Source organism: Salvelinus fontinalis, chromosome 40 (genome assembly GCF_029448725.1).
Source record: "Salvelinus fontinalis isolate EN_2023a chromosome 40, ASM2944872v1, whole genome shotgun sequence".
Taxonomy (NCBI): Eukaryota; Metazoa; Chordata; class Actinopteri; order Salmoniformes; family Salmonidae; genus Salvelinus; species Salvelinus fontinalis.
In genome coordinates this window covers 12,393,907-12,465,413 of record NC_074704.1, presented here as the reverse complement: position 1 = coordinate 12,465,413, position 71,507 = coordinate 12,393,907, and the positions used below count along the sequence as shown (strand labels likewise).

Below are 71,507 nucleotides of genomic sequence, written 5' to 3'. Positions count from 1 at the left end.
TCTAACCGCTAGGCTACCTGCCTCTCTAACCGCTAGGCTACCTGCCTCTCTAACCGCTAGGCTACCTGCCTCTCTAACCGCTAGGCTACCTGCCTCTCTAACCGCTAGGCTACCTGCCTCTCTAACCGCTAGGCTACCTGCCTCTCTAACCGCTAGGCTACCTGCCTCTCTAACCGCTAGGCTACCTGCCACTTTCACAATATCAAATGTATAATCTACCTAAGAGTCTGTAAGGCACAGTTGGGGTTCCTCAGTCCAGCAGAGAGAATCCTCATTCCAGAGTACCACAGGTTGTTGTCCCTCAGGTCCAGCTCTCTCAGGACTGAGTATGACCACAGTACAGGGGCCAGAGAGACTCAGGAACATCTGGAGAGATTACACTCCCTTAGCCTTGGGATGGAAAGGGAGAGAATGTAACACTATGTTGCCTTGGTGTTTCCATTGTTACGGTATAGTTTTAAAAATGCAGTAATAAAATGTTTATTCTACTATAACATACAGAAGATGAAACATAACGGGTTATTTCTCACCCCAGAGTCTGTATCTGACAGTGTGGATCCATCAGTCCAGCAGACAGCAGCTTCACTCCAGAGTCTCCCAGTCTGTTGCAGCCCAGACGCAGCTCCTCGAGCTGAGAGACTGCTATAGCAGAGGACAAACTTCCACAGGACTTCTCTGTAATCTCACAACCAGTCAGTCTGTCCAACATAAAAAAATGCATAAACAAAATGTAAAGGGGAGCTGTCTTTAATCCAGAATAAATGAACCTATCGGGCAGGTTCCCAGACACATTAAGACAAATCCTGGACTAAGAAGCTAGCTAACAATCAATGGTAAGTGTAAAGGGCATGTGTGCAATGTTTCTACATAAATTAACAAATCACCTAATGTCAAACCATATATGGAGTTGATTTTTGAAAATGGCACATAATTTCCAATCCCTTCTATTGATCCTGAACCTCCCCTTTAAACATTTTCATTACACACCTCAGTATCTTCAGTTTACAGTGTGGACTCATAAGCCCAGTGGAGATCCTCTCCACCCCGGTGTCTGTCAGTTTGTTGTAGCTGAGGTCCAGCTCTGTCAGACATGAGCCAGCTGACTGAAGAGCTGAGACAACGGTTTCACAAATGTCATCTTTGAGATCACACCCGGTGAGTCTATGTGAAACAACAACAAAATAATCTAATTGGTCAAACTTGCCAACATGATTTAAGTTGTTTATCATTATAGCTATTGTTTGGTTTCTTTGCAAGAGTGGATTTGAAGGTTACTAATTGTTCAAAACCCATCACCACTCACCTCAACACAAGTAGCTGGTTGTGAGGACCCATCAGCACTCACCTCAACACAAGTAGATGGTTGTGAGGACCCATCAGCACTCACCTCAACACAAGTAGCTGGTTGTGAGGACCCATCAGCACTCACCTCAACACAAGTAGCTGGTTGAGGACCCATCAGCACTCACCTCAACACAAGTAGCTGGTTGAGGACCCATCAGCACTCACCTCAACACAAGTAGCTGGTTGTGAGGACCCATCAGCACTCACCTCAACACAAGTAGCTGGTTGAGGACCCATCAGCACTCACCTCAACACAAGTAGCTGGTTGTGAGGACCCATCAGCACTCACCTCAACACAAGTAGATGGTTGTGAGGACCCATCAGCACTCACCTCAACACAAGTAGCTGGTTGTGAGGACCCATCAGCACTCACCTCAACACAACTAGATGGTTGTGAGGACCCATCAGCACTCACCTCAACACAAGTAGATGGTTGTGAGGACCCATCAGCACTCACCTCAACACAAGTAGATGGTTGTGAGGACCCATCAGCACTCACCTCAACACAAGTAGATGGTTGTGAGGACCCATCCGCACTCACCTCAACACAACTAGATGGTTGTGAGGACCCATCAGCACTCACCTCAACACAAGTAGATGGTTGTGAGGACCCATCAGCACTCACCTCAACACAAGTAGATGGTTGTGAGGACCCATCAGCACTCACCTCAACACAACTAGATGGTTGTGAGGACCCATCAGCACTCACCTCAACACAAGTAGATGGTTGTGAGGACCCATCAGCACTCACCTCAACACAAGTAGATGGTTGTGAGGACCCATCAGCACTCACCTCAACACAAGTAGATGGTTGTGAGGACCCATCCGCACTCACCTCAACACAACTAGATGGTTGTGAGGACCCATCAGCACTCACCTCAACACAACTAGATGGTTGTGAGGACCCATCAGCACTCACCTCAACACAAGTGGCTGGTTGTGAGGACCCATCAGCACTCACCTCAACACAAGTAGATGGTTGTGAGGACCCATCAGCACTCACCTCAACACAAGTAGATGGTTGTGAGGACCCATCAGCACTCACCTCAACACAAGTAGCTGGTTGTGAGGACCCATCAGCACTCACCTCAACACAAGTAGATGGTTGTGAGGACCCATCAGCACTCACCTCAACACAAGTAGCTGGTTGTGAGGACCCATCAGCACTCACCTCAACACAAGTAGATGGTTGTGAGGACCCATCAGCACTCACCTCAACACAAGTAGATGGTTGTGAGGACCCATCAGCACTCACCTCAACACAAGTAGATGGTTGTGAGGACCCATCAGCACTCACCTCAACACAAGTAGCTGGTTGTGAGGACCCATCAGCACTCACCTCAACACAAGTAGATGGTTGTGAGGACCCATCAGCACTCACCTCAACACAAGTAGATGGTTGTGAGGACCCATCAGCACAGCCTTTAGAAGCTCTGGTTCTGATCGACCCAGGTTGATATGACTAAGGTTAAGTGACTCCAGTCGGCAGTTGGGACTCCTCAGTCCAACAGAGAGGGGCTTCAGGTCCAACAGGGCATTGCGGCTGAGGTCCAGCTCTCTCAGGTGGGAGTCAGGCAGCTGTAGGGCAGATGCCACCGTTTCACAGCAACTCGTTGTAAGGCGGCAGTCTGCTAGTCTACAGAGGAGAGACGTTTATTATGAGAGGTGTGGATGTAGTATAGGACTAATTAAATGGCTAGAAGACATATAGGGACATACTGTACACATCAACACTTCAACTCACATAGCCTTTCGGCAGCATCGAACAGCTGGGACCAGCCTCCTACGCCCCTCATCTGACGTGCTGTACTCTCTCAGGTCCAGTTTGTCCAACACTTCCTCTGACATCAAGAGTACGTATGCCATCGCCGAGCACTGTGCAGGCGTCAGCTTCTTCTCAGCAGGGATCTTGGATGTCAAGAACCTTTGAATGTCATTCATAAATGAGGTATCGTTCAACTCGATCAAACAGTGGAAGAGATTGATGCACCTCTCTGGGGAGGGATATTGTCTTTGTTTTTCATCTGAAAGTCTATCTTTGATGTACTGGATCGTCTTCTGGATGCTCTCTGTGTCTCCCTTTGTCTGGAGCTTTAGGCTTTTCAAGAGTATCTGATTGGACTCCAGTGAGATGCCCAGAAGGAAGCGGAGGAAGAGGTCTAGGTGACCGGTCTCGCTGTTCAAAGATTCATCCACTGCTCTCCTCTGCAAGTCATGTAATGTTTTCTGCTGCTGCTGAGATCCTCTGGGTTGTGGCCTGTAGTCTTCATCCTCGCTGTAGCCATCATCCCTGTCTCCAGAATCACTGTCATTTGTTCTTGGTAACTCTTGGTAGTCTCTTAAACTCAATGGGTTGACATTTTCACTGGCATATGAGTAAGCAACATAGAGTGCAGCGAAGAACTCTTGAATGGTGAGATGCACAAAGCTGTACATCTTTGCTTGAAACATTGGATCCTCCTCTCTGAAGATCTCTGTGCACATCCCTGAGAGCAAGAAGGCTTCATTGACATCAATGCCACACTCCATCAAATAGTCTTCAGAAAACACCAAATTGCTCTTTGCCAGATTTTGGAAGGCTAGTTTTCCAAGTTTCAGAATGATCTGTACGTCAGACTCTGACAGATGACGAGGATCTGGTTGGTTTTCCCCATGGTACTTCTTGTTCTTCATGTTTGTCAGAGTGAGTAGGAAGCGAATGTACATCTCAGTCAAAGTTTTAGGGAGTTTTCCATGGTCATTTTCGCTCAACATTTTCCCAAGAACCATGGCAGTAATCCAACAGAAGACCGGTATGTGGCACATGATGTGGAGGCTTCTTGATGTCTTTATGTGTGAGATGATTTTGTTGGCCAGGTTCTCATCATCCTTGAATCTCTTCCTGAAGTATTCTTCTTTCTGTGGGTCGTTGAATCCTCGAACTTCAGTGACACGGTCAAAACAGTCAGAGGGTATCTTATCAACTGCTGCTGGTCGGGAGGTTATCCAGAGGAGAGCTTCAGGAAGCATATTCCCCTTGATGAGGTTTGTCAGCAGCACGTCCACTGATGTTGTCTCGGTTACATTAGACAACCTCTTGTTGTTATGGAAACCCAGTGGAAGTTGGCTTTCATCGAGGCCATCAAAGATGAATACAACTTTACCGTCGACCACCTTCTTTGCATCCTTCATGTCTGTTAGTTCAGGGTGGAAGTCACTCAGGAGTTTCAAGAGATTGCAGTCATCTTTGATCAAATTCAAGTCCCTAAATGGAAGTGCGAAGACAAAATCTACATCCTGATTGGCTATTCCTTCTGCCCAGTCAAGGATGAACTTCTGCACTGAGACTGTTTTTCCGATGCCAGCGATGCCATTTGTCAGCACAGTTCTGATGGCTACCTCTTGTTTGGATTGGGATTTGTCATTATGTTCCTCTGTCTTCGGTTCTAAAGATCTAAAGATGTCATTGCAGTTGATTGCATCGTCTTGAAATGCTTTGGTCCGAGCCGTATCTTCAATCTGCCATACCTCATGCTCTTTATTAACCCCTTCACTCTCCCCAGCTGTGATGTAGAGCTCTGTGTAGATCTTGTCAAGCAATGTTGGGTTTCCCCGTTTTCCAAGCCCCTCGAAGATGCTCCCAAACTTCTTCTTCATGTTGGACTTGTGTTTGTCCTTGACTTTTGGCAGATCTTCATCTAATGAGGAAAGAAAATTGATAGTGTAGTTGGATGTAAAAAGTATCTTTACTTCAGTATTTTAATCTGCAGTATTCAGTAACGTAACAACACAATACCTTCAGTTACTGGTTTCAAAGTCCAATTTCCTGCATGGGAGTACTTTATGAGTGTGTTTGTGTGTCTGTGTTAGTCTACAATTGGTACATCCAATTTTGGACTTTAAAATTAATTATATACTGTATACCCATTGATTCTTGAAGAATACAACATACAAATATGAATTTAGTTCAACTGTCGTACCCTTTCAGAACACAACATATTAGCTTAATTGTATTGTATTATTTGACAGGGACACTGCATATTAACTAATCAACATTTCTGTAATAATTGGTCTTGTTTTTGTTGAGTTACAAAAATAACAATAAAGAATTGTCTTACCAGCACCATGTGAAGGCATAGTAATATTGATGTGTTGAGAAACTGAACCTGCAACAATGCAGCCAACAAGCTGGGGTGCAGCGACAACAGAACCACCCTGAGCCATAATGGAGGTCTGAGGATGGGCAGGTTGAGCCATAATGGAGGACGGTGGATGGGCAGGTTGAGCCATGATGGAGGACGGTGGATGAGCAGGTTGAGACGTAATGGAGGACGAAGGACCAGAATGCTGGGCTGGAGCGAGAGACTGAGGAGTCTGATCCATGATATCAGACAGTCAGTGTCCTCCCCCTGAGAGAGACAGAGAGACAACATAAGGAGTAAGTTTAAGAACAAAAACATTTGAGTATGCTAATAGGTTCTTAGCTTATTGGTTATGACAAGGTAAGATCATTGTAAATATTTATTTATGTCCTATATTCAATTCGTTGAAATTACTTGAAATCTTACAGACTGCTAGTGTCTTTATCATATCACACAGGGACCTGCAGTACAGACTAGTGGCTTTATCATAACACACAGGGACCAGTCTTGTCCCATCGCTGCAACTCCCATACAGACTCGGGAGAGGTGAAGGTCGAGAGCCGTGTGTCCTCCGAAACACAACCCCGCCAAGCCGCACTGCTTCTTGACACAATGCACGCTTAACCCGGATGCCAGACGCACCAATGTGACGGAAGGAAACACCGTACACCTGGCGACCGTGTCAGTGTGCATGCGCCCGGCCCGCCACAGGAGTCGCTAGAGCGCGATGGGACAAGGACATCCCGGCCGGTCAAACCCTCCCCTACCCCGGACGACACTGGGCCAATTGTGTGTCGCCTCATGGGTCTCCCGGTCGCAGCCTGCAACACAACCCGGAATCGAACCGGGATCTGTAGTAACGCAGACCGCTGCGCCACTCAGGAGGCCCATAATTATACTTTTTAATAGCTTCCAATCCACATTATCAAAGTGTATTACTTTTTCAAAATTCATTCATATTCATCCTATTACAGCTGTGGTTATTAAATCACGTGGAGATCCAATTTTAAAATCGCTTCCAGCTGTCCAAACAACATCATAAAATCCTCTAAAACCACTTACTGACCTCCCTCCTCTATAGTACACCCATTACAATTGCCATTTTCATTGAACTGATTTTACATTAATATTTCCTGTGATGGGTCTAATTTTCAATACCTTCCTATCCATATGAGCTACAGATCTACAGGCAAGTGCAGTGGATTCCTTGACCTTTCACCTTTAAAAAAATAAAAAGATTCCTCCCCCTAGGTCCTCTTGAAAATGTGTTTCATATTACTGCTCTGGTTACTGATTCACATCCAGATCTACTTTTCCATGGCTTTATATCCAGATGGTTACTGCTCTGGTTACTGATTCACATCCAGATCTACTTTTCCATGGCTTTATATCCAGATGGTTACTGCTCTGGTTACTGATTCACATCCAGATCTACTTTTCCATGGCTTTATATCCAGATGGTTACTGCTCTGGTTACTGATTCACATCCAGATCTACTTTTCCATGGCTTTATATCCAGATGGTTACTGCTCTGGTTACTGATTCACATCCAGATCTACTTTTCCATGGCTTTATATCCAGATGGTTACTGCTCTGGTTACTGATTCACATCCAGATCTACTTTTCCATGGCTTTATATCCAGATGGTTACTGCTCTGGTTACTGATTCACATCCAGATCTACTTTTCCATGGCTTTATATTCAGATGGTTTGGAAATCTAACACTGAAAATACTTTCCAATATTGTACATTCAGTGCATATAGGAAGTCTAAACCCCCCCCCTTGGATTTCTTCACATTATATTGTGTTACAAAGTGGGATTAAAATGAATTTAACCTTTACAGCCCCGGCGTTCCGCTAGTGGAACTCCTCCCACATTCCACTGAAAAGACAGAGCGCGAAATTCAAAAAATATTTTTTAGAAATATTTAACTTTCACACATTAACAAGTCCAATACAGCAAATGAAAGATACACATCTTGTGAATCCAGTCAACATGTCCGATTTTTAAAATGTTTTACAGCGAAAACACCACATATATTTATGTTAGCTCACCAACAAATACAAAAAAGGACAGACATTTTTCACAGCACAGGTAGCATGCACGAAACCAACCAAACTAACCAAGAACCAACCAAACTAACCAATAAACAACGTCATCAGATGACAGTCCTATAACATGTTACACAATAAATCTATGTTTTGTTCGAAAAATGTGCATATTTGAGGTATAAATCAGTTTTACATTGCTGCTACCATCACAGCTACCGTCAGAAATAGCACCGAAGCAGCCAGAGTAATTATAGAGACCAACGTGAAATACCTAAATACTCATCAAAAACATTTCTGAAAAATCGATGGTGTACAGCAAATTAAAGACAAACATCTTGTGAATCCAGCCAATATTTCCGATTTTTTAAAGTGTTTTACAGCGAAAACACAATATAGCATTATATTAGCTTACTACAATAGCCTACCACACAACCGCATTCATTCATCAAGGCACGTTAGCGATAGCAATAGGCACGTTAGCGTTAGCGAATAAACCAGCAAAAGATATTAATTTTCACTAACCTTCATAAACCTTCCTCAGATGACAGTCCTATAACATCATGTTATACATACACTTATGTTTTGTTCGAAAATGTGCATATTTAGAGCTGAAATCAGTGGTTATCCATTATGCTAACGTAGCATTTTTTTCCCAGAATGTGCGGATATTTCTATTAGACTCTCACCTATTCTGACCAAATAGCTATTCATAAACATTACAAAAAAATACATGTTGTATAGGAAACGATAGATTCATTAGTTCTTAATGTAATCGCAGTGTTAGAATTCAAAAAATATCTTCATTACGACATCCAGCTTACGTTATAGCCGGAGTGGCCAAATTCTGGGCGCAAAACTACTAGTACACAGTTCGACAGATATATGAAATAGCATCACAAAATGGGTCCTACTTTTGGTGATCTTCCATCAGAATGTTGTACAAGGGGTCCTTTGTCCAGAACCGTCTTTGTTTGGTATTAGAACGTTGTTTTCCCCTCTTGAATTAGCAAGCACACTGGCCAAGTGGCGCGAAGCTATCCTTCCTGAACATATGCAGACAAAGCAACACGCCTAACGTCCCGAAAAAATTTCAATAATCTAATAAAACTATATTGAAAAAACATACTTTACGATGATATTGTGACATGTATCAAATAAAATCAAAGCCGGAGATAGTATTCGCCTATAACGACAGCTTTTCAGAAGGCAATTACAGGTCCCTCCACGCGCCTTCCAGAAAACAGAAAATGGAGGACACGTCATTCCAAGAGGATTCATTCCATCTCAGACCAAGATAATCAACTCATTTCTTCTCTCACTTCCTCTTGACATCTAGGGGAAGGTGTATGACGTGCAAGTATAGTCATACGTATCATGCCCATTTATAGGCAGGTCCTTGAACAGAGCATCGAATTCAGACTTTCCACTTCATGGTCAGAAAGTGTGCTGCCAAATGATTTCTGTTTTACCCACAGACAAAATTCAAACGGTTTTAGAAACTAGAGAGTGTTTTCTATCCAATAGTAATAATAATATGCATATTGTACGAGCAAGAATTGAGTACGAGGCCGTTTAAATTGGGCACGATTTTCCCCCAAAGTGAAAATAGCGCCCTCTATCATCAACAGGCTAACCACTAGGCTACCTGCCGCCCCAAGGTTTTTTTAATTTAGGCCAAAAAGTATTTTTTTCTTCTTCAGATGAACTTTAGTGCCTTGTTGCATATAGGATGCATGTTTTGGGAATATTTTTTATTCTGTATATTTGTATTCTTCTTTTCACTCTGTTATTTAGGTCATTATTGTGGCGTCACTACGATGTTGTTGCTACATCCTCAGTTCTCTCCCATCACAGCCATTGCACTTTGTAACTGTTTTAAAATCACCAATGGTCTACTTCCTGTCCTTCAGCTCATTTCAGAATGACGACCGTGCATTTGATGTGTCTAGGTGGTTTAATATATCATCCACAGCATCATGATTAACTTGACCATGCTTAAAGAGATATTCAATGTCTGAATTGGTATTGTTACCCATCTACCAATCACTATCCTTCTTTATGAGGCTTTTGAAAAGCTCTCTGGTCTTTTTTGTTAAATCTGTGCATGAAATTTAATAGTTGACTGAGGGACCTTACAGATGTTATATGTATGGGGGACAGAGGAAGGTGTAGTCATTCAAACACCATGTCTACCCCTATAATTTCACACAGAGTGAGTCCATCTACAGTGCCTATAGAAAGTCGACACCCGCTTGAACTTTTTTCACATTTTTGCTGCCTTAAAATGACCATCTCAGTCTCCGGACTAGAACCCCAGATTAAAAACCTGTGGTTTGAATTGAAAAGGGCAGTCCATAATCGCAGACGAAGGATATCAAGGATCTAGAAAGATTCTGTATGGAGGAAATGTCTAAGAATCCTCCCAATGTGTTCTCCAGTCTCATAAATCCTTTGATAAAAAGGCTCAGCGTAGAGTACAGTGTCTTTGTAGAAAATCAAAGGCAAGGAATTTTTGAAAAAATAAAAGGTATCCCTTTTGATAAGAGACGTCAAGGAAATAATGAAGATACATTATAGATTAAACGTATCGGTGCTCATCGGCCATAAACATTACACAACAAGTTGGAAATCGCAAACTCAACCAAGAGTGGTTAGGAAGGAATCGGTGACAGTGGCTAACTGCAAGCATTGCAACTGGGAAATCGGGAATAATCGAGCTCTGACAGGGAAAATACGATTTGAATGGTCATCCAATTCGGAATTGTAAATCCGGCCTCTTTCTTTGATGACAAGATTTGTCCACGAAGGCCCGCCGCGCCACGATCTTGTTCAAATGAGCACAGCACAACAAGGTGAGTCTAAAAATGTCTTATGTGCTGCTGCATAAATGGTGTAATATGCCAGGGAGAAATGTATACTGTAGCTAAGAAAGTAATACTAAGTGTATGTTGTGTAGTAAGATGTTAGTAGCCCATGTAACTCACCCTAATAATTTGGTCTATCTTCACCTCTTAATTTCACCTACTGTTCTGACTTGGTGGTGCACATGTAGCCTATAACCTGTTTTAGAGAAATGTAATCATTGAATATTGTAAGAGCTTTCACTGTCTGTTTATATGTTTCTTTATTTATCCTACAGTTCTGACTTGGTGTACAGGGAGAACACTGTAAGAACGGCCCATGTTCTGAATACTGTCGCTGTACATTTCAAAAGCGCTTAACAAATAGTTATAATGACGACGTCAGTCCTAGATTGCTCATTATTGTATTAATCAAAATTATGGATTGCCGCTTATCATCCCCTTATGCCATAGTTTGTACATCTTAATTGTCAGTAGAAACCACATTTGTTTAAGCAAGTCAGCCATATCAGCTATGTTTTTTAAAAGGCAGTAAATGAGGCTGAATGTTTCACTGTCAGACAAGGCTCCGCTGATAGCCAGGTGTAGCAGTGGTAAGGTGTAGCTTTATGTAGGTCGTACCAGTTTGTGGGCACCGTTTGTCACCGTTATAGTGAAATGAATGTATTGTTTACTGTTGTGTTGTGGCTTTGCTGACATGCATCCAAAATATTTAGTTTTTTTGCACCACCAAAATGTACATGCTAAAATCTCCACTGTCCACAACAAGCCAATTTGATCGGGGGAAATGCGCATATTGTTTTTATGCAGGTATTACAATATTCACATTAAAATCTGTCGCCAATTTGATGGAAACCTAGCTTATGTTTCTATTAACTTGTCCAGCGATTTTTTTGTTGTCAACATTTAGAAAGTTCGCATAGAAAATTGATTCGACAATTGCCTGCTATGGTGCGTTTCCAATTAACTATCTTGTCTCAATAAAAATAGCTTTGCATAATGACATCACACCTAAAAAAAAAAGCGCATTAATGAATGTGTGCCCTCCCACCTATCTGTTTCATGTCTCAGGTAGCCTGCCTGCCCTCCCACCTATCTGTTTCATGTCTCAGGTAGCCTGTCTGCCCTTCCACCTATCGGTTTCATGTCTCAGGTAGCCTGTCTGCCCTTCCACCTATCTGTTTCATGTCTCAGGTAGCCTGTCTGCCCTTCCACCTATCTGTTTCATGTCTCAGGTAGCCTGTCTGCCCTCCCACCTATCTGTTTCATGTCTCAGGTAGCCTGTCTGCCCTTCCACCTATCGGTTTCATGTCTCAGGTAGCCTGTCTGCCCTTCCACCTATCTGTTTCATGTCTCAGGTAGCCTGTCTGCCCTCCCACCTATCTGTTTCATGTCTCAGGTAGCCTGTCTGCCCTTCCACCTATCGGTTTCATGTCTCAGGTAGCCTGCCTGCCCTCCCACCTATCTGTTTCATGTCTCAGGTAGCCTGCCTGCCCTCCCACCTATCTGTTTCATGTCTCAGGTAGCCTGTCTGCCCTCCCACCTGTCTGTTTCATGTCTCAGGTAGCCTGTCTGCCCTCCCACCTGTCTGTTTCATGTCTCAGGTAGCCTGTCTGCCCTCCCACCTATCTGTTTCATGTCTCAGGTAGCCTGTCTGCCCTTCCACCTATCGGTTTCATGTCTCAGGTAGCCTGCGAAAGCCAGCATGGATAGAATGCAATAATTGACTAATATTTGCCATATTCTAATCATTCTCATGTGCCAATGTATCGCCACGGCCCGTGCCATGCTGAAACGTGCACTCTATTAGATCTTGAAAAATGTAATGGTGAAACTTGCCAGCCAACCTTAAAAGCAAGGCGAAGCCATTCAGGCATTCTTTAAAGTCAGAACAATCCTTGTCCTGTTAATAAATGATTTTTCATAGTTGGAAGTGGCGCTTAAAGTTACATGATAACATCACGTGCCACGCGTACCTTCAAAAGTAGCCTATTCGGTAATTATAATTTATTCAAGAAACATCGTTTCCATCATACTTTGTCAGTATGATGATGTATGATATGATGATACTTTGTCAGTAAAAAAAGTCCGACAAAAGAAAAATCCACACCTGTCGATCTTTTGAAAACGTCTCCTATATCTGCCGTTTCCATTACACATGACGCAATTATTATATATTTTTTGTCCTACATGGCTTTTGTCGATAGTCCATAGAAACCTGCCTAGAGAAGAGATACACTGTATACAATATGGCATAAGTAGACTAAGTCTGTCCTCCTACCTAAAGATGAAGAAAAAAAAGATTCACCTGATAATTGTTTCTTCGTCTGGCATTATTTTGATGGTCTTTCGTTTTTACTTCCTTGTTCAGCGCTATTTGCGAATTTTGAAGTTAACGTCAAAGTTACTTACTCTTTTTGTGGGACATTAACCGATAATAGCCTCGTTCTCGTATTTGTCTATAGACTAGTTAAATAGGTCAACAATAGGCCTATCCATGACGTTAATGAATATAATAGACCCTTGAAGCAGAAGAATTGGAAACGGGCTATGCCTAGGCTGGGCTAGTCAGGAAATCCTAAGAACCCGCCCCTTCTCTGTTACTGCGTCTCGTTCTCATGTACGATTGGTCGCTGGACTATGGGGGGTGATTCATGCCAGAATTAAGCCCAGTGAAGCTACTGATGCCTCTCACCAAGCCACCTAAAGTCTTCCTAGCGCCATAAAATAATGCCATTAATTAATATGGACTGTCAATGGAGACAAGTTTGTTTCTAAGGCGTCAAACTGCTGACGCGTTCACGTCACGTGACACGTACACATCATGTAGACGTAGTGTTCACGTCGCGTCACGTGTCACGTGTCAGTTTGTTTGTAAGTTTATTATGAATGATCTTACCATGAACGCCTTAAAAACGTCCACATGTTTTAGGTGTTAGTTTAAGTGTCTGTTTAGTTCATCAATTTCATTTGTCGATTTAGTTAAAATAGGCCTATCACCTCAAAGCAAAAATTATTAGGCTAGTTGATATCACAGCCACCATTACTGTGTAGATTTGCCTATTTCTCACATCAATACAAAAATCAATAGTTTCTTGGTAGCCTAATGGTTAGAGCATTGGGACAGTAACCAAAAGGTTGCTAGATCGAATCCCAAAGCTGCCAATAAACTTTTTTGTCATTTTGCCTGAGCAAGGCAGTTAGCCCACTGTTCCCCGGACGACTGAATACGTGGATTTTGATTAAGGCAGCCTCCCGCACCCCTCCGATTCAGAGGGGTTGGGTTAAACACAACTGACTAGGTATCCCCCTTTCATTTTCTTTGTTGGAGGTAGCCTAGGTCTCTAGTGGCGCATTCAAAACAACTTGGCAATCTCTGACTTCCGACTTCAGTGCGTTCAAGACAACTGGGAACTCTGAAAAAAACGAGCTCAGAGGGATTTTTGTTTTGTTTTGAACAGTCATCCAACTCGGAATCTCTGGCATCTTTTCTCTGACCTAAAAAACACTGATGTCATGATTTGACCTCGTTTTCTCCCCATTTCCCAGTTTACCGGATTAACAGATGCAATCCTTCATCTATATATTTATGTGGAGATGTTTTATGGTTAAAAGCAGGGTTCGAATTGAGGGAGGATGTAGGCCTTGTTATAGAGACGTGCAAAAAGCATATGCTACCACTTGTTGGCTTAAACATAGGAAAAGCAACGGTCCAGATTTTATAAAGCGTACAAGGCTATAACAATGGTAAAACTCCACTGTTATTTCCACAGTCTACTAGCCTATCGAAGATCTTGCGCAGCCTAAACATCAAAGGAAAATGTGGTTGGTTTATTAAATGCTCTGCAATGTAGAGCTATGCCTAATGCAAAATAGCAAGTAGTTAGAATCGGTATGGGTCTATGCATCGACCAAACAGCTTAACAGATAAAAACATGTATTATTCAGGAGAATCCCATTAAATCAGGCTATTCCAGTGCAGTTGCATTCTTACGCATATCCTTAGACTAAACGGAACAGAAAACAGGCTGTTTTGATCACAGATCATGATGAAGCCTGAACATTTTAAGCTGTTTGTCATTGATTTAGCCCACAATTGCCTACAAATTTGATACACACGAATACCTATATATAATCTGGAATTGACAAACAAAAAGCCTGACGAGGATCCCGAATTTCCCCCACGTCATATTTATGACCAATTAGGCTAAATGTATTCCTATTAATTTGCATAGGCTAACTATTGTGATTAATGTTATTTACCATCTTCTGCTTTTAATGAATAAACAGGCATCAGGGTAAACATAATATAATTTCAGTGCCCCCCACACACACATTAATGCTACTTACCTTACAGATCAGAAAGTGAGCAAATTTCCACTCCATTCATATGCAAATACATTTGAATCACATACAGTGATTCATACACTGGCTTGTCTGGCTGGCATGTTTTCATTTTAAACAGGCATTCCCTTATCTACACTGAAATCATTTTAGACCTTAATTATTATTTAAAAAAATCATAGGTCATTAGTACACCCTTGTGGTTGAATATATCTATTGCATGTCTTATGATACAATGAATCATGTGGAACTAACAAATACCATCAAGGGATACGTTACAATTTACAATAACGAACACCGTATGAAACAGCTGTGAAAACCAATCTAGCAATATTTTAGATTTTAATACATAACCATTGATCTTTTTTTGGTACATGTGTGTCAATTTACTTTCTGATTTTTTTGTACACTCACATGGAAATCATAGACTGAAATATAAAAATCTGGTGTGTGGAATAGAGAGGAGGGAAGTATTGTGTGGATTGGAGGATCTGCCTGTTTTTCAACAGGTTGTCGACTCGAAGAGGGAAACTGCAATGTCCAGGCGCTGCTGCCCTCTTTGTTCTGAGTGTTTGCAGTGATAGTGTTTTTATAGCTAATCTGTTCAGCTCACATTGTGCCCAGTATGATAGTTGTCTTGCTCTTTCTTAGCAGATAATGACAACTTGTAGCTGATGTAATGAACAGTTGGAGGGTGGTTCGTAATGGAGGACATCAGGTGGATCCATGTCTGGGTGTTAGGCAGAACCCCTAGGTCCTGGAGAACAGGAGCAGAGTAAAGGGAACAAGGTAGGAGACAAACGTAAACAAGCAAACACACAGGTTAAATGATTATCAGGTATGTAAAAATACAGTTATTGAATGATTTAATTTAAATGTTTGATTAGACATGCAATAATGTTAATGAAGGACAGAAAAGAAAGGATACCTGTCTAATTTTTGATGTCAGTGGGGGTTGGTAAGGGATGGTCCCTGGAAAAGATAGACAGATGAGTTGTGAGAGAAACTCCAGGGTGGTGTCATGACCACTGGAGTCATCCACCTTAACAGTACCTACCTGGAAGTGGCGGTTACTTAACGTGACCCAGTGGTTAGCCTTGAGATTTACTATTTGGAGACATCGCAGATGTTAATAAGGCGTTTGTATCATGTCAAGTGGTACGGGTTGCCTAGGCTTATATATGTCCCTTATCACCCCCCATACAGGACCGTTGGCTACAGCAGCACCTGAAAACTAGGTCAATCAATGTGTGGCGGCTCTCCTACATCTGGATGCGTGTGCAGCAGTCTACTGCATGGGGACTACTGTGATGGAACAGCTTCGCAGAGCAGAAAGAATGGAAATAATTTACCGAAAAGCGGTTGTCTCCGTGGATCAGTATACCACTACAACTCATCATCCCCAAGCCCACTGATGCCAACGCAGCAAGTGACCGCGCATTGCTCGCAGTGGCAATAAGGACCAACACCTTAATTATCAGGCCGTGGTGACATAGACGGTCTCAGCACAGCAGTCACAGCAATTATGCGCCACAACACAGCAACAATTAGGATTTAAATCGCTGTTGTTATATTTTTCATTTCTTAAGCTGGCAGCTGCTGCTGCGGTAACACCCCTCTTTGTAGATCGCTTGCACTCCTCCTCCCTTCCTCTCCTCGGCTCTCCATCCTTCCTTCCCGGAACGGCGGGGTGGACTGGTGGGGCTATGGAGGATGCAGGTGAGATGAGGAAGACATCCACGGTACCGGAGATTAAACCGTTGGATCAGTACGACTTCAACCGAGCCAAGGTGTGCGCCAGTGTCCGGTGGCTACTGGCGAAGTCATACGGATCCGCAGGTAAAATGGGCTTTATTTATCATGGGCGATTTACCGGTTGACGTTTCTCCCGTTATTGATGCAGTTGGCATCGGGGAAAGTGCACGTTTTCCCCGGGGCGTCTATTGGACAGAATCATGGATATTTACTGTTAATAACAATGGAATAATTATATTTTATTCGAAAAAGGTTAATGTTGTCAAGGTTACGATGTGTCTGATTATAGACTACAGCCAGATGTGATAGGCGACTCACACACAAAGCATCTCTAACGCTCACACCCATATGCGTCTATCCTCTTCATCACAGGCTGTTAGCTACTGCTTCTCTGGCCATTTCACTCTCACAGGTGAACGCGTTCTATATGTTACAGCGTATCTGTTCATTCATCTTTTTATTTTGTATTTTAAATGGGGTGATTCTATAGGTTCAGAAATCAGAATGGTTAAGAAAGAGAAGGTCTTGATTCAAAGGTGCAGCGGTTCGCGTGCAGTGGTATGGACGGAGGAGGATGACGTCACCGCCTTCCTCTTTATACTTCTATCGTCAGTTAATCTATTATTTATCTCGCGGCCTGTACTACTACTGGGTGATAATATAGGCCTACACTCCAAGATCAACAGGCCTATCTGCTAGTTAAATGTGGTTGCACGCGCCACATATCAGGCTAATGTGAGTGTAGGCATAAGCCACCGCGTGCGTGGTAAGCCTAAATGGATATCCCTTCCATATGTGTGTCAGTGTTACACGCGCACACGCATAGGCTACATCACCGTGGTCCAGCCTTCTCGTAGCCATACGCATGCATTGCTTGTGTGTTATAGATCGTGTTATAGATTCACACAATCGTGTGAAGGTGACACTGCCACTCATATAGCCTGTGGTTAAACGTCAGCTATACAGCTGCCACAAAGGGACAAGCTTCCACCACCACGGATAGGCGAAGTGGATAGATTATATCCACGTCGCTCTCACCTGCCAATTTATATCAGGTCAGGGATTGTACGCCTACCATTGAGGAAAGGAGACGAGGAAAGGATATAATATCGCCTAATCGTTTTTATGTAGCCTACCAATTTCCCTGGCAGTTGCACCTGGGGGTTCCCTTTGTCAGCCTACAGGCCTGCTAACACGCCCATTTTATAAAATTGTAATGTCCTCTGCAGTACGCAGTAGGACACAACGTCTTGAAACGTTCAGATAGAAATTGCCTATGTAGAAAACAATGCATGTAAAATATGGAACATGTAGAATATGGAACATGTAGAATATGGGACATGTAGAATATAGAACATGTAGAATATAGAACATGTAGAATATAGAACATGTAGAATAGGGAACATGTAAAATATGGGACATGTAGAATATAGAACATGTAGAATATAGAACATGTAGAATAGGGAACATGTAAAATATGGGATATGTAGTATATAGAACATGTAGAATATAGAACATGTAGAATATAGAACATGTAGAATATAGAACATGTAAAATATGGGACATGTAGAATATAGAACATGTAGAATATAGAACATGTAGAACATGTAAAATATGGGACATGTAGAATATAGAACATGTAGAATATAGAACATATAGAACATGTAGAATATAGAACATGTAGAACATGTAGAATATAGAACATGTAGAATATAGAACATATAGAACATGTGGAATATAGAACATGTAGAATATAGAACATATAGAACATGTAGAATATAGAACATGTAGAATATAGAACATGTAGAATATAGAACATATAGAACATGTAAAATATGGGACATGTAGAATATAGAACATGTAAAATATAGAACATGTAGAATATAGAACATATAGAACATGTAGAATATAGAACATGTAGAATATAGAACATATAGAACATGTGGAATATAGAACATATAGAACATGTAGAATATAGAACATGTAGAATATAGAACATATAGAACATGTGGAATATAGAACATGTAGAATATAGAACATATAGAATATGTAGAATATAGAACATATAGAATATAGAACATGTAGAATATAGAACATATAGAACATGTAAAATATGGGACATGTAGAATATAGAACATGTAAAATATAGAACATGTAGAATATAGAACATGTAGAATATAGAACATGTATAATATAGAACATGTAGAATATAGAACATGTAGAATATAGAACATGTAAAATATGGGACATGTAGAATATAGAACATGTAGAATATAGAACATATAGAACATGTAGAATATAGAACATGTAGAATATAGAACATGTAGAATATAGAACATGTAGAACATGTAGAATATAGAACATGTAGAATATAGAACATATAGAACATGTAAAATATGGGACATGTAGAATATAGAACATGTAGAATATAGAACATGTAGAATATAGAACATGTAGAATATAGAACATGTAGAATAAAGAACATGTAGAATATAGAACATGTAGAATATAGAACATGTAGAACATGTAGAATATAGAATATATAGAACATGTAGAATATAGAACATGTAGAATATAGAACATATAGAACATGTAGAATATAGAACATGTAGAATATAGAACATGTAGAATATAGAACATGTAGAACATGTAGAATATAGAATATATAGAACATGTAGAATATAGAACATGTAGAATATAGAACATATAGAACATGTAGAATATAGAACATGTAGAATATAGAACATGTAGAATATAGAACATGTAGAATATAGAACATGTAGAACATGTAGAATATAGAATATATAGAACATGTAGAATATAGAACATGTAGAATATAGAACATGTAGAACATGTAGAATATAGAATATATAGAACATGTAGAATATAGAACATGTAGAATATAGAACATATAGAACATGTAGAATATAGAACATGTAGAATATAGAACATGTAGAACATGTAGAATATAGAATATATAGAACATGTAGAATATAGAACATGTAGAATATAGAACATATAGAACATGTAGAATATAGAACATGTAGAACATAGAACATGTAGAACATGTAGAATATAGAATATATAGAACATGTAGAATATAGAACATGTAGAATATAGAACATGTAGAATATAGAACATGTAGAACATGTAGAATATAGAATATATAGAACATGTAGAATATAGAACATGTAGAATATAGAACATGTAGAATATAGAACATGTAGAACATAGAACATGTAGAACATGTAGAATATAGAATATATAGAACATGTAGAATATAGAACATGTAGAATATAGAACATGTAGAACATGTAGAATATAGAATATATAGAACATGTAGAATATAGAACATGTAGAATATAGAACATGTAGAATATAGAACATGTAGAACATGTAGAATATAGAATATATAGAACATGTAGAATATAGAACATGTAGAATATAGAACATATAGAACATGTAGAATATAGAACATGTAGAATATAGAACATGTAGAATATAGAACATGTAGAACATGTAGAATATAGAATATATAGAACATGTAGAATATAGAACATGTAGAATATAGAACATATAGAACATGTAGAATATAGAACATGTAGAATATAGAACATGTAGGCCTATTGTTGATTTAACCTTTATTTTAGCAGGGAGTCGTAATAACCTCAGGTCTCTTCATGGCAGTTCTATCAGGAACACTTTATTTGGGTAGTTTGTAGATGGTTTGTAGATGTTCAATAACTGTCAACAACATTTCAAATAACTATCCACTAACCCTTAACCCTAACCTTAACCCTTAACCCTAACCTTAACCCTTAACCCTTAACCCTAGCCCTAACCTTAACCCTTAACCCTAACCTTAACCCTTACCCTAGCCCTAACCTTAACACTTAACCCTTACCTTAACCCTTAACCCTTACCTTAACCCTTAACCCTTACCTTAACCCTAACCTTAACCCTAACCTTAACCCTAGCCCTAACCTTAACCCTTAACCCTTACCTTAACCCTTAACCCTAGCCCTAACCTTAACCCTTAACCCTTACCTTAACCCATAACCCTTACCTTAACCCTAACCTTAACCCTAACCTTAACCCTAGCCCTAACCTTAACCCTAGCCCTAACCTTAACCCTTAACCCTAACCTAAACCCTTAACCCTAACCTTAACCCTAGCCCTAACACTTAACCCTTACCTTAACCCTAGCCCTAACCTTAACCCTTAACCCTAACCTTCACCCTTACCCTAGCCTTAACCATAACCCTAACCTTAACCCTTAACCCTAACCTTAACCCTTAACCCTTACCTTAACCCATAACCCTAGCCCTAACCTTAACCCTTAACCCTTACCTTAACCCATAACCCTAACCTTAACCCTTAACCCTAGCCCTAACCTTAACCCTTAACCCTTACCTTAACCCATAACCCTAACCTTAACCCTTAACCCTAGCCCTAACCTTAACCCTTAACCCTTACCTTAACCCATAACCCTAACCTTAACCCTAGCCCTAACCTTAACCCTTAACCCTAACCTTAACCCAAACCCTAGCCCTAACCTTAACCCTTAACCCTTACCTTAACCCATAACCCTAACCTTAACCCTTAACCCTTACCTTAACCCATAACCCTAACCTTAACCCTTAACCCTAGCCCTAACCTTAACCCTTAACCCTTACCTTAACCCATAACCCTAACCTTAACCCTAGCCCTAACCTTAACCCTTAACCCTTAACCCTAACCTTAACCCAAACCCTAGCCCTAACCTTAACCCTTAACCCTTACCTTAACCCATAACCCTAACCTTAACCCTTAACCCTAACCTTAACCCATAACCCTAACCTTAACCCTTAACCCTTACCTTAACCCATAACCCTAACCTTAACCCTTAACCCTAACCTTAACCCTTAACCCTTACCTTAACCCATAACCCTAACCTTAACCCTTAACCCTAGCCCTAACCTTAACACTTACCCTTAACCCGAACCTTAACCCTAACCTTCACCCTTACCCTTAACCCGAACCTTAACCCTAACCTTCACCCTTACCCTAGCCCTAACCTTAGCCCTAACCTTAACCCTAACCTTAACCCTTACCCTAACCTTAGCCCATACCCTAACACTAACCCTTATTCTAAACCTAACCGTGACCTTAGCAAGCAGTTGCTTATCAACAGATCGTGTGTTGATAGTATGACCGTCTGTAGAGCATCTATGTGGGACCATCCATCTATCTACATAGATCTTGGGGTGGAGAGCGGACTGAGGATTGGTTATTAGGGAAATAGAGGAAGTGTAATTTATTCCTGTGGGACCGTTCAATAGCATCCTGTCTGTCGATCGTGAGTTTGAGCCTCTTAACTGTATCGATTCCCGTATGTTGAAGGCTACCTGATGTATGTAGAAGGCTACCTGACGTATGTAGAAGGCTACCTGACGTATGTTGAAGGCTACCTGACGTATGTAGAAGGCTACCTGACGTATGTTGAAGGCTACCTGACGTATGTTGAAGGCTACCTGACGTATGTTGAAGGCTACCTGACGTATGTTGAAGGCTACCTGACGTATGTTGAAGCCTACCTGATGTATGTAGAAGGCTACCTGGCGTATGTTGAAGGCTACCTGACGTATGTAGAAGGCTACCTGACGTATGTAGAAGGCTACCTGACGTATGTAGAAGGCTACCTGACGTATGTTGAAGGCTACCTGACGTATGTTGAAGGCTACCTGACGTATGTAGAAGGCTACCTGACGTATGTAGAAGGCTACCTGACGTATGTTGAAGGCTACCTGACGTATGTTGAAGGCTACCTGACGTATGTAGAAGGCTACCTGACGTATGTAGAAGGCTACCTGACGTATGTTGAAGGCTACCTGACGTATGCAGAAGGCTACCTGACGTATGTAGAAGGCTACCTGACGTATGTAGAAGGCTACCTGACGTATGTTGAAGGCTACCTGACGTGTGTAGAAGGCTACCTGACGTATGTAGAAGGCTGCCTGACGTATGTTGTTAGTAGCCTATTCCCGATAGAAATCTCAGTCAGCCCAATGCGGAAGGTGAAAAACAAACGTCAACATTTGGCACACTCACTGCACAGATGCACTCTGTCTTGCACTGTAACATTGGTATTATAGTGTAAACTGTTAAAGTAAGTGTCTTCATGGAGGTTAAGTGACTTCTAAATCTATAAGAGATCAATAGAGGATCCTGTGCCAGACATGATGTGTGTGTGTTTCTGTGTGTGTTTCTGTGTGTGTGTGTATGTATGTGTATGTTTGTGTGTGTTTCTGTGTGTGTATGTGTCAAGGACCATAGTCCTGCTGATAACAATGGCTGTAAACATAGTGTGTCCAATCAGACGCAGCTTAAATCAGATTCCTCTCCTTCTTCCCCTTTCTGTGTTAATGAACACATTCCATTGTGTGTGTTTAGTTTAGGCTCCATTGTGTGTGTGTGTTTGTGTGTGTGTGTGTGTCTTTACTACAGGAGGTTGGTGGCACCTTAATTGGGGAGAACGGGCTCATGGTAATATCTGGAGCAGAATCAGTGGAAAGATGTCAAATACATCAAACACATGGTTTCCATGGTTTCCAGGTGTTTGTTGCCATTCCATTGGCTCCGTTCCGGCCATTATTATGAGCCGTCCTCCCCTCAGCAGCCTCCACTGGTCTTTATATAGCTGTGTATGTTGTATACAACCCTCCTTGCCATACAGTCTCAGTCAAAGCCTCTATTTGTTTTGAACCTCCTCTGCCCTGTGTGTGTTTCTGCTGTTTTAGCGTTGTTAACCTGTTTCTACTGGATTAGATTAGCATGATGCTAATTGGGTTAGCTGGGACCTGCTCAGCAGTCCAGAGCCACAGTCATTCCTTTTGATTGAGACGGAATGGCTTTCTCCTCTTTTGCCATTCCCATGGCAACCAGCGTTCCGTTTATCCCCAGTGTTCTGTAGCTTGAATACACATAGTTGAACCTACTGAACATTCTCTACACGGAGACAGAGGTAGTTCTGTGTGTGTCAAGGACCATAGTCCTGCTGATAACAATGGCTGTAAACATAGTGTGTCCAATCAGATGCAGCCTAGATCAGATTCCTCTCCTTCTTCTCCTTGCTCCCTCTCTCAACAGCCCATCTGGAATTATTGTCCTCTCTCTTTCTTCCCCTTCCTCCCTCTCTCAACAGCCCATCTGGAATTATTGTCCTCTCTCCTTCCCCTTGCTCCCTCTCTCAACAGCCCATCTGGAATTATTGTCCTCTCTCTTTCTTCTTGGAGCCCACTCCAAGAGAGGAAGGAGAATAGGGGGAGAGGAGAGAGGAGAAGGAGGGGAGTAGTCCTGTCCAGAGTTAGATATTTCTTCCTTCATTGCCAGTGGGAGAGCTGCTCCAATCTCTCAGATCATCCTTCCCTCTCCTAGAGCAGCAGAGCAAGGGGTTGTGGGTCACTGAGCTCAGCCGAGGGATGTGTGTGCTGCAGTGCCATGCCGCAGAATGCACACACACGCACACACACACACACACACACACACACACACACACACACACACACACACACACACACACACACACACACACACACACACACACACACACACACACACACACACACACACACACACACACACACACACACACACACACACAGTCGCCTGGCTGAGTTGTTCATGCAGATGATAACATTTTATCTGTTCTCTGTGTGATATGCCTGTCTAGATAGAGGGAGAGAGAAGAGAGTCTGTACATTCACTCTTTCATCCTTTCTTTCTCTCTGTAGTAACTGATTGAGAGTGGGAGAGAGGAAGATAGAGGGGGTGGGGGGAATGAGATAGAGGGGGGAAAAATAGAGAAGGGTAGAGAGGGGGGAGAGAGAGAATGTTCAGGTAATTCTACAGTTATAACTCTATAGGTTGTCCTCTGTCCCCCAGTAGAGAATGTTCAGGTAGTTCTACAGTTATAACTCTATAGGTTGTCCTCTGTCCCCCCGTAGACAATGTTCAGGTAGTTCTACAGTTATAACTCTATAGGTTGTCCTCTGTCCCCCAGTAGAGAATGTTCAGGTAGTTCTACAGTTATAATTATATAGGTTGTCCTCTGTCCCCCTGTAGACAATGTTCAGGTAGTTCTACAGTTATAACTCTATAGGTTGTCCTCTGTCCCCCTGTAGAGAATGTTCAGGTAGTTCTACAGTTATAACTATATGTTGTCCTCTGTCCCCCTGTAGACAATGTTCAGGTAGTTCTACAGTTATAACTATATGTTGTCCTCTGTCTCCCTGTAGACAATGTTCAGGTAGTTCTACAGTTATAACTCTATAGGTTGTCCTCTGTCCCCCTGTAGAGAATGCTCTGGTAGTTCTACAGTTCCTCATTGTTTACCCCTCTCCTCCACCATAGAGCATGTCCCGGTGGAGCTGCGAGAGCCTCTGTACAGAGACAAGTATGAGCAGGAGCACCTCAAGCCCTCCGTCTCCCAGAAACTCCTGTCCCCTGAGCTGTACTGTAGGACCCAGGCCCTGCTCCACGGGGTCTCCCAGCCCGCTTCTCAGGGGCCCCCAGGGGACAACTCCGCACTGCTGCAGCTCCTCACCAAGAGGGGCCTGGAGCCCAGGGACCAGGATGTGGCCATCACAGAGGAAGACCTCAGCCACACGCCCATCAAGACGGTGTGTTACAGTGTGTGTTACAGTGTGTGTGTGTGTGTGAGTGTGTGTGCGTGCATGCGTGTAACCCTAACGTTACTCCTATCGTTGATCCTTTGCTCTCTCATGACTGGCTCATGGTCTGCTTCTCTCTGTCTGATTGGTCTAGAGGGCCCACCTGGTCCTGATTGACTCGCTGATGTCACTGGCTGCCATGGAGACGGTGGGCAAGGTTAAGATGACGGCAGAGGCAGAGAAAATGGGAGGCGGGGCTCCGTGGGAGAATGCCCTCCTCTTCTGGGTTAACCGGGTAAGACCAGAACACGACCAGAACACGACCAGAACACGACCAGAAAATGATCAGGTCCTTCTAGAACACAACCAGGTCCTTCTAGAACACAACCAGGTCCTTCTAGAACACAACCAGGTCCTTCTAGAACACAACCAGGTCCTTCTAGAACACAACCAGGTCCTTCTAGAACACAACCAGGTCCTTCTAGAACACAACCAGGTCATTAGGGCTGGGCGATATGGCAAATCAATTATCACGATATATATATATAGAGATTTTTTTCATTCAGTAACGATAATTATCACGATATTAATCAAATATGTTTTAAAGGTGCATATCTGATTCAGACTCAAGCCTGCCTGAACACTTTAATGTTTATTATTTATTGTCAGAAGTAGAACTCACAAATAACATTTTAACTCCACTTTTTTTTTAAAGCTGTAAACCCTTACAAGTCATGAGCATGAAGTACAAAAATAAAAAAAAACAAATAGTGCAAGTCAATATGCATTATATCGGTTGAAGTTGGGGTAGTTGTTGTCTTACAAGCCAGAAAGCCACGTCTGTCTACGGTCTCTGGCTTTAAAGTTGCCCCATGGCAGGTCACTATGTTGCCACCTGTGCTAAAAACACCCTCTGAGGGGGAGCTGGTCGCAGGAATGCACAGGTAGCACTTTGCCAGGTGGCTGACTTGGGGAAGGTTGTTTGGTTGGATCTTCCACCAGTCCAGTGGATCCACTGTCAGCATCAGGAGACTGAAGGTAGCAGCTGACTTCCTTGTCTACCAGCTGGATTTCAGTAAGACCTGTAGTGGTGGAACATGGCTTTTTGAAAAAACTGCCCAATGACTTTTCTCTTTTTAGCTGTCAGTTGTGGTGAAGCAGCAGCAACGTCTCCCTGTGCTGGGCCTGGGCCTTCATGTCCCTTATTGACCATCTCTGAGACAGCTCTCGCTTTTATTTGGCCCACCTTCTCCTCTTCGATGTAATGTGTTTTAAACCGAGGGTCGACCAACGAGGCAATGTCCAGGAGGTCATCATATTTCTCATTCAGAAAGTCCATGACTACCGTTTTGATGGTTTGGGTGAGCTCTGTTTCACCATCATCAGGTTTCATGACCTCTGTATTGAACAGGTGTAGTACTGGCTCTGGGTAAGACACACTGACATAAGACTCACCAGACAGAGCATCTGTGAATTCTAGTGGGGTCAATGCCTGGTTGAGGGACTCAAGAACATCTATATCTGATTAGGTGGGCGTTAAGTGCCGGGTCTTCTTGCCTCTGGACAAGACCTGTGAAATGTCTTTCTCCTGCTCCAGGACTCTTTGCACCATGTTTTGACGTGATCCCCACCTGGTAGGTGACTCTGTCACCAACTCGTCCTGGGGTAGGTGGTGTTCTTTTTGATCAACAGGCAGGTCTCTCTTCTTTTCCACCAATAGGAAAAGGCACCTACCACTTTCTTACACACTCCAATTGCTCGATCCACCCGTTTGTGTGTACCCACTCTCTCTAAGAGAAATCAAGAGATTTTAATAAAATGTAAAAATCACAAGAATCCCTTTAGTTATGTACAAATGTAATATTTAACTTAATCAGATGATGAAAAAAAATGCACATTTAGTTTAATCTAACCAATCCCTTCAATATACACAATTGACAAGGTTACTTACCAATGGCCAAGTGCAGACGATGTCCAGAACATTGCAGTCGGGTCCGTTTGTTGATTTGAGCGGCCTTCACCACTTTCGCACCACTATCCGTTGTAATGCAGACCTGTCTGTCTTGACTGAGTCCCCAGGAGGCAGAGCGTCAATGAGCCGATCTGCTGTAGCTTCACCCGTGTGGTCGTCGGGAAAGTATGATGTTTGAAGGCATTTATTGAGAAGATTCCACTCTGTCAATATAGTGGATAGTGAGGCTAATGTAAGGCGCTGACGTGTAACTTGACCACAGATCGGTAGTCAAAATACGTCAAATCTGTCTTGAGCTGTTCTTCAACTGTTTCCCTACACTCGGCGTAGAGTTTAGGCAGTGCGGTGAGAGAAATGTTTGCGGCCAGGGAGCACGTACCTGGGGTCAATTCAATTGATAAGCCTCTTGAAACCGTCCTTTTCCACTGTGCTAATTGGTTGCATGTCCTTAGCAATGCAATGCATAATAGCGTTTGTGATGTCTTTGTGTCTTTTGGATGTTTGCTCGTAGGACATAAACGCTGTCAGTGTTGACTGCTTCAGGTGAACATCCCCAGATCGGCTGGTGCTTGAGGGGCGTTTATCAATACCGTGGCGCAAACTCAAACTTCCTGCATGTTCCAAAGAGTGATTTTGCTTCAGATGTTGAAAAAGGTTTGTCGTATTACCAGACTTGGTAGCCACCTGTCTACGGCACAATTTGCACCCAATGTTGCTCTGCTCTTTGTCGGACTTCAAAAATTCAAACCACTTCCAAATAACTGAAACAGCTGAATCTGCTCCTTCTCCATGGCTGCCACTGTTTTCGTCGACATCACTCAGTGTTCTTGGTTAATAGTGGCTACTCCATCACTCGAGGTGCTAAGTGGTTTTTAGTGGGCGTATACCTCTCCACGTGCATATTGTCACTTCTCCGCATGTTCCTGCTGCGTCACAGAAGTAATTACCTCGATATTTATTTATTTTTTACCCCTTTTTTCTCCCCAATTTTGTGGTATCCAATTGGTAGTAGTTACAGTCTTGTCTCATCCTTGCAACTCCAATACGGACTAGGGTGAGGCGAAGGTCGAGAGCCATGCGTCCTCCGAAACACAACCCAACCAAGCCGCACTGCTTCTTGACACAATACACATCCAACCTGGATGCTAGCCGCACCAATGAGTCGGAGGAAACACCGTGCACCTGGCGACCTGGTCAGCGTGCACTGCGCCCGGCCCGCCACAGGAGTCGCTAGTGCGCGATGAGACAAGGATATCCCTGCCGGCCAAACCCTCCCTAACCCGGACGATGCTGGTCCAATTGTGCGCCGCCCCATGGGCCTCCCGGTCGCGGCCGGCTGCGACAGAGCCTGGGCTCGAACCCAGAATCTCTGGTAGCACAGCCTTAGACCACTGCGCCACCCGGGAGGCCCCATCTCGATATTTATTGATATTGATTTATCGCCCAGCCCTACAGGTCATTCTAGAACACGACCAGAAGAACAACCAGAACGTTCTAGAACACGACCTGGTCATTTTAGAACATCAATAGGTCTTATAGAACCCCAGAACACGACCAAGCCATCCTAGAACACGACCAGAACACAACCAGAACGTTCTAGAACACGACCTGGTCATTGTAGATTAGGACCATGTTGACATGTGATTGTCTCTGTCTGTCTCTCTCTGCAGTTGAATCAGAAGTTGAGAGAGAGCACTGAGGATGAGGAGGTCCCAACCTGCACAGACCCACAGCCTGTTCAACCAACAGTTAGTACACACACACACACACACACGCACACACACACACACACACACACACACACACACACACACACACACACACACACACACACACACACACACACACACACACACACACACACACACACACACACACACATACACACACTCACACACACGCACGCACACGCACATAAACACACACACATACACACACACTCACACACACACACACACACACACACACACATAAACACACACACATAAACACACATACATAAATACACACACACACATACATAAACACACACATAAACACATGCAAGCATTTCTAAACATCAAAATAAGACTGCTACTAAAGACTAAACTGCTATGTCCCTAAAGTTTCCATCACTTATACTGCTCTCTCTTCTCTCTCTCTCACATCCCTCGTATGGCAGTGTCCCACCCGCTGGTACTGGAAACTGGTCCCAGTAAGTGTGTTCCTTTTATCTCTCTCTCTCCCTCTCTTTCTCTCTCTCTCTTCTCTCTCTTCTCTCTCTCATGATATAACTGCCTTATTGTAAATAATGTTTCTCTTTCGAAATGCTAGATACTTTATATCTATCCACCCCCTCTTTTCTCTCTCTTTCCCTCTTTCTCTTTCTGTCTTTCTCTTTCCCTCTTTCTCTTTCCCTCTTTCTCTTTCCCTCTTTCTCTTTCCCTCTTTCTCTTTCCTCTTTCTCTTTCCCTCTTTCCCTCTTTCTCTTTCCCTCTTTCTCTTTCCCTCTTTCTCTTTCTCTCTCCCTGCTGTGTGACACTATATACATGACCCTGACCTTATGAACTTTGAACCTCTGAGGTTATAGTCACTGACAGAGGGTCCGTATTCATGAAGCTTCTCAGAGTAGGAGTGCTGATCTAGGATCAGTTTGGCCTCTTAAATATTAAGCATTCAAAGGAGGGAGGGGACTGATCCTAGATCAGCACTCTGAGAGGCTTTATGACTACAGCCCCTGATCCTGTGGTTAAGGACAACTCACCTCTCATCATCTAACTCTACACTGAGTGGACAAAACATTAGGAACATCGGCTCTTTCAATGACATAGACTGACCAGGTGAATCCAGGTGAAAGCTATGATCCCTTATTGATGTCACTTGTTAAATCCACTTCAATCAGTGTAGATGAAGGGGAGGAGACAGGTTGAAGAAGGATTTTTAAGCCTTGAGACGATTGAGACATGGATTGTGTATTTGTGTCATTCAGAGGGTGAATGGACAAGACAAAAGATTTAGGTGCCTTTGAACGGGGTATGGTCGTAGGTGCCAGGGTCGCCGGTTTTTCACACTCAACAGTTTCCCCTGTGTATCAAGAATGGTCCACCACCCAAAGGACATCCAGCCAACTTGACACAACTGCAGGAAGCATTGGAGTCAACATGGGCCAGCATCCCTGTGGAACACTTTCGACACCTTGCAGAGTCCATTCCCTGACGAATTGAGACAAAATGGGGTGCAACAAATGTAATGTAGGAAGGTGTTCCTAATGTTTTGTACACTCAGTGTAGATGGTGGAGGGGGTGATGGGGCTAGGGTAGGGCGAAGTTCCGGCCTGATCTTTGGTCAGTTTTGCATTTTCCCCACTGATGGTTAAGGATTGGGGGAGGGGAAACGGATCCTAGATCTGTACCTAGGGGGAAACTTCTCTCCTGTGCATCGTGGGGAGGTGAGAAGGTGGTTCTTACCTTAATGTATCTCTGCTCCCCCTCCCCCTCCCCCTCCTCAACCCCCCCTGTCCCCCGCCTCCCCCTCGTCACGTGACTGTGTATGGCAGTTCCCATGGCGACCCGTGGGTGTTTACGCTTGTCCTTCTCTCTGCCATCCTCATCCAGCATGCCATCGCTTTTTGTTTGAAGGAGGAGTCTGGGAATAAACCTCCAGTGGTAACGTATACGCCACTCTTCTCCTCCCTTTCCTCCTCCTCCTCTTCCTCCTCCTCCTCCTCCTCCTCTTCCTTGTCTCTCTCTCTCAGCTAACGGACAGCCAGCCAGACAGACAGAAAGACACTCCAACCCTGTTGCTGCTCTCTCTCTCTCTCTCAGCTAACTAACAGACAGCCAGCCAGACAGACAGACAGACAGACAGACAGACATTCCAACCCTGTTGCTGCTCTCTCTCTCTCAGCTAACTAACAGACAGCCAGCCAGCCAGCCAGCCAGACAGACAGACAGACAGACAGACAGACAGACATTCCAACCCTGTGGCTGCTCTCTCTCTCTCAGGTAACTAACAGACAGCCAGACAGACATTCCAACCCTGCTGTTTGTGGATGGAAACACTATAAATTATTTATTCACTGTTATTTATGATTTTACTTTATACATGTATGTTTTATCAATACTTCTTCACATTCTGGTTGGAATTACACATTTGGGCTGATTTGATCCTGATTGGTTACCCTCTATCTGGTCTTCATGTACGCTTCCACACTTGTACACTTGTGGCTCCACCATATTGCTGTGTCTCAACTATCCAGTTATTTTCATTCTGCTAACACAGTTCTCTAGAGGAACGAGCTAGTTGTTTTTCAGTCTGCTAACACAGTTCTCTAGAGGGAGGAGCTTGTTGTTTTTCAGTCTGCTAACACAGTTCTCTAGAGGAAAAGGCTTGTTGTTTTTCAGTCTGCTAACACAGTTCTCTAGAGGAAGGAGCTAGTTGTTTTTCAGTCTGCTAACACAGTTCTCTAGAGGGAGGAGCTTGTTGTTTTCAGTCTGCTAACACAGTTCTCTAGAGGAAGGAGCTGGTTGTTTTTCAGTCTGCTAACACAGTTCTCTAGAGGAAGGAGCTAGTTGTTTTTCAGTCTGCTAACACAGTTCTCTAGAGGAAGGAGCTAGTTGTTTTTCAGTCTGCTAACACAGTTCTCTAGAGGAAGGAGCTGGTTGTTTTTCAGTCTGCTAACACAGTTCTCTAGAGGAAGGAGCTTGTTGTTTTTCAGTCTGCTAACACAGTTCTCTAGAGGAAGGAGCTGGTTGTTTTTCAGTGTGCTAACACAGTTCTCTAGAGGAAGGAGCTAGTTGTTTTTCAGTCTGCTAACACAGTTCTCTAGAGGAAGGAGCTAGTTGTTTTTCAGTCTGATAACACAGTTCTCTAAAGGAAGGAGCTTGTTGTTTTTCAGTCTTATAACACAGTTCTCTAGAGGAACGAGCTAGTTGTTTTTCAGTGTGCTAACACAGTTCTCTAGAGGAAAAGGCTTGTTGTTTTTCAGTCTGCTAACACAGTTCTCTAGAGGAAGGAGCTAGTTGTTTTTCAGTCTGCTAACACAGTTCTCTAGAGGGAGGAGCTTGTTGTTTTCAGTCTGCTAACACAGTTCTCTAGAAGAAGGAGCTGGTTGTTTTTCAGTCTGCTAACACAGTTCTCTAGAGGAAGGAGCTAGTTGTTTTTCAGTCTGCTAACACAGTTCTCTAGAGGAAGGAGCTAGTTGTTTTTCAGTCTGCTAACACAGTTCTCTAGAGGAAGGAGCTGGTTGTTTTTCAGTCTGCTAACACAGTTCTCTAGAGGAAGGAGCTTGTTGTTTTTCAGTCTGCTAACACAGTTCTCTAGAGGAAGGAGCTGGTTGTTTTTCAGTGTGCTAACACAGTTCTCTAGAGGAAGAAGCTAGTTGTTTTTCAGTCTGCTAACACAGTTCTCTAGAGGAAGGAGCTAGTTGTTTTTCAGTCTGATAACACAGTTCTCTAAAGGAAGGAGCTTGTTGTTTTTCAGTCTTATAACACAGTTCTCTAGAGGAAGGAGCTAGTTGTTTTTCAGTCTGCTAACACAGTTCTCTAGAGGAAGGAGCTAGTTGTTTTTCAGTCTGCTAACACAGTTTTCTAGAGGAAGGAGCTAGTTGTTTTTCAGTCTGCTAACACATTTCTCTAGAGGAAGGAGCTTGTTGTTTTTCAGTCTGCTAACACAGTTCTCTAGAGGAAGGAGCTAGTTGTTTTTCAGTCTGCTAACACAGTTCTCTAGAGGAAGGAGCTGGTTGTTTTTCAGTCTGCTAACACAGTTCTCTAGAGGAAGGAGCTTGTTGTTTTTCAGTCTGCTAACACAGTTCTCTAGAGGAAGGAGCTGGTTGTTTTTCAGTGTGCTAACACAGTTCTCTAGAGGAAGAAGCTAGTTGTTTTTCAGTCTGCTAACACAGTTCTCTAGAGGAAGGAGCTAGTTGTTTTTCAGTCTGATAACACAGTTCTCTAAAGGAAGGAGCTTGTTGTTTTTCAGTCTTATAACACAGTTCTCTAGAGGAAGGAGCTAGTTGTTTTTCAGTCTGCTAACACAGTTCTCTAGAGGAAGGAGCTAGTTGTTTTTCAGTCTGCTAACACAGTTCTCTAGAGGAAGGAGCTAGTTGTTTTTCAGTCTGCTAACACAGTTCTCTAGAGGAAGGAGCTGGTTGTTTTTCAGTCTGCTAACACAGTTCTCTAGAGGAAGGAGCTTGTTGTTTTTCAGTCTGCTAACACAGTTCTCTAGAGGAAGGAGCTGGTTGTTTTTCAGTGTGCTAACACAGTTCTCTAGAGGAAGAAGCTAGTTGTTTTTCAGTCTGCTAACACAGTTCTCTAGAGGAAGGAGCTAGTTGTTTTTCAGTCTGATAACACAGTTCTCTAAAGGAAGGAGCTTGTTGTTTTTCAGTCTTATAACACAGTTCTCTAGAGGAAGGAGCTAGTTGTTTTTCAGTCTGCTAACACAGTTCTCTAGAGGAAGGAGCTAGTTGTTTTTCAGTCTGCTAACACAGTTTTCTAGAGGAAGGAGCTAGTTGTTTTTCAGTCTGCTAACACATTTCTCTAGAGGAAGGAGCTTGTTGTTTTTCAGTCTGCTAACACAGTTCTCTAGAGGAAGGAGCTAGTTGTTTTTCAGTCTGATAACACAGTTCTCTAAAGGAAGGAGCTTGTTGTTTTTCAGTCTTATAACACAGTTCTCTAGAGGAACGAGCTAGTTGTTTTTCAGTGTGCTAACACAGTTCTCTAGAGGAAAAGGCTTGTTGTTTTTCAGTCTGCTAACACAGTTCTCTAGAGGAAGGAGCTAGTTGTTTTTCAGTCTGCTAACACAGTTCTCTAGAGGGAGGAGCTTGTTGTTTTCAGTCTGCTAACACAGTTCTCTAGAAGAAGGAGCTGGTTGTTTTTCAGTCTGCTAACACAGTTCTCTAGAGGAAGGAGCTAGTTGTTTTTCAGTCTGCTAACACAGTTCTCTAGAGGAAGGAGCTAGTTGTTTTTCAGTCTGCTAACACAGTTCTCTAGAGGAAGGAGCTGGTTGTTTTTCAGTCTGCTAACACAGTTCTCTAGAGGAAGGAGCTTGTTGTTTTTCAGTCTGCTAACACAGTTCTCTAGAGGAAGGAGCTGGTTGTTTTTCAGTGTGCTAACACAGTTCTCTAGAGGAAGAAGCTAGTTGTTTTTCAGTCTGCTAACACAGTTCTCTAGAGGAAGGAGCTAGTTGTTTTTCAGTCTGATAACACAGTTCTCTAAAGGAAGGAGCTTGTTGTTTTTCAGTCTTATAACACAGTTCTCTAGAGGAAGGAGCTAGTTGTTTTTCAGTCTGCTAACACAGTTCTCTAGAGGAAGGAGCTAGTTGTTTTTCAGTCTGCTAACACAGTTTTCTAGAGGAAGGAGCTAGTTGTTTTTCAGTCTGCTAACACATTTCTCTAGAGGAAGGAGCTTGTTGTTTTTCAGTCTGCTAACACAGTTCTCTAGAGGAAGGAGCTAGTTGTTTTTCAGTCTGCTAACACAGTTCTCTAGAGGAAGGAGCTAGTTGTTTTTCAGTCTGCTAACACAGTTCTCTAGAGGAAGGAGCTAGTTGTTTTTCAGTCTGCTAACACAGTTCTCTAGAGGAAGGAGCTAGTTGTTTTTCAGTCTGCTAACACGGTTCTCTAGAGGAAGGAGCTGGTTGTTTTTCAGTCTGCTAACACAGTTCTCTAGATGAAGGAGCTTGTTGTTTTTCAGTCTGCTAACACAGTTCTCTAGAGGAAGGAGATGGTTGTTTTTCAGTGTGCTAACACAGTTCTCTAGAGGAAGGAGCTAGTTGTTTTTCAGTCTGCTAACACAGTTCTCTAGAGGAAGGAGCTAGTTGTTTTTCAGTCTGCTAACACAGTTCTCTAGAGGAAGGAGCTTGTTGTTTTTCAGTCTGCTAACACAGTTCTCTAGAGGAAGGAGCTGGTTGTTTTTCAGTCTGCTAACACAGTTCTCTAGAGGGAGGAGCTAGTTGTTTTTCAGTCTGCTAACACAGTTCTCTAGAGGAAGGAGATAGTTGTTTTTCAGTCTGCTAACAGTTCTCTAGAGGAAGGAGCTAGTTGTTTTTCAGTCTGCTAACAGTTCTCTAGAGGAAGGAGCTAGTTGTTTTTCAGTCTGCTAACAGTTCTCTAGAGGAAGGAGCTAGTTGTTTTTCAGTCTGCTAACACAGTACTCTAGAGGAAGGAGCTAGTTGTTTTTCAGTCTGCTAACACAGTTCTCTAGAGGAAGGAGCTTGTTTTTCAGTCTGCTAACACAGTTCTCTAGAGGAAGGAGCTGGTTGTTTTTCAGTCTGCTAACACAGTTCTCTAGAGGAAGGAGATAGTTGTTTTTCAGTCTGCTGAGTTCTCTAGAGGAAGGAGCTTGTTGTTTTTCAGTCTGCTAACAGTTCTCTAAAGGAAGGAGCTTGTTGTTTTTCAGTCTGCTAACACAGTTCTCTAGAGGAAGGAGCTAGTTGTTTTTCAGTCTGCTAACACAGTTCTCTAGAGGAAGGAGCTAGTTGTTTTTCAGTCTGCTAACACAGTTCTCTAGAGGAAGGAGCTAGTTGTTTTTCAGTGTGCTAACACAGTTCTCTAGAGGAAGGAGCTGGTTGTTTTTCAGTCTGCTAACAGTTCTCTAGAGGAAGGAGCTGGTTGTTTTTCAGTCTGCTAACACAGTTCTCTAGAGGAAGGAGCTAGTTGTTTTTCAGTCTGCTAACACAGTTCTCTAGAGGAAAGAGCTAGTTGTTTTTCAGTCTGCTAACACAGTTCTCTAGAGGAAGGAGCTAGTTGTTTTTCAGTCTGCTAACAGTTCTCTAGAGGAAGGAGCTAGTTGTTTTTCAGTCTGCTAACACAGTTCTCTAGAGGAAGGAGCTAGTTGTTTTTCAGTCTGCTAACACAGTTCTCTAGAGGAAGGAGCTTGTTGTTTTTCAGTCTGCTAACAGTTCTCTAGAGGAAGGAGATGGTTGTTTTTCAGTCTGCTAACACAGTTCTCTAGAGGAAGGAGCTAGTTGTTTTTCAGTCTGCTAACACAGTTCTCTAGAGGAAGGAGCTTGTTGTTTTTCAGTCTGCTAACACAGTTCTCTAGAGGAAGGAGCTAGTTGTTTTTCAGTCTGCTAACACAGTTCTCTAGAGGAAGGAGCTTGTTGTTTTTCAGTCTGCTAACACAGTTCTCTAGAGGAAGGAGCTTGTCGTTTTCTGGTCTCACTTGATTTCTTCTTTCTCCTTAGTGGTTCAGTCACTCAAGTGCCTTGTGGTTGTATTGCCTGTTGTTCCGCTGCATGTCCACCAGAGAGCGCTATAGTCTCAGCTCACACTGCTTCATCACAACTCTTTTCTGCACTTCCTTTCTTTGTTTCTTTCTTTCTGTCTCTCATCCCTCTTTTCATTGCAATGTCTCGTTTGACATGTGAGCCCTAACTCTGTTCAGCGTGTGCGCTTGTGTGTGTGTGTGTGTGCTCAGCAAAGTACTGTACTGCGATAAGTCTTGTGCTTGGTTTGTCAGACTTCTTTTCTCGGCTGTGTTGGTGGATTATTGGCTGGCTGTGGAGTTTATGACATGTCTTGATCATTTCTCTAAACGTCGTGGCAAAGTCATCTGTATTGTGGGGTAATTCTGGGCCTTTTGGTCTCATTAACTAATTCAACAATAGGTAGTTAACTGTTGTTTTTTCTCTCTCTCTCCTTCTCTCATGTCTCTGTCTCTGTCTCTCTCTCTCTCTCTGTCCCTCCCTCCCTCCATCCCTCCCTCTCTGTCAGATCCGTTATAGGAAGGATAAGGTTCTGTCTAAGCAGACTCCTACTTTTCCTCTGGTGTCTGGTGTAAGGGATCTGTCTAATGGCTGTGCTATAGCTGCTGTTCTCCACTACTACTGTCCTGACCTCCTGCCACTGGAAGGTACGCTCTCACACACACACACACACACACACACACACACACACACACACACACACACACACACACACACACACACACACACACACACACACACACACACACACACACCTCTGATATCTACCCCTCTCCCCCCCCCCCTCCTCCTTCCTCTCCCTCCCCCTCTCTTCCTCCCCCTCCCCCTCTACTCCTCCCTCCTCACCCTCTCCTCCTCCCTCCACCTCTCTTCCTCCCCCTCTTCCTCCTCCTCCTCCTCGTGCCCCTCTCCTCTAGATGTGTGTCTGAAGGACACCATGTCTGTAGCAGACAGTCTGTATAACCTGCAGCTGATCAGAGAGATCAGTGAGACCAGTCTACAGAGGTGCTGTCACCTGGAGCTGGAGGACCTGCTCTACGCCCCGCCCACACTACACGTAGGTACAACTCTGTCCAGGATGTAGTACTAGACCTCTCCACAACACTACACGTAGGTACAACTCTGTCCAGGACGTAGTACTAGACCTCTCCACAACACTACACGTAGGTACAACTCTGTCCAGGACGTAGTACCAGACCTCTCCACAACACGTAGGTACAACTCTGTCCAGGACATAGTACTAGACCTCTCCACTACACTACACGTAGGTACAACTCTGTCCAGGACGTAGTACTAGACCTCTCCACTACACTACACGTAGGTACAACTCTGTCCAGGACGTAGTACTAGACCTCTCCACAACACTACACGTAGGTACAACTCTGTCCAGGACGTAGTACCAGACCTCTCCACAACACTACACGTAGGTACAACTCTGTCCAGGACGTAGTACCAGACCTCTCCACAACACTACACGTAGGTACAACTCTGTCCAGGACGTAGTACTAGACCTCTCCACAACACTACACGTAGGTACAACTCTGTCCAGGACGTAGTACTAGACCTCTCCACTACACTACACGTAGGTACAACTCTGTCCAGGACGTAGTACTAGACCTCTCCACAACACTACACGTAGGTACAACTCTGTCCAGGACGTAGTACTAGACCTCTCCACTACACTACACGTAGGTACAACTCTGTCCAGGACGTAGTACTAGACCTCTCCACAACACTACACGTAGGTACAACTCTGTCCAGGACGTAGTACTAGACCTCTCCACAACACTACACGTAGGTACAACTCTGTCCAGGATGTAGTACTAGACCTCTCCACTACACGTAGGTACAACTCTGTCCAGGACGTAGTACTAGACCTCTCCACAACACTACACGTAGGTACAACTCTGTCCAGGACGTAGTACTAGACCTCTCCACTACACTACACGTAGGTACAACTCTGTCCAGGACGTAGTACTAGACCTCTCCACAACACGTAGGTACAACTCTGTCCAGGACGTAGTACTAGACCTCTCCACAACACTACACGTAGGTACAACTCTGTCCAGGACGTAGTACTAGACCTCTACACAACACTACACGTAGGTACAACTCTGTCCAGGACGTAGTACTAGACCTCTCCACTACACTACACGTAGGTACAACTCTGTCCAGGACGTAGTACTGGACCTCTACACAACACTACACGTAGGTACAACTCTGTCCAGGACGTAGTACTAGACCTCTACACAACACGTAGGTACAACTCTGTCCAGGATGTAGTACTGGACCTCTCCACAACACTACACGTAGGTACAACTCTGTCCAGGACGTAGTACTAGACCTCTCCACTACACTACACGTAGGTACAACTCTGTCCAGGACGTAGTACTAGACCTCTCCACAACACTACACGTAGGTACAACTCTGTCCAGGACGTAGTACTAGACCTCTCCACTACACTACACGTAGGTACAACTCTGTCCAGGACGTAGTACTGGACCTCTACACAACACTACACGTAGGTACAACTCTGTCCAGGACGTAGTACTAGACCTCTACACAACACGTAGGTACAACTCTGTCCAGGATGTAGTACTGGACCTCTACACAACACTACACGTAGGTACAACTCTATAGAGCTTTCTCTGTTCAGAACATAGACTTATACAGATGTAGGATCTAAATTTGAGCCAGTTTGCTACAGCAGGAAAATAATCCTGCAGCAATAGGAAAATGTGGATTATTACGTGGATTATAATATAATGGACATTTTTTGCAGGGGTTGATACATTTTTCATTAGGGCAAATCAAGTCTGACATGTTTAAAAGGACATTACAACCTTTAGAAGCCTTTTTAAACATTGAATACCCTACAAATTCTCCTCAACAAAAAGAGTGATCAAATGAAGATTCTACATCTGTTCCTCTCCTCTAACCTACCACTTCCCCGTCTGTAAACGACAGATGGTCAGATACAATTTTGTTACTGGATTATTACTGTAAAAAAAAGGGTTCAATTAAAAACGTAAACATTTTTAATGAAAAGTTACAGGTGTTTATTCGACCTGTTCTCCTTCAGGTGAACATCATGAGTTTCATAGCAGAGCTGCTGGGATGGTTCGAGGTGCATAAACCTGACTTTGTCAAGCCATTACTACCTCTGGACCTGACAGGTAGGGGAGGTCTGTGTGTGTGTGGGGGGGGTGCTCTCCCTCTCTCTCTCTCTCTGTGTGTGTGTGTGTGTGTGTGTGTGTGTGTGTGTGTGTGTGTGTGTGTGTGAGAGAGAGAGATTAGACCGCTGTATAACCTGTTTATTTGGCGTTATGATTGATAACACTAATAGGTTTCTCTGTGTGCCAGATGCCTCAGGGTTGTTGGACTGCACCAGTCCTGTCAGTGGGAACAGCAACAGGTAAACTCAGGACACACATTCATTCTACATGTAGTTATTGTTTGACAAAGCAACCGGGAAACTACAGCAAGCAATCAAGTGCAATGCATTTCCATGTTCTTTCACGTCCATTACTATGACTCTGTGTTATATGCTGAATCTCATTGGCGTCTCTAACACAGGAAGTTCTCAGGAGTCTTGGTCATGATGTGTTGTGGGTCGAGACCCCAAGGAGAAACCAAACAGAAACACATCCACATGGCCTGTTTATTGTATCTGTGGCAGAATAAGACGTGGCGTATATTACAGATAGAGTCATTGTGAATAATAATGTGTTTTCTGTTCCAGTGGCTCTCCCTCCTATATCTTCAAACAGCCCTTTGTCCCCATATCCTCTCCTGCGTCACCTGGTAAGAGAGATGAGGATTCTGGGTAATGTAGTTTAAAGCTGCCTTTCTGCGTCTGTGGGCTTTTCCTCAATTGCATACTCCTCGTTGTCCTCTCTCCTCGTCTACTTCTCAAAACCCATTGGAGGGTAAAGGTCAGAGGGGAGGGACCCCTGGCTTTCTCATCCAATGGGTTTTGAGAAGACGACGAGGATAAGGGACGCGAGGAGTATGCAATTGTGAGAAGTCTAAGTGTTGGAGATCTCTTCCTGACTACATCTCCCTTTCTGTCACATTTAGAAGGGAACATGTGGACCAAGAAACAGATCCGGTGAGTAGGATGGCTGTTTCAGCCTGTGGAAATATATATTTAGGACCAAACTCCCAGTTGATTGAACCTCTCTCTCTCTTCCTCCCTCTTTCTCTCCATATCTCTCTCTCTTCCTCCCTCTTTCTCTCCATATCTCTCTCTCTTCCTCCCTCTTTCTCTCCATATCTCTCTCTCTTCCTCCCTCTTTCTCTCCATATCTCTCTCTCTTCCTCCGTCTTTCTCTCCATATCTCTCTCTCTTCCTCCCTCTTTCTCTCCATATCTCTCTCTCTTCCTCCCTCTTTCTCTCCATATCTCTCTCTCTTCCTCCGTCTTTCTCTCCATATCTCTCTCTCTTCCTCCCTCTTTCTCTCCATCTCTCTCTCTTCCTCCCTCTTTCTCTCCATATCTCTCTCTCTTCCTCCCTCTTTCTCTCCATATCTCTCTCTCTTCCTCCCTCTTTCTCTCCATATCTCTCTCTCTTCCTCCCTCTTTCTCTCCATATCTCTCTCTCTTCCTCCCTCTTTCTCTCCATATCTCTCTCTCTTCCTCCCTCTTTCTCTCCATATCTCTCTCTCTTCCTCCGTCTTTCTCTCCATATCTCTCTCTCTTCCTCCCTCTTTCTCTCCATATCTCTCTCTTCCTCCCTCTTTCTCTCCATATCTCTCTCTCTTCCTCCCTCTTTCTCTCCATATCTCTCTCTCTTCCTCCCTCTTTCTCTCCATCTCTCTCTCTTCCTCCCTCTTTCTCTCCATATCTCTCTCTCTTCCTCCCTCTTTCTCTCCATATCTCTCTCTCTTCCTCCCTCTTTCTCTCCATATCTCTCTCTCTTCCTCCCTCTTTCTCTCCATATCTCTCTCTCTTCCTCCCTCTTTCTCTCCATATCTCTCTCTCTTCCTCCCCCTTTCTCTCCATATCTCTCTCTCTTCCTCCCTCTTTCTCTCCATATCTCTCTCTCTTCCTCCCTCTTTCTCTCCATTTCTCACTATATCTCTCTCTCTTTCTCCCTCTTTCTCTCTCCATCTCTCTCCATATCTCTCTCTCTTTCTCTCTCTCTTTCTCCCTCTTTCTCTCTCCGTCTCTCTCTCTTTCTCCCTCTTTCTCTCTCTCTCTCTCTCTCTCTCTTCCTCCCTCTTTCTCTCCCTCTCTGTCTCTCTCTTCCTCCCTCTCATCTCTCTCTCTTCCTCCCTCTCTCCCTCTCCATCTCTCTCTCTCCAGTCGTCCTCTCTCGGCTGTGACCTTCAGTATCCCATTTGGTCTGGACAGTGACGTGGACGTTGTCATGGGCAACCCCGTGCATTCCGCCAGCACCAACAGCCTGACCACCGGCGTGCCCGCCATGATGACTTCATCGAGCATGATGTCATCGGGGATGACACGGGTCCCCTACAGCCCCCCCGAGGACCTCAGTCACCTGGTCAGCGCCTCTGTCCCTCAACGCTCCTCCTGGGGACCGCACACACACTCACACACACCGGCCCTAGGGGAGCTGCCGACCGTCAAGATCATCCACACTCCTGGAGGAGGAGGAGAAAGAGGTGGAGGAGGGAAAGGAGGAGGAGGAGGAAGAGGAAGGCCAGAGCCACGCTTGCGTCCAGAAGGAGCTCCTGCAGGTTTCTTCCTTCATTCTCCTGAAGACGACCTGACCCAGCTCAGCAGCTCCGCCCCCTGCCGCTCCGGAATGCTCTACCGACCAATAGGAGGGGAGGGGGGCGGAGGAGAGAAGCGGAGATTGGGAGGCAGGGAGAGGGGGGAGAAGGGGAGACGGACATCGGATGGCTCGCGGGACGATGACTCGGTCCTCCGCGACGGAAGTGTGGACTCATCGGAAGCTTCCGACGACCTTCCTAGAAATGCCCCCGGCAACGTCCGCCCTGGCCACGATCGTCACGGCAACGGCAGCGTCAGCAACACCGGTGGCAGTAGCGGCAGCCCGCGGATGACGAGCTTCGCCGAGCGGCGGGACAGAAGGAGACAGCCGGCCGCACCGGGAGAGGAGTCAGCCAGCACCCCGACCCCCACCACCCCCACCCTCCATACCCCCACCCACACCACCCCCAGCCCAGGAGGGAAGCACCCTGAGCCGGGTACAGAGGCCTGGGAGCTGGGGGCCCGCCTGGAGGAGAAACGCAGAGCCATCGAGGCCCAGAAGAGACGCATAGAGGCCATATTCACCAGACACAGACAGAGGCTGGGCAAGACTGCCTTCCTACAGCTGAAGAGAGGAGAGGGAGGAGAGGAGCCTATATCTCTGGAGGAGCGTCTCAGCCGCATGGAGGAGCAGCTGAAACAGGAGGAGGAGAAGGAGGAGAGAGAAGAGGAAGAGGAGAAAGGGAAGGAGAAAGATAAGGCAGACAAAGGGAACTCCCGTCCGCAGGCGCGATTGGAGAAGCAGGTGACGTTTTCCATGGATACGAGGAAGGGGGCCGAGAAAGGGGCGGATAAATGGGAGGGGCCTGAGCCGGGGGGAGGGGCTGTTCTTGGGGAGTATAATGAGGTGGTCCTGAAGCTGAGTGAGGCTCTGAGGTCACTACAGAATGACATGCAGAAACTGACCCAACAACAACAACAGCTAATGGGCAAGAAGACCACACCCAAAACTACACCTAAAACCACACCTAAAACTACACCCAAAACGACACCTAAAAGTACACCCAGGACACCACCCAGGACCCCCACTAAGAGTCCGACTAGAACCCCGACCAAGAGCATCAGTAAGGTTTGGGTGATCCCTGCAGGCTCCAAACCCCCCACCTCCACTACCTCCCCCTCTCGCAGGGCCCTCCCCCAGCTCTCCTCCACCCCTCCCAAAACCCCCATCTCCTCCTCCTGCCCTGCCCCACGCACTAAGATCCACTCCTCCTCCCCCCGTAGCCCTAAACACCACCCGCGCCCCTCCCACCCCCACCCCCGCCCATCTGAGTTGAAGTTCCCTCCTTCCACCCGTGTCCTCACCCCCCCGCAGCATGTGGACTCCCTCCCCCACCTGCGACGTGTCTCCCCCAGCCAGTGCCAGGTCCAGACCTCCTCCTCTTTCCGTATCGGGGGCCCCTGCACCCCTGCCGCCATGCTGCCCCAGCCTGAGGAGAGTACCTCGGAGACGGGCTCCAGCGAGACGCCCACCCAGTTCAGCCTGGAGCTGGAGGAGCAGGAGGGGTCAGGGGGAGGCCGGCCCGTGTTTCCCCAGCCCAGGAGAGGCCGTTCTGGCGGTGGCAGCAGCTCTGGAGCCCCCTCCGAGGGCTCCTTTGAGAGCGAGACCCTGTCGCTGTCGGCCGCTTACTGCGGAGGAGGGGAGGGAGGAAGAGGAGGAGGAGGGAATCGTTGCAGCCTGATGGAGGTGTCCTTGTCATCCCTGGGAGGGGCAGAGGGGGGCAGCGACGAGCCAACTGACACAGAAGGACAGGAGTTCTTCTCTGACTCCATGAGCGACCACACAGAACCTCCAACAGGAGAAACGTTGGAACCTACGGAACCCACGGGAGAACTGAGAGAATCTACGGGGGATCAAGTAGAACCAAGAGTAGAACAGACACAGAACACAGAACTCCTAGAACCCTCAGTGGAACCCACAGAGCAGACGGAACCGGAGACGAGAGGAGGGGTTGGATTCTTCTTCAAGGTGAGTCTGGCGGAGGGAGAGACGGAGAGAGAATAGTCCCTCCCAGAAACAAGCACTAACTAACCCTCTGCCCTCTAGGCCCTTAGATGTAGATAAGACAACATTAATGGAGGTTCATCGTTTCATTATTGACTCATCAGGAAATCAAAGATGATGTGTTTCTAGTTGTAGCAAATAAAGTAATGACAATGTGTGTTTTTGGTGTGTGTGTGTGTGTGTGTGTGTGTGTGCGCAGGAGGAGGTGCGTTGTGAAGATGAGATGGCTCAGAGGAGAGCTGCTCTGTTGGAGAGACAGCAGAAAAGAACAGAGGAACTGAAGAGGAGGAGACAGTGGAACGAACAGGAGAGAGAGAGCAGGTCACACACACAGACACAGACAGACAGACAGACAGACAGACAGACAGACAGACATCATCCACTCAACAAATAAACATATAGATCATCACCATAATACTAACCCCACTTCCCCTCCATCTTTCTTTTAGACCCCCCTCTGAGGAGGAGGAGCGAAGAGGCTCTCTCCCACAGACCCCTCCCCTGTCCTGCACCTCTCCCCCCGCCGCCGGTGTCCCCTCCCTCACCCCCCCGACCACGCCCAGTCGCCGTGGTGATTTCACGCGGAAGGAGTACGCCCACCGCCAGCAGATACGCATCATGTCTGACCTGGATAAGGTGCTGCGTCAGAAACCCACCAATCAGGGACGAGTCGCCGCCAAGAAGTCCCGCCCCCGACCTCGGAGCATGACCCGGGAGGAGTCACATCTGTCCCGCAGCCCAGCCAAGAGCACTATGGGTAATGGAATTGTAACGATAGGGTGTGTGTGTGTGTTAGCCAGACGCTCTACTGTTCCCCTTTCCAGTGTCTGGGAGGGGGGACGGGGGAGGGGGGGTTCAGGCTTTTGTTCCCGCCCAACACTCTGATGCTCTAGTCTTCTGCTGCTTTACTCTGCATAATGACAAGTTATCAACATACTGTACACACCCTCTCTCTCCCTCCTCTCTCTCTCTCTCTCTCTCTCTCTCTCTCTCTCTCTCTCTCTCTCTCTCTCTCTCTCTCTCTCTCTCTCTCTCTCTCTCTCTCTCTCTCTCCTCTCTCTCCCTTCTTCTCTCTCTCTTCTTCTCTCTCTCCCTCATTCTCTCTCTCTCCTTTCCCTCCTCTCTCTCTCTCTCCCTTCTCTCTCTCCCTCCTTCTCTCTCTCCCTCCTCTCTCTCTCTCTCTCCCTCCTCTCTCTCCCTTCTTCTCTCTCTCTTCTTCTCTCTCTCCCTCATTCTCTCTCTCTCCTTTCCCTCCTCTCTCTCTCTCTCCCTTCTCTCTCTCTCTCTCTCTCTCTCTCTCTCTCTCTCTCTCTCTCTCTCTCTCTCTCTCTCCCTTCTCTCTCTCCCTCCTCTCCCTCCTTCTCTCTCTCCCTCCTCTCTCTCCCTTCTTCTCTCTCTCTTCTTCTCTCTCTCCCTCATTCTCTCTCTCTCCTTTCCCTCCTCTCTCTCTCTCTCTCCCTTCTCTCTCTCCCTCCTTCTCTCTCTCCCTCCTCTCTCTTCTTCTCTCTCTCCCTCATCTCTCTCCCTCCTTCTCTCTCCCTCCTCTCCCTCCTTCTCTCTCTCCCTCATCTCTCTTCTTCTCTCTCTCCCTCATCTCTCTCCCTCCTTCTCTCCCTCCTCTCTCTCCCTTCTTTTCTCTCTCTTCTTCTCTCTCCTATCTCTCCCTCTGTCTTTTTCTCTCTCCAGGTCCTAAGTTGACTAAGGTGTACTCTCACTCCTCTCTCAACCTGGCTGCTATGGCTGATGACTCAGAAAGCCCCGTCCCTGACAACACCGTCCCTGACAACACCGTCCCTGACAACACCGTCCCTAACCCTAGCAAGAAACCATCCAGGTAACACTTCTACTTCTCTCTCTCTCTCTCTCTCTCTCTCTCTCTCTCTCTCTCATTCTGTCTCTGTCTCTCCCTTTCTCTCTCCCCCTCTCTCTCTCATTCTGTCTCTGTCTCTCCTTTTCTCTCTCCCTCTGGTATATTCATCCAGGGTAAAAAAATAAATGAAAAAAAAAAGGCCACCCGAGCTGTTCACAACTACCATAGCAGTGAAAACTACAATTCATTTAAAACAGAATGGGTGGGGGCCACAATGTGGGTGGGGGCCACAAAAAAAAAAAATCATGAGGGGCCTCACTTGCTCGTGCATCTGCGTAACCACATCCATCCAAGATTTTTAAATGATAAATCTAATTCCCTGCAATTCTACAAATTTTGCCATGGGTGGAGAATAAAAAAAAAAATGTCAGTTTAACTTAGATATCCTAACATAATCAATGTTTTTCTCTTGTTACGTCCTGGCCAGTAATTCTCCCATGATTACAAGTTTACATAGCTGGCCGCTAGACTAACTTAGCAATCTAAAAACATCTAGCTGACATGGCTAATTGAGTGACTGTCAGTGACGTAACAAGAGAAACACTGCTGATGAACCAATCACATTTCAGAACTACACCTTCAGTATTCTACTAACTCTTACCCTTCCTTTCTTCCAGCCGCCCTGATTCGCCCTCACGTCTGATGTCACCGAGCCGACTGGCCAATCAGAACGGAGACAAGGACTGGGAGATCGGCTCCAATGGCTCCTCCCCTTCCATTCCAGAATACACCGGTACGACGTGATAGGAAATGGAATGATGTCAAAGAATTGTCCTGTTATAAAACTGTTGTACCCTAAATCAAATCTAAACTTGCGTGCGTGTGTGTGTGTGTGTGTGTGTTTGTTTGTTTGTTTGTTTGTTTCCCAGGGCCCAAACTGTTCAAAGAGCCGAGCTTCAAGTCCAATAAGTTCATCATCCACAACGCCCTGTCTCGCTGCTGTCTGGCTGGCAAGGTCAACGAGACTCAGAAGAACAAGATGGTGGAGGTTGGAAGTCCTCACTGTATTTCACACAACCCACATAGGCCTATATACACACACAGTACTAACCAGACCTGACTTCAAATGAGTTTTCTTTGAAATACTTCTCAAAAGTACACACACAGGCACACAGGCACACACACACAGGCGCACACACACACACACACACACACACACACACACACACACACACACACACACACACACACACACACACACTGAAGACAAGTTTTCATCCACACAGACATTGTTTTCTCTCCCCCCACCAGGAGATGGAGAAGAGTCCAGCCAACCACTTCCTGATTCTGTTCCGTGATTCCAACTGTCAGTTCCGAGCCGTCTACACCATGAGCCCCGAGACTGACGAGCTCGTCCGATTGGCCGGGGTGGGCCCGCGTGTCGTAAGCCCCGCCCTGGTGGAGTCCATCTATAAGTACAGCTCCGACAGGAAACAGTTCAGTTGTATCCCGTCCAAGACCATGTCTATGAGCGTCGACGCCTTCACGTTACCAGGACACCTGTGGCACAGCAAGAGGCCTGTTAAGCCAAAATAAGCATGTATATAGACATACATACAGGCATGGATACACACACACACAAACAACTGAATTACTGTTTGTCCTGCATGGGACACACTACCCCTCTCGCCCTTAAATCTCATCGGACCTACTGACTATTGACGAGGTGCTTTCTCTCCCCTGTATGTGCATGGAAATGGAACAGTCCAACTATCCACCCTTATAGAGAAGACTCTAAGACTCGTCCACACGCGGGGGATACTGAAGACCAGTTGTTGTTGTATAAATGACCTTTTCAATCTTAAATGGTTACACTACACAGGAAACAAACTCTACACAAAAAGTGTATCTTTCTCTTAGTTAAAACGTTCTCCTGTTAGTTAAAACGTTCTCCTGTTAATGTCTGAGGTCCAAAATGATTGTTTCTCTGCTACCCATAAACCCTTTGGCCTTATGTTCTGTTCTGTTCACTACTAGCTGAAAGGCTGGAGGCATGCTGATAGCCATTGTGTAGGTTGACTAAAGTTTTCTGTTTTATAACACGAACATAATCCTTCTGATGCCTTCTGCCCGACGACTGGCAGACACGGGACTTTTATTATCAAAAGTGGACTTTTATTATCCTGCAAACCAGGTCAAAACAAGGAATGGAGGACATTTGTTGTTTCTTTAATGTGAAAAGGAGAAAAGAACACGAGATGTGTGTTCCCCAAAATAGCACAAAATCAAAGATTGTACATAGTTGTGACGGACGGGCCATCGCTGGCAGACTAAGGCCTAGATTCAATCCGATTCTGCACTAAAGCTCGACTGAAATTTAAAAGCACTGTTCCCGCGTTCGCCAAGACTGCATTCTCGATAAACGCTGAATACGTGGGCCAAACCGGAAATGACCTTAAAATTTCAATCACGCTATAAGGCAGATGTTCTGCTCTATGGATTGAATCTCTCCCTAAACTGCCAGAACTGATTTGTACAAAGACGCTGCAGCATGGACATGTGGTCTCACAGGGCTTGACTTGGGCAGGAGCTCACCGGAACCGAGGACCGAACGGCACCTCAGATGTTCTACTGCTTGACTTGGGCAGGAGCTCACCGGAACCGAGGACCGAATGGCACCTCAGATGTTCTACAGCTTGACTTGGGCAGGAGCTCACCGGAACCGAGGACCGGACGGCACCTCAGATGTTCTACTGCTTGACTTGGGCAGGAGCTCACCGGAACCGAGGACCAAACGGCACCTCAGATGTTCTACTGCTTGACTTGGGCAGGAGCTCACCGGAACCGAGGACCGAACGGCACCTCAGATGTTCTACTGCTTGACGTCCTGCACCTCTTACAGAATATTAGCTCTAAACCTTTGCAGAGTTCCTGCACCTAAATATAAACAGTACCGGCTCTCAAAATGAGTACTGGCACCTATTTTAGTCCAAGTCAAGCACTGGTTCTTATGGGTTGTCAGCCAATAGATATGTAAAACCCTGAAAGTTAAAGGTCAGGGGGCAGGGGTTATGACCCACCCACGGTACAGTAGGGTTAATAAAGTAGATGTGTTTTAAAACCTGACTCTGTCTATCTGAACTAAACAGTCATCTGAACCCAACTAACTGGTCTGGTCTTACCTCCTCTCTCTGAACCTGACTAACTGGTCTGGTCTTACCTCCTCTCTCTGAACCCAACTAACTGGTCTGGTCTTACCTCCTCTCTCTGAACCTGACTAACTGGTCTGGTCTTACCTCTCTCTCTCTCTTTCTCCTCTCTCTCTCTTCTCTCTTCTCTCTCTCTCTCTCTTCTCTCTTCTCTCTTCTCTCTCCTTCTCCTCTCTCTCCCTCCCTAACACCATGTCTCCATCTCTCTCTCTCTCTCTCTTTCCCTCCCATCCTCCCTGTCATATTTCATCAACATAGTTTCCCCCTGTCTTATTTGAGGGTTATATCATTATGATAATCACAACCCAACTGTATAAGGTTGAATGATACTATATATAATGTCACTGTAAATGCCCTGCGGCTGCTAACTGACTGAGAAGACCTCAAGTAGTATTTAGTAACCAAGAAAAGAAATGTAGAGAAAACTACTGTATAGATTAAATAAATATACCGACATATATGTACATTCTACTAGGGTATGTATAGTGGTAGTTATAATATATGTACATTCTACTAGGGTATAGTGGTAGTTATAATATATGTACATTCTACTAGGGTATGTATAGTGATAGTTATAATATATGAACATTCTACTAGGGTATAGTGGTAGTTATAATATATGTACATTCTACTAGGGTATAGTGGTAGTTATAATATATGTACATTCTATCTGGGTATGTATAGTGGTAGTTATAATATATGAACATTCTACTAGGGTATAGTGGTAGTTATAATATATGTACATTCTACTAGGGTATAGTGGTAGTTATAATATATGTACATTATACTAGGGTATAGTGGTAGTTATAATATATGTACATTCTACTAGGGTATAGTGGTAGTTATAATATATGTACATTCTACTCGGGTATGTATAGTGGTAGTTATAATATATGTACATTCTACTAGGGTATGTATAATGGTAGTTATAATATATGTACATTCTACTAGGGTATAGTGGTAGTTATAATATATGTACATTCTACTAGGGTATGTATAGTGGTAGTTATAATATATGTACATTCTACTAGGGTATGTATAGTGGTAGTTATAATATATGTACATTCTACTAGGGTATGTATAGTGGTAGTTATAATATATGTACATTCTACTAGGGTATGTATAGTGGTAGTTATAATATATGTACATTATACTAGGGTATAGTGTTAGTTATAATATATGTACATTCTACTAGGGTATGTATAGTGGTAGTTATAATATATGTACATTATACTAGGGTATAGTGGTAGTTATAATATATGTACATTATACTAGGGTATGTATAGTGGTAGTTATAATATATGTACATTATACTAGGGTATAGTGGTAGTTATAATATATGTACATCCTACTAGGGTATAGTGGTAGTTATATTATATGTACATTCTATTGGGTATAGTGGTAGTTATAATATATGTACATTATACTAGGGTATAGTGGTAGTTATAATATATGTACATTCTACATGGGTATGTATAGTGGTAGTTATAATATATGTACATTATACTAGGGTATAGTGGTAGTTAAAATATATGTACATTCTACTAGGGTATAGTGGTAGTTGTATTATATGTACATTCTACTAGGGTATAGTGGTAGTTATAATATATGTACATTATACTAGGGTATAGTGGTAGTTATAATATATGTACATTCTACTAGGGTATAGTGGTAGTTATAATATATGTACATTATACTAGGGTATAGTGGTAGTTATAATATATGTACATTATACTAGGGTATAGTGGTAGTTATAATATATGTACATTCTACTAGGGTATAGTGGTAGTTATAATATATGTACATTATACTAGGGTATAGTGGTAGTTATAATATATGTACATTATACTCGGGTCCTCAAACTCATCTCTGGACCTCTTAGCCAGTTCCACTGAATTGTTTCATTGTTCCCCTCTAATCAGGGACGGGTTTAGACCTGGGACACCAGGTGGGTGTAGTTAATGATCAGGGAGGGGTTTAGACCTGGGACTCCAGGTGGGTGTAGTTAATGATCAGGGAGGGGTTTAGACCTGGGACTCCAGGTGGGTTTAGTTAATGATCAGGGAGGGGTTTAGACCTGGGACTCCAGGTGGGTTTAGTTAATGATCAGGGAGGGGTTTAGACCTGGGACTCCAGGTGGGTTTAGTTAATGATCAGTGAGGGGTTTAGACCTGGGACTCCAGGTGGGTGTAGTTAATGATCAGGGAGGGGTTTAGACCTGGGACTCCAGGTGGGTTTAGTTAATGATCAGGGAGGGGTTTAGACCTGGGACTCCAGGTGGGTGTAGTTAATGATCAGGGAGGGGTTTAGACCTGGGACTCCAGGTGGTCGTAGTTAATGATCAGGGAGGGGTTTAGACCTGGGACTCCAGGTGGGTGTAGTTAATGATCAGGGAGGGGTTTAGACCTGGGACTCCAGGTGGGTGTAGTTAATGATCAGGGACGGGTTTAGACCTGGGACTCCAGGTGGGTGTAGTTAATGATCAGGTAGAACAGAAACCCAGGCGTCTCCGGACCTCGCAGGGTCAGAGGGGAATGCCCTGTACTAGGGTGTGTATAGTGATAGAGTTCTGTCTGTGTTCTGTAGGTTAAACAGGGAGTGGAATATTTATATAATTTAGATGCAACACACACACACACACCACACACTCACGTACACACACACACACCACACACTCACGTACACACAACATGCACTTTTATGCTTTCTGAAAGATGGACACATATGTGTGCACAAAGGCTTTCTCTTGGGTGTACACACACACACACACACACACACACACACACACACACACACACACACACACACACACACACAAACAGAGACACACACACACACACACAGACACACATACAGAGACACACACACACATACAGAGACACACACACACACAGACACACATACAGAGACACACACACACAGACACACATACAGAGACACACACACACAGACACACATACAGAGACACAAACACACACAGACACACATACAGAGACACAAACACACAGACACACATACAGAGACACAAACACACAGACACAAACACACATACAGAGACACAAACACACAGACACACACACACAGGTGTTGTTAGTGATTCCTGCTGTGTAATTGCTTTAGCCATGTGAATGGAGAATAAAGGGTGTGATGAGAGATCTGATGACACCCTGATTAATTAACACTCATTACTACCCAAGATGCACCACTTCACTGTCTTACAATACATCATCTCTCTCTCTCTCTGTTTTTCTCCCCCATCCCCTTTCTCTCTCTGCCTCTACCTGTCTCTCTCTCTGTCTCTCTCCCTGTTTCTCTCTCTCTCCCACCCTCCCCCCTCTCTCTGTGTCTGCATACCTCTAAGGTGCTGAGGCATGGACTCACGTTTATCAGCGTACACAAAGAAATTCATCAGAATCCCCCCCATCTCCTTCCCCCTCCCGACACACTAGACACCTGAGAGCATTTGAAAGTCATGTTGCTACAATCAGATCTAGATATTACCTCAGGGACTAAAGGGGACATAGGAGCTAGGGTAAGGAGACAGGCTAGGAGCTAGGGGACATAGGAGGTAGGGTAAGGAGACATAGGCTAGGAGCTAGGGGACATAGGAGCTAGGGTAAGGAGACATAGGCTAGGAGCTAGGGGACATAGGAGGTAGGGTAAGGAGACAGGCTAGGAGCTAGGGTAAGGAGACATAGGCTAGGAGCTAGGGGACATAGGAGCTAGGGTAAGGAGACATAGGCTAGGAGCTAGGGGACATAGGAGGTAGGGTAAGGAGACATAGGCTAGGAGCTAGGGGACATAGGAGGTAGGGTAAGGAGACAGGCTAGGAGCTAGGGGACATAGGAGCTAGGGTAAGGAGACATAGGCTAGGAGCTAGTGGACATAGAAGCTAGGGTAAGGAGACATAGGCTAGGAGCTAGGGTAAGGAGACAGGCTAGGAGCTAGGGGACATAGGAGCTAGGGTAAGGAGACATAGGCTAGGAGCTAGGGGACATAGAAGCTAGGGTAAGGAGACATAGGCTAGGAGCTAGGGTATGGAGACAGGCTAGGAGCTAGGGGAAATAGAAGGCTAGGAGCTAGGATTTGGAGACAGGCTAGGAGCTAGGGGATATAGAAGGTTAGGAGCTAGGATAAGGAGACACAGGCTAGGAGATATAGAAGGCTAGGAGCTAGGGTAAGGAGACATAGGCTAGGAGCTAGGGGATATAGGAGGTTAGGAGCAGGATAAGGAGACACAGGCTAGGAGCTAGGGGATATAGAAGGTTAGGAGCTAGGATAGGGAGACAAATGCTAGGCAGACAGATTGTACACTGTGTTCTAGTACTACTCCTCCAACAGTCCTCCCATCACAGGGCTGGGCTGGGGAAAACCACACAGTCCTCCCATCACAGGGCTGGGCTGGGGGAAACCACACAGTCCTCCCATCACAGGGCTGGGCTGGGGGAAACCACACAGTCCTCCCATCACAGGGCTGGGCTGGGGGAAACCACACAGTCCTCCCATCACAGGGCTGGGCTGGGGAAAACCACACAGTCCTCCCATCACAGGGCTGGGCTGGGGGAAACCACACAGTCCTCCCATCACAGGGCTGGGCTGGGGGAAACCACACAGGACGAACATAAACAGTAGATTAACCATTAGACACCACTGGGCCGCTGCCAGCCATTGTCTCAGAGGTGAGAAGAAGAACGTCAGAGAGGCATTTTACAACTGAAGTTATTATAAAACTGCATTGCTTGTTGTTATCAAAAGGATTCAACGGTTGTAGGCCCTGTGTGTATAACCATATGTGTAAAAGTTATTTGCTTAGGTGTACACATACACGTTTTATATCTCCACAGTTACACAAGCTTTAAATACGTTTTATATCTCCATAGTTACACAAACTTTAAATACGTTTTATATCTCCACAGTTACACAAACTTTAAATACGTTTTATATCGCCATAGTTACACAAGCTTTAAATACGTTTTATATCTCCATAGTTACACAAGCTTTAAATACGTTTTTATTCTCCAAATTACTACACACTTTCCCACTCAAGGTGTTGTGTCCCCCTCCCCCTTCTTAATCTCCCACACCACCTCCCCCTCTCCCCCTTCTTAATCTCCCCCACCACCTCCCCCTCCTTAATAATAAGGCCTATAATTGTACCCAGGACTCCCGGGGCGACAGATGAGCAGAACACCTGAGCATCCTAACAGGTTCAATCATGACACCCTGACTGCTGTGCCAAGAGCCAATCTCTTGATTAATCTCTCCCTTTCTCTCTCCATTCTCCCACTATCATTCTCTCTGTATCTCTATCTCCTCACTCTCTTATCTCTCACACACTCTCTCCCTTTCTCTCTCCATTCTCCCACTATCATTCTCTCTTTATCTCATCACTCTCCTATCTCTCACACACTCTCTCCCTTTCTCTCTCCATTCTCCCACTATCATTATCTCTCTATCTCTATCTCCTCACTCTCTTCTCTCTCACACACACTCTCTCCCTTTCTCTCTCCATTCTCCCACTATCATTCTCTCTCTATCTCCTCACTCTCTTATCTCTCACACTCTCTCTCCCTTTCTCTCTCCTCCAGTGTCTCCCTCACCACTCTTCCTCTCTCCAACAATCCGTAAATCAATCTTAAACGTGTATCAAAAGTTTAGGCACAGGGCTCGCGGTTGGGAGGCCTCGAGCTGTACAGTGCACACACGGACAACACTTCAAATAAACCTATCTTTGATATCTGCATTTAAACGAAGCTTCATGTAAATGTCGTTATGCTTCATTTGATTACTTTCGCTGTGATGAACAACAACACCACCCAACCCCTTTGGTCTTGGTAAAGAAATGCAACCGGGCCACTTTGTTTGCACACAGCTGCAGGCAGCGTGAATGTGCTGGCTGCAAAACCGTGGGATCACAAAAGGAGAGATCTCTCCCCATGGTGGGTCGAATCGAAGAAGGGATTTGTCCCGAAGAGTGTCTTCTCTGATGTGTTTATTTATTTTTTATTATTATTCATTTGTGAAGATAAAAATCTGTTGCAAACTTTTGGAATCAGTCAAAAAGTCTAAAAGAGAGGCCATCATCTGGGGGAGATTTTGATTGGGTTACATAAATTCAAGTGTGGCTTGCATTGAATCACGCCATGTAGACCTGTCTCAGCCAGACATCTGTCATTATGTTGGTGTGAAAACAACAATCAATCATGAACTGTCATGATCATCACCTACACAAACTGGCACACCCAATGGGACACACACCCTGACTGACACACACACCCAATAGTACACACACACTGACTGACACACACACACGCACGCACACAAACACCACAAATTCAGAATTTTTGCTTAATGAGAACCGCCCTAATGGACCATTATGTAAAAGTAATAGAAAAACACTTGTGGTTATTTCCCTAATGGCTCCCTATTCCCTATGTAGTGCACTACTTTACCCTAATATACACCCCTAATGGCTCCCTATTCCCTACGTAGTGCACTACTTTACCCTAATATACACCCCTAATGGCTCCCTATTCCCTACGTAGTGCACTACTTTACCCTAATATACATCCCTAATGGCTCCCTATTCCCTACGTAGTGCACTACTTTACCCTAATATACATCCCTAATGGCTCCCTATTCCCTAAGTAGTGCACTACTTTACCCTAATATACATCCCTAATGGCTCCCTATTCCCTATGTAGTGCACTACTTTACCCTAATGGCTCCCTATTCCCTACGTAGTGCACTACTTTACCCTAATACATCCCTAATGGCTCCCTATTCCCTACATAGTGCACTACTTTACCCTAATGACTCCCTATTCCCTACATAGTGCACTACTTTACACTAATATACACCCCTAATGGCTCCCTATTCCCTACATAGTGCACTACTTTACCCTAATATACATCCCTAATGCACCCTATTCCCTACATAGTGCACTACTTTACCCTAATGGCTCCCTATTCCCTATGTAGTGCACTACTTTACCCTATTGGCTCCCTATTCCCTATGTAGTGCACTACTTTACCCTAATATACACCCCTAATGGCTCCCTATTCCCTACATAGTGCACTACTTTACCCTAAGATACATCCCTAATGGCTCCCTATTCCCTATGTAGTGCACTACTTTACCCTAACATACATCCCTAATGGCTCCCTATTCCCTACGTAGTGCACTACTTTACCCTAATGGCTCCCTATTCCCTACGTAGTGCACTACTTTACCCTAATGGCTCCCTATTCCTTACGTAGTGCACTACTTTACCCTAATATACATCCCTAATGCTCCCTATTCCCTATATAGTGCACTACTTTACCCTAATATACATCCCTAATGGCTCCCTATTCCCTACATAGTGCACTACTTTACCCTAATATACACCCCTAATGGCTCCCTAACCCCTACGTAGTGCACTACTTTACCCTAATGGCTCCCTATTCCCTACATAGTACACTACTTCACCCTAATATACACCCCTAATGCACCCTATTCCCTACATAGTGCACTACTTTACCCTAATGGCTCCCAAATCCCTACATAGTGCACTACTTTACCCTAATGGCTCCCTATTCCCTACATAGTGCACTACTTTACCCTAATGGCTCCCTATTCCCTACGTAGTGCACTACTTTACCCTAATGGCTCCCTATTCCCTACGTAGTGCACTACTTTACCCTAATATACACCCCTAATGGCTCCCTATTCCCTACGTAGTGCACTACTTTACCCTAATGGCTCCCTATTCCCTACATAGTGCACTACTTTACCCTAATGGCTCCCTATTCCTTACGTAGTGCACTACTTTACCCTAATATACATCCCTAATGCTCCCTATTCCCTATATAGTGCACTACTTTACCCTAAGATACATCCCTAATGGCTCCCTATTCCCTACATAGTGCACTACTTTACCCTAATATACACCCCTAATGGCTCCCTATCCCCTACGTAGTGCACTACTTTACCCTAATGGCTCCCTATTCCCTACATAGTACACTACTTCACCCTAATATACACCCCTAATGCACCCTATTCCCTACATAGTGCACTACTTTACCCTAATGGCTCCCAATTCCCTACATAGTGCACTACTTTACCCTAATGGCTCCCTATTCCCTACATAGTGCACTACTTTACCCTAATGGCTCCCTATTCCCTATGTAGTGCACTACTTTACCCTAATGGCTCCCTATTCCCTATGTAGTGCACTACTTCACCCTAATATACACCCCTAATGCACCTTATTCCCTACATAGTGCACTACTTTACCCTAAGATACATCCCTAATGGCTCCCTATTCCCTACGTAGTGCACTACTTCACCCTAATATACACCCCTAATGCACCCTAATCCCTACATAGTGCACTACTTTACCCTAATATACATTCCTAATGGCTCCCTATTCCCTACATAGTGCACTACTTTACCCTAATATACATCCCTAATGCACCCTATTCCCTACATAGTGCACTACTCTACCCTAATATACGTCCCTAATGCACCCTATTCCCTACATAGTGCACTACTTTACCCTAATGGCTCCCTATTCCCTACGTAGTGCACTACTTTACCCTAATGGCTCCCTATTCCCTACATAGTGCACTACTTTACCCTAATATACATCCCTAATGCACCCTATTCCCTATGTAGTGCACTACTTTACCCTAATATACATCCCTAATGGCTCCCTATTCCCTACATAGTGCACTACTTTACCCTAATGGCTCCCTATTCCCTACGTAGTGCACTACTTTACCCTAATATACATCCCTAATCCACCCTATTCCCTACATAGTGCACTACTTCACCCTAAGATACATCCCTAATGCTCCCTATTCCCTACATAGTGCACTACTTTACCCTAATATACATCCCTAATGGCACCCTATTCCCTACGTAGTGCACTACTTTACCCTAATATACATCCCTAATGCACCCTATTCCCTACATAGTGCACTACTTTCCAGTGGTGTTTAAAGTACCCAATTGTAAGTAGTGCTTTAAAGTATTTTTACTTCAGTACTTTACATCACTGCATAGTGCACTACTTCTCCAAAGAGCCCTGTGGGCTGTCCTGTGTACAGTGTGTGCAGTGCCACGCCCTTAGCCACGTGACAGTCACATTAATACTCAGTTCACCTCCCTGTACCTTCAGCTCCACCCAAAAGATCAAGGAACATTGGCCTGGGGCTGGGGGGTTCGGCTACCAGCGGCCAATTGCGCTTTACCGGGGCGTGGAGAGCGAGCCAGTGCCGCTGTATATATATCCATCACTTAATACTCTGGATATTAACACATGAAGCTCGGTGACAGTAGCCGCGGTCACAGGCTCTCTCAGCCGCTTCAGACCCTCGCCACCTCAGCAGCAGCAGCAAAAGCAGCAGTAGCGGTAGAGGACAGAAGACTGAAAGATAGGCAGTCTCTTTCTCTCGGCTAGGCCATAGTCATTGTTGTAGTCGTGATCAATGAGTCTGTCCGGGAAGCAGCGGTTCTCCGCCAACTCTTTCTCCGGGTTCGGGAGCCGGAAGATGGCATTGTCCTCCGCCGGGGGGTCGTCAATGCGCTCCAGCTTCGGGAGCAGAATGGGCATTGGGGTCGGAGGAGGAGGCGCTAGTCTCGGCTTCGGGAAGGGCTTTGGAGACGGTGGAGGAGGAGGGTTCAGGATGTCATCCTCCAGCCACATGGCAGGTCTGGGGAGTGGGATGAGCACCGGTGGCGGCGGCAGCGGGATGTTCGGTGGCGGTGGAGGCGGTGGAGGAGGAGGAGGTTTCGGGTACGGTGGAAGTGTCGAGGACACGTCCCTCGGGTTCGCCGGTAACGAGAAGCAGCACATGCACAACCTGAACGACCGCCTGGCCACCTACATGGAGAAGGTTCGCCAGCTGGAGGCGACCAACCACCAGCTGGAGGAGAAGCTGAAGACCTTCACCTTCAACAAGGTGGAGGCGCACGACCTGACCATCTACGACGCAACCCTCAAACCACTCATGGAGCAGGTAGGCGTTAAAACTATCTCCGTCTCTCTCCCTGGGCGAGCTTGCCATTTGGAAAAGTTGTGCGTAAAAAGCGCACAAGGACTATCCCACTGGACACACACTGGTTCAATCATTTCAATGAAATGACGTTGAACCAAAGTGGAACAGACGTTGAATTGACATACAGTATGTGCCCAGTGGGAGCCTACTGCTAAATGTCTTGGGATGTTTTTGCTAAAATAATATCCAGTATTGTAGATGATCTTATCTATATTTGCTGTAGTCATATGTGTTATTGAGTGCGTTATGGGGTATGTTATTGAGTGCATTATGGGTATGTTATTGAGTGCATTATGGGGTGTGTTTTTGAGTGCATTATGGGGTATGTTATTGAGTGCATTATGGGTATGTTATTGAGTGCATTATGGGGTGTGTTTTTGAGTGCATTATGGGGTGTGTTGTTGAGTGCATTATGGAGTATGTTATTGAGTGCATTATGGGGTGTGTTATTGAGTGCATTATGGAGTATGTTATTGAGTGCATTATGGGGTGTGTTATTGAGTGCATTATGGGGTATGTTATTGAGTGCATTATGGGGTGTGTTATTGAGTGCATTATGGGGTATGTTGTTGAGTGCATTATGGGGTATGTTGTTGAGTGCATTATGGGGTGTTGTTGTTGAGTGCATTATGGGGTATGTTATTGAGTGCATTATGGGGTGTGTTATTGAGTGCATTATGGGGTATGTTATTGAGTGCATTATGGGGTGTGTTATTGAGTGCATTATGGGGTATGTTGTTGAGTGCATTATGGGGTATGTTGTTGAGTGCATTATGGTTATTGAGTGCATTATGGGGTATGTTTATTGAGTGCATTATGGGGTATGTTATTGAGTGCATTATGGGGTATGTTATTGAGTGCATTATGAGGTATGTTATTGAGTGCATTATGGGCTATGTTACCGAGTGCATTATGGGGTATGTTATTGAGTGCATTATGGGGTATGTTATTGAGTGCATTATGGGGTATGTTAGTGAGTACATTGTGAGGTATGTTTATTGAGTGCATTATGGGGTATGTTGTTGAGTGCATTATGGGTAATGTTATTAAGTGCATTATGGGGTATGTTGTTGAGTGCATTATGGGTAATGTTATTAAGTGCATTATGGGGTATGTTGTTGAGTGCATTATGGTTATTGAGTATGTTATGGGGTTTGTTGTTGAGTGCATTATGGGGTATGTTATTGAGTGCATTATGGGGTATGTTATTGAGTGCATTATGGGGTATGTTATTGAGTACATTATTGTTTATATTATGGTTGTTGAGTACATTATTGGGTATGTTATTGAGTGCATTATGGGTATGTTATTGAGTGTATCATTTGAATACCTTACTACATGCCCTAAAAATACATTTGGCAATTATTTCTCAAACAATTATATGATATTTTTGAAAAGCATCATCATTTGTGAAATGGCTTGTGGGACACACACACACACACACACACACACACACACACACACACACACACACACACACACACACACACACACACACACACACACACACAGAGTCTGACTCCTGTCTCTATTTGCAGCTCATGGCTTTCCTGATACAGAACACTCAGATTGCCGTGGAGATCGACAACGCCAAGCTGACTGCTGACGACTTCAGAGTCAAGTAGGATGGATGGATGGATGGATAAATGGATGGATGGATAAATGGATGGAACATTTTGAGTAGATTGTCGTGGAAACTTGATTGAATTATTTTCTTCGTTAAGGTATCTCATTAATACATAGTGGACATGTCCTGAACAGTGAAACAGGATTTAAGTCCTGGAGGAGAACGTTTCTTTATGCACCACTCCCACACAGTTGTTACCGATATAATGAATCAACAATATATACACAGCAATATATACACAGCAATATATACACAGCAATATATACACAGCAATATATACAGTACACAGCAATATATACACAGCAATATATACACAGCAATATATACACAGCAATATATACACAGCAATATATACACAGCAATATATACACAGCAATATATACACAGCAATATATACACAGCAATATATACACAGCAATATATACAAAGCAATATACACACAACAATATATACACAGCAATATATACACAGCAATATATACACAGCAATATATACACAGCAATATATACACAGCAATATTTACACAACAATATATACACAGCAATATATACACAGCAATATATACACAGCAATATATACACAGCAATATATACACAGCAATATATACACAGCAATATATACACAGCAATATTTACACAACAATATATACACAGCAATATATACACAGCAATATATACACAGCAATATATACACAACAATATATACACAGCAATATAAACACTATGTCTCAATGAAGTAGGTACCAATAAATAAAATAATTCAATCAGCTGTTTATTTTATTTATTTTTTATTTCACCTTTATTTAACCAGGTAGGCAAATTGAGAACACGTTCTCATTTACAATTGCGACCTGGCCAAGATAAAGCAAAGCAGTTCGACACATACAACAACACATAGTTACACATGGAGTAAAACAAACATACAGTCAATAATACAGTGAAAATAAGTCTATATACAATATGAGCAAGTGAGGTGAGATAAGGGAGGTGAAGGCAAACAAAATATATATATAAATAAATAAAAATATATATAAAAAGGCCATGGTGGAGAAGTAAATACAATATAGCAAGTAAAAAAAATAACACTGGAATGGTTGGTTTGCAGTGGAAGAAGGTGCAAAGTAGAGATAGAAATAATGGGGTGCAAAGGAGCAAAATAAATAAATACAGTAGGTAAAGAGGTAGTTGTTTGGGCTAAATTATAGATGGGCTATGTACAGGTGCAGTAATCTATGAGCTGCTCTGACAGCTGGTGCTTAAAGCTAGTGAGGGAGATAAGTGTTTCCAGTTTCAGAGATTTTTGTAGTTCGTTCCAGTCATTGGCAGCAGAGAACTGGAAGGAGAGGCGGCCAAAGGAAGAATTGGTTTTGGGGGTGACCAGAGAGATATACCTGCTGGAGCGCGTGCTATGGGTGGGCGTTGCTATGGTGACCAGCGAGCTGAGATAAGGGGGGACTTTACCTAGCAGGGTCTTGTAGATGACCTGGAGCCAGTGGGTTTGGCGACGAGTGTGAAGCGAGGGCCAGCCAACGAGAGCGTACAGGTCGCAGTGGTGGGTAGTATATGGGGCTTTGGTGACAAAACGGATGGCACTGTGATAGACTGCATCCAATTTATTGAGTAGGGTTTTGGAGGCTGTAGCCTATAGATAGTCCAAACAACACAATTCATTACTTAATCCTCATCTTCTCCTACAGACCAAGTCTATTAGACAATTAGTCGTCAGGAAATGGCAAGGACGTGAATTAGAAGACACAGCTGTTAGCCTGGTACCAGTCTGTTTGTGCTAACATTCCACTCATTTTTACGCCGTGTCACATTCCAAACAGGCAGTGGCAAGGAGTGGAATGATAGCACGAACAGACAGGTGCCCAGGCTAACAGCTGTGGTTCGGGAGATGAAATGCTCACCGTTATCATAGGCTACTTCTGTAGGGTCTTTGCAACCCCACTGATTTTCTTAATTAATCTATCACTCTCAGATTACATAACATACATTTCTTATAACAAAACCATGGCAGGTATCGAGTTCACCTGACCCGGTGTTGAAATAATAGAACTAGAATGACTCTGTTTCTATGGTTGAAATGCTCACTGTGTGTAGCGTGTAGGCTATGAACTATTAGTCCTTATCTTGCAGTTATTAGTCCTTATCTTGCCGTTATCAATCAATCACCGTCATTTCTTAAACAACCTCTTAAAGGATCCACCCCTTTTTTCCAACTTTTGCCTAAAATGACATACCAGAATCTAACTGCCTGTAGCTCAGGACCTGAAGCAAGGATATGCATATTCTTGGTACCATTTGAAAGGAAACACTTTGAAGTTTGTGGAAATGTTAAATTAATGTAGGAGAGTATAACACATTAGACCTGGCAAAAGATAATACAAAGAACAAAACATGCGTTTTTTGTATTTTTTTTTGTAGCATCTTTGAAATGCAAGAGAAAGGCCATAATGTAATATTCCAGCCCAGGCGCAATTTAGATTTTGGCCAGCAGATGGCAGCAGTGCATGTGCAACGTTTTAGACTGATCCAATGAACCATTGAATTTCTGTTCAAAATGTTGTATCAAGACTGCCCAAATGTGCCTAATTGTTTTATTAATATATTTTCAAGTTCATAACTGTGCACTCTCCTCAAACAATAGCATGTTATTATTTAACTGTAATAGCTACTGTAAATTGGACAGTGCAGTTAGATTAACAAGAATGTAAGCTTTCTGCCCATATCAGATATGTCTATGTCCTGGGATATGTTTTCGTTACTTACAACTTCATGCTAATCACATTAGCCTACGTTAACTCAACCGTCCCTCGGGGGACCCATCGATCCTGTAGAGTTCAAGCCCTTTTTACATCAGCAGGTGTCACAAAAGGGCTTTACAGATACCCAGCCTAAAACCCCAAAGAGCTAACGGATCTGTCATTCATCTCTCTGGGCCTGTTACTATGGTGTCATCTCTATATTCATTGTATTTCTGCCAGGTGGGAGAATGAGCTGTCTTTGCGCCAGTGTGTGGAGGGGGACATCGGGGGTCTGAGGAACCTGCAGCGGGAGTTTGAGATGAACATCACAGCCATGATGCAGGACCTGCAGGGGTACCAGAACGAACGGGTCTCCATGGCGAAGAGCCACGAAGAGGTGAGGGCACACCTGTCTCTTTTTCTCTCGCTCTCTCTTTCTCCGTTTCTCTCTCGGTCTCTCTCGCTCTCTCTTACTCCGTTTCTCTCTCGGTCTCTCTCTCTCTCCCTCTCGGTTTCTCTCTTTGTCCATCTCTGTCTCCCGCTGTGTTTCTCTCTGTCTATCTCTCTCTTCCTCTGTGTTTCCCTCTCAACCTCTGACCCCTAACATGTGACCTCTCTAGGAGCTGTTGTCCATGCGTGGGGGGATGACTGGCCAGGTGAACGTGGATGTCCAGGCTGCTAAGAGCCAGGACTTGTCTCTGATGCTGGCTGAAGTCAGGTCGGAGTACGAGGCGGCCGTGGAGAAAAACCGCAGACAGGCCGAGGCCTGGTACATGAAACAGGTCTGTTACCACGCCAACGCAGGCACTACCACAGGCCAACATTAAAACATGTATCAGAGGTGCTGAGTGTGTGTGTGTGTGTGTGTGTGTGTGTGTGACATGCCTCTCTCTCTCTGTGTGTGTGTGTGTGTGTGTGTGTGTGTGTGTGTGTGTGTGTGTGTGTGTGTGTGTGTGTGTGTGTGTGTGTGTGTGTGTGTGTGTGTGTGTGTGTGTGTGTGTGTGTGTGTGTGTGTGTGTGTGTGTGTGTGTGTGTGTGTGTGTGTGTGTGTGTGTGTGTGTGTGTGTGTGTGACGTGTGTCTCTCTCTGTGTGTGTCAGGTGGAGATGAAGCAGGCAGAGTCGGCGGTGGTGATGGAGACGACCACAACGACCACGTCGGAGATGACAGAGTTACGGAACCGCTACCAGACCCTACAGATGGAATACCAGGGACTACGTATGGGGGTGGGTTACACACACACACTATGCAAACCCTACAGATGGAATACCAGGGACTACGTATGGGGGTGGGTTACACACACACACTATGCAAACCCTACAGATGGAATACCAGGGACTACGTATGGGGGTGGGTTACACACACACACTATACAAACCCTACAGATGGAATACCAGGGACTACGTATGGGGGTGGGTTACACACACACACTATACAAACCCTACAGATGGAATACCAGGGACTACGTATGGGGGTGGGTTACACACACACTATACAAACCCTACAGATGGAATACCAGGGACTACGTATGGGGGTGGGTTACACACACACACTATACAAACCCTACAGATGGAATACCAGGGACTACGTATGGGGGTGGGTTACACACACACACTATACAAACCCTACAGATGGAATACCAGGGACTACGTATGGGGGTGGGTTACACACACACACTATACAAACCCTACAGATGGAATACCAGGGACTACGTATGGGGGTGGGTCACACACACACACTATACAAACCCTACAGATGGAATACCAGAGACTACGTATGGGGGTGGGTTACACACACACTATACAAACCCTACAGATGGAATACCAGAGACTACGTATGGGGGTGGGTATACAAACCCTACAGATGGAATACCAGGGACTACGTATGGGGGTGGGTATACAAACCCTACAGATGGAATACCAGAGACTACGTATGGTGGTGGGTTACACACACACTATACAAACCCTACAGATGGAATACCAGGTACTACGTATGGGGGTGGGTTACACACACACTATACAAACCCTACAGATGGAATACCAGGGACTACGTATGGGGGTGGGTCACACACACTATACAAACCCTACAGATGGAATACCAGGGACTACGTATGGGGGTGGGTCACACACACACACTATACAAACCCTACAGATGGAATACCAGAGACTACGTATGGGGGTGGGTTACACACACACACTATACAAGCCCTACAGATGGAATACCAGAGACTACGTATGGGGGTGGGTATAAAACCCTACAGATGGAATACCAGGTACTACGTATGGGGGTGGGTCACACACACACTATACAAACCCTACAGTTGGAATACCAGGGACTACGTATGGGGGTGGGTCACACACACACTATACAAACCTTACAGATGGAATACCAGGGACTACGTATGGGGCTGGGTATACAAACCCTACAGATGGAATACCAGAGACTACGTATGGGGGTGGGTATACAGACCCTACCATGCCCTCTCACTCACTATACTCCCCAAATGTCCCCATTTCCCATCCCTATCATGCTAAATGTGTGTGTGTATTCTCTATGTGTGTGTGTCTTCCGTGTGTGTGTGTGTGTTTCCTTCGTGTCTCTCTCTCTGTGTTTGTCCCCCACCCTGCCCTGCTCCAGATAGCGAACCTAGAGGCCAGGCTGTTGGAGGTTCAGTCCCAGTTCCAGCAACGTCTGTCTGGGTATAGTGGCAAGGTGATGGGCCTGGAGGGAGAACTGACCTCCATAAGGGCCAGCACCACTGAGCAGAGCCAGGACTACCAGGTACAGTCACCATACCGCTATACTGAATCACTCACAAACACTGATTAGGGATTCAATCCAAGGCGCGTTACAGAGCAGCGTTACAGAGGAGCGTTACAGAGCAGCGTTACAGAGGAGCGTTACAGAGGAGCGTTACAGAGCAGCGTTACAGAGGAGCGTTACAGAGCAGCGTTACAGAGGAGCGTTACAGAGGAGCGTTACAGAGGAGCGTTACAGAGGAGCGTTACAGAGCAGCGTTACAGAGGAGCGTTACAGAGCAGCGTTACAGAGCAGCGTTACAGAGCAGCGTTACAGAGGAGCGTTACAGAGCAGCGTTACAGAGGAGCGTTACAGAGGAGCGTTACAGAGGAGCGTTACAGAGCAGCGTTACAGAGCAGCGTTACAGAGCAGCGTTACAGAGCAGCGTTACAGAGGAGCGTTACAGAGCAGCGTTACAGAGGAGCGTTACAGAGGAGCGTTACAGAGCAGCGTTACAGAGCAGCGTTACAGAGCAGCGTTACAGAGGAGCGTTACAGAGCAGCGTTACAGAGGAGCGTTACAGAGCAGCGTTACAGAGCAGCTCATGTAACAGTATAGCTTTACGTCCGTCCCCTCGCCCCGACCCGGGCGCGAACCAGGGACCCTCTGCGCACCCACGAAGCATCGTTACCCCTCTGCAAGGGGAACCACTACTTCAAGGTCTCAGAGCAAGTGACGTCACCGATTGAAAGGCTATTAGCACAAACCACCGCTAACTAGCTAGCCATTTCACATCCGTTACACTCACCCCCCTTTCGACCTCCTCCTTTTTCCGCAGCAACCAGTGATCCGGGTCAACAGTATCAATGTAACAGTATAACTTTAGTTCGTCCCCTCGCCCCGACACGGGCGCGAACCAGGGACCCTCTGCACACCTCAACAACAGTCACCCACGAAGCATCGTTACCCATCGCTCCACAAAAGCCGCGGCCCTTGCAGAGCAAGGGGAACCACTACTTCAAGGTCTCAGAGCAAGTGACGTCACCGATTGAAAGGCTATTAGCGCGCACCACCGCTAACTAGCTAGCCATTTCACATCCGTTACACTCACAATACGTATTTTCTCCAGCACGGATATCGCATTCATGGTAAGCGCTGCGAATGCCGGCTCAATCATAAATGACCTCTCCACTTCTCTCCCTCACTCCCTCTCTACCCATCCCCCCTCTCTCCCCCCCCTCTCTCTACCACCCTCTCTCTCTACCACTCTCTCTCTACCCCCTCTCTCTCAACCACCCTCTCTCCCCCTCTCTCTCTACCACCCTCTCTACCACCCTCTCTCTCTACCACCCTCTCTCCCTCCTCTCGCTCTACCCCCTCTCTCTTTACCACCCTCTCTCTCTACCTCCTCTCCCCCTCTGTCTTTCTCTGTCTACCTACCCTTCTCTCGCTCTCTCTCTACCTCCCCTTCTCTCCTCTCTACCTCCCCCTCTCTCGCTCTCTACCTCCCCCTTTCTCGCTCTCTACCTCCCCCTTTCTCGCTCTCTAACTCCCCCTCTCTCACTCGCTCTCCCAGATCCTTCTGAACATCAAGAGTCGTCTAGAGATGGAGATCCAGCAGTATAAGCATCTGCTGGAGGGAGCCGGCCTGGGAGGGGGCATGGTCTCTGGAGGGGCTGACCTGGGAGGGGGCACGGTGGTCTCTGGAGGGGCCGGGAGGTCGGCAGGTAAAACTTGTTAGTTAGGATCTCTCTCAGTCCATGCATGAAAGGATGATCTTTCAAGAGTCTGTAAAATACAAAAATACACAAAGAAAACATTTACAAAATTATGGAATCACAGCTCTTATCAAGTATTGAATACCACAGTATGAGTCATAAAACTCAGAAATGGTTCCAATCGTTTTTTCACCATTCATTTTTCCATCTGGGATTTTGGAACTACTTTTATTCAAGGTCTCTGTCTGGTGTAGGTTTACACTGGCGTGACGTGTTGATAACCTGGTCTGTGTCTGGTGTAGGTTTACACTGGCGTGACGTGTTGATAACCTGGTCTGTTACTGGTGTAGGCTTACACTGGCGTGACGTGTTGATAACCTGGTCTGTGTCTGGTGTAGGCTTACACTGGCGTGACGTGTTGATAAACGCGCAAATCTCTCCCGCCGGACAAGGTAACTTTTGTCAACAATTAGCATGTCAAATTTCTTTGAGTAAATTTAGGCGAATATATTGGTAAAACTCACACTGTCCGAGAGGACAGTCTTCCTGGGTATGACGCTACAAGCATGGCACACCTGTATTTGGGGAGTTTCTCCGATGGGAAGCGTCGCTGCACAGCTATTTTCAGGTCTCTACAGAGATGTTCTATCGGGTTCAAGTCTGGGCTCTGGCTGGGCAACTCAAGGACATTCAGAGACTTGTCCCAGAGCCACTCCTGTGTTGTCTCGGCTGTGTGCTAAGGGTCGTTGCTTAGGGTACTGAGCGCTCTGGAGCAGGTTTTCATCAAGGGTCTCTGTACTTTGCTCTGTTCATCTTTCCCTCAATCCTGACTAGTCTCCCAGTCCCTGTCGCTGAAAAACATCCCCACAGCATGATGCTGCCACCACCATGCTTCACCGTAGGGATGGTGGCAGGTTTCCTCCAGACGTGACACTTGGCATTCAGGCCAAAGAGTTCAATCTTGGTTTCATCCGACAAGAGAATTACGTTTGTCATGTTTAGTTGCCTCTTGGAAAAATCCAGCCGGGCTGTCATGTGACTTTTACTAAGGAGTGGCTTCTGTCTGGCCACTCTATCATAAAGGCCTGATTGGTGTAGTGCTGCAGGGATGGTAGTCCTTCTGGAAGGTTCTCCACAGAGGAACTCTGGAGCTCTGTCAGAGTGACGATCAGGTTCTTGGTCACCTCCCTGACCAAGGCCCTTCTCCCCCGACTGCTCAGTTTGGCCAGGCGGCCAGCTCTAGGAAGAGTCTTGGTGGTTCCAAACTTCTTCCATTTATGAATGATGGAGGCCACTGTGTTCTTGGGGACCTTCAATGCTGCAGAAATCTTTTGGTACCATTCCCCAGATCTGTGCCTCGACACAATCCTGTCTCGGAGCTCTACGGACAATTCCTTTGACCTCATGGCTTGGTTTTTGCTCTGACATGCACTGTCAACTGTGGGACCTTATATAGACAAGTGTGTGCCTTTCCCAATCATGTCCAATCAATTGAATTTACCACAGGTGGACTCCAATCAAGTTGTAGAAATATCTCAAGGATGATCAATGGAAACAGGATGCACCTGAACTCAATTTTGAGTCTCATAGCAAAGGGTCTGAATGCTTATGTAAATAAGGTATTTCAGTTTTTTATTTTTAATACATTTGCAAAAATGTCTAAAAACCTGTTTTCGCTTTGTCATTATGGGGTATTGGGTGTAGATTGAGGAAAAACATTTATTTAATAACTTTTAGAATAAAGGTTAGGGTTAGTAACAAAATGTGGGAAAAAGGAAGGGGTCTGAATACTTTCCGAATGCACAGCAAACCTACACCAAACACACGCTTAATTTGAAGTGTTTTGTAAAATTCACGACGTGAACTATTAATGGCATGAAAAATCATTGGAACCATTTGTGTGTTTTTATGGGTAATATGACGCATCCACTGCGGCGGACTATTGCATCATATGTAAATGTTTTAAAGGTCTTATTAACACGTTTGTCTATGTACTCAGGTAAGGCTGTTGTGACCAGGACCACTGTGTTGGAGGTGAAATCCTCGGCAAAATCAGGAGGAGGTACAGCGCCATCAGCAGGAGGCACGGTGCCATCAACAGGAGGCACGGTGCCATCAGCAGGAGGCACGGCGCCATCAGGAGGCGTCACGGCGCCATCAGGAGGCGTCACGGCGCCATCAGCAGGAGGCACGGCGCCATCAGCAGGAGGCACGGCGCCATCAGCAGGAGGCACGGCGCCATCAGGAGGCGGCAAGGCGCCATCAGCAGGAGGCACGGCGCCATCAGCAGGAGGCACGGCGCCATCAGCAGGAGGCACGGCGCCATCAGCAGGAGGCACGGCGCCATCAGGAGGAGGCACGGCGCCATCAGCAGGAGGCACGGCGCCATCAGCAGGAGGCACGGCGCCATCAGCAGGAGGCACGGCGCCATCAGCAGGAAGCACGGCGCCATCAGCAGGAGGCACGGCGCCATCAGCAGGAGGCACGGCGCCATCAGGAGGCGGCACGGCGCCATCAGCAGGAGGCACGGCGCCATCAGCAGGAGGCACGGCGCCATCAGCTGCCGGCACGGCGCCATCAGCTGCCGGCACGGCGCCATCAGCAGGCGGCACGGCGCCATCAGGAGGAGGCACGGCGCTATCAGCAGGCGTCACGGCGCCATCAGGAGGCGTCACGGCGCCATCAGGAGGAGGCACGGCGCCATCAGGAGGCGTCACGGCGCCATCAGCAGGAAGCACGGCGCCATCAGCAGGTGTCACGGCGCCATCAGCAGGCGTCACGGCGCCATCAGCAGGAGGCACGGCGCCATCAGCAGGCGTCACGGCGCCATCAGGAGGAGGCACGGCGCCATCAGCAGGCGTCACGGCGCCATCAGGAGGAGGCACGGCGCCATCAGCAGGCGTCACGGCGCCATCAGGAGGAGGCACGGCGCCATCAGCAGGCGTCACGGCGCCATCAGCAGGTGGCACGGCGCCATCAGCAGGAGGCACAGCGCCATCAGCAGGCATCACGGCGCCATCAGGAAGAGGCACAGCCCAATCAGTAGGAGGCACGGCGCCATCAGCAGGCATCACGGCGCCATCAGCAGGCGTCACGGCGCAATCAGCAGGAGGCACAGCCCAATCAGGAGGAGGCACAACGCCATCAGCTGCCGGCACGGGGCCATCAGCAGGAGGCACAGCCCAATCAGTAGGAGGCACGGCGCCGTCAGCTGCCGGCACGGGGCCATCAGCAGGAGGCACAGCCCAATCAGTAGGAGGCACGGCGCCGTCAGCTGCCGGCACGGCGCCATCAGCAGGAGGCACAGCCCAATCAGTAGGAGGCACGGCGCCGTCAGCAGGCGTCACGGCGCCATCAGCAGGAGGCACGGCGCCATCAGCAGGAGGCACGGCGCCATCAGCTGCCGGCACGGCGCCATCAGCAGGAGGCACAGCCCAATCAGTAGGAGGCACGGCGTCATCAGCAGGCGTCACGGCGCCATCAGCAGGAGGCACGGCGCCATCAGCTGCCGGCACGGCGCCATCAGGAGGAGGCACAGCCCAATCAGTAGGAGGCACGGCGCCATCAGCAAGCGTCACGGCGCCATCAGGAGGA

General features: G+C 45.3%; 5 protein-coding genes across 7 annotated transcripts in view; 2 read left to right on the top strand and 3 right to left on the bottom strand.

Annotated features, from left to right (window-relative positions):
- LOC129839644 (neoverrucotoxin subunit beta-like) overlaps positions 1 to 373 on the bottom strand; it is a 5,355-nt gene extending 4,982 nt beyond the window's left edge. Inside the window, exon 1 of the mRNA XM_055907179.1 lies at positions 220 to 373. Coding sequence (XP_055763154.1) covers positions 220 to 275 — 56 coding nt within the window. The 5' untranslated portion in view covers positions 276 to 373. The remainder of the gene's footprint in view (positions 1 to 219) is intronic.
- Positions 374 to 1,076: 703 nt separating this feature from the next.
- Positions 1,077 to 3,072, bottom strand: LOC129839274 (uncharacterized). The gene is made up of 4 exons (XM_055906584.1): positions 3,064 to 3,072; positions 2,854 to 2,922; positions 1,346 to 2,725; positions 1,077 to 1,161 (listed from the first exon to the last, which is right to left on the bottom strand). The coding sequence occupies exons 1-3, from the start codon at positions 3,070 to 3,072 to the stop codon at positions 1,553 to 1,555; spliced, it is 1,251 nt and encodes a 416-aa protein (XP_055762559.1). The 3' UTR covers positions 1,077 to 1,161; positions 1,346 to 1,552.
- Positions 3,073 to 3,084: 12 nt separating this feature from the next.
- Positions 3,085 to 12,945, bottom strand: LOC129839640 (NLR family CARD domain-containing protein 3-like). Its single transcript, XM_055907173.1, has 3 exons — positions 12,688 to 12,945; positions 5,442 to 5,732; positions 3,085 to 5,021 (listed from the first exon to the last, which is right to left on the bottom strand). The coding sequence occupies exons 2-3, from the start codon at positions 5,704 to 5,706 to the stop codon at positions 3,085 to 3,087; spliced, it is 2,202 nt and encodes a 733-aa protein (XP_055763148.1). The 5' UTR covers positions 5,707 to 5,732; positions 12,688 to 12,945.
- A 3,395-nt stretch (positions 12,946 to 16,340) lies between these two features.
- LOC129839633 (calmodulin-regulated spectrin-associated protein 3-like) lies at positions 16,341 to 48,953 on the top strand. Of its 3 annotated transcripts, XM_055907162.1 has the most exons (19): positions 16,341 to 16,562; positions 24,870 to 25,138; positions 25,284 to 25,424; positions 28,772 to 28,849; positions 29,263 to 29,295; positions 30,695 to 30,745; positions 36,787 to 36,925; positions 37,196 to 37,335; positions 39,361 to 39,454; positions 39,642 to 39,693; positions 40,021 to 40,082; positions 40,359 to 40,389; positions 41,586 to 43,986; positions 44,222 to 44,343; positions 44,472 to 44,779; positions 45,709 to 45,856; positions 46,510 to 46,625; positions 46,762 to 46,880; positions 47,144 to 48,953. In XM_055907162.1, the coding sequence occupies exons 1-19, from the start codon at positions 16,430 to 16,432 to the stop codon at positions 47,426 to 47,428; spliced, it is 4,722 nt and encodes a 1,573-aa protein (XP_055763137.1). In that variant the 5' UTR covers positions 16,341 to 16,429; the 3' UTR covers positions 47,429 to 48,953. The 3 variants fall into 3 exon arrangements, with proteins under 3 accessions (XP_055763137.1, XP_055763138.1, XP_055763140.1); XM_055907163.1 differs by lacking the exon at positions 30,695 to 30,745; XM_055907165.1 differs by lacking the exons at positions 16,341 to 16,562; positions 24,870 to 25,138 and having other exon boundaries at positions 25,334 to 25,424; positions 30,637 to 30,745.
- A 9,124-nt stretch (positions 48,954 to 58,077) lies between these two features.
- LOC129839637 (keratin, type I cytoskeletal 9-like) overlaps positions 58,078 to 71,507 on the top strand; it is a 14,886-nt gene continuing 1,456 nt past the window's right edge. The window contains exons 1-9 of the mRNA XM_055907168.1: positions 58,078 to 59,045; positions 60,623 to 60,705; positions 63,698 to 63,854; positions 64,078 to 64,239; positions 64,557 to 64,682; positions 66,094 to 66,237; positions 67,772 to 67,922; positions 69,913 to 70,917; positions 71,170 to 71,507. The exon at positions 71,170 to 71,507 is cut by the window's right edge and continues 160 nt beyond it. Coding sequence (XP_055763143.1) covers positions 58,515 to 59,045; positions 60,623 to 60,705; positions 63,698 to 63,854; positions 64,078 to 64,239; positions 64,557 to 64,682; positions 66,094 to 66,237; positions 67,772 to 67,922; positions 69,913 to 70,917; positions 71,170 to 71,507 — 2,697 coding nt within the window. The 5' untranslated portion in view covers positions 58,078 to 58,514. The remainder of the gene's footprint in view (positions 59,046 to 60,622; positions 60,706 to 63,697; positions 63,855 to 64,077; positions 64,240 to 64,556; positions 64,683 to 66,093; positions 66,238 to 67,771; positions 67,923 to 69,912; positions 70,918 to 71,169) is intronic.

Bases quoted from the DNA above. Each gene is read 5' to 3' on its own strand.
- LOC129839274 (XM_055906584.1), bottom strand. The intron at 2,726-2,853 runs GTTGGACTGAGG...ACTTGTGTTGAG, and splicing joins TGGACCTGAAGCCCCTCTCT to GTGAGTGCTGATGGGTCCTC.
- LOC129839640 (XM_055907173.1), bottom strand. From the start codon at position 5,706: ATGGATCAGACTCCTCAGTCTCTCGCTCCAGCCCAGCATTCTGGTCCT. The intron at 5,022-5,441 runs GTAAGACAATTC...TTTCCTCATTAG, and splicing joins TATGCCTTCACATGGTGCTG to ATGAAGATCTGCCAAAAGTC.
- LOC129839633 (XM_055907162.1), top strand. From the start codon at position 16,430: ATGGAGGATGCAGGTGAGATGAGGAAGACATCCACGGTACCGGAGATT. The intron at 40,390-41,585 runs GTGAGTAGGATG...CTCTCTCTCCAG, and splicing joins TGGACCAAGAAACAGATCCG to TCGTCCTCTCTCGGCTGTGA. The intron at 43,987-44,221 runs GTGAGTCTGGCG...GTGTGTGCGCAG, and splicing joins GGGTTGGATTCTTCTTCAAG to GAGGAGGTGCGTTGTGAAGA.